Source organism: Rhea pennata, chromosome 1 (assembly GCF_028389875.1).
Source record: "Rhea pennata isolate bPtePen1 chromosome 1, bPtePen1.pri, whole genome shotgun sequence".
Lineage (NCBI taxonomy): Eukaryota > Metazoa > Chordata > Aves > Rheiformes > Rheidae > Rhea > Rhea pennata.
Window position 1 is genome coordinate 28,983,422 of NC_084663.1, and position 72,089 is coordinate 29,055,510.

Below are 72,089 nucleotides of genomic sequence, written 5' to 3' on the forward strand. Positions count from 1 at the left end.
ATCAAAGTTCAAGTCTTCTGGAGATAGAAAGAATGCGGTTAAGTGCTTAAAAATTGTTAAAAAACAAATTTTGATTTTGAATTTAAGTAAACATGCACCCCAAAATTGTACTATTTTCTCAGCTTTAAGATACATCAGACTTACCTTTATGCTTCTTTATGCAGACTTTACCTAGTCTTTATGCTTTTGATGCACAGTAGTTATCAAGTTAGCTGCTGAATTATTTCTTTATAAGATCTTTTAACTTCAAAACTTCATACTATACAGGCCACATGTTCTGGTGATATTCAGAAGGGAATTGTCACTTTCAGACAACTAATATCAGTCATTCTTCTGTCTATATTTGGATTGCAGGCTCAGGAAAGCATGATGGCAGTTATTAACTGCTCTCAAGAAATCCACTTGCAAGACAGAGTTATTTCTTGATTAATGATGGAGATTATCCAAGTATTAATCCCAGTTTTTTTATAATATCACAAACTTGATATCATCCTTGTTCTCTCCTCCCTTAAAATTACTATGATTACTCTAATTGTTAGAAAGCTATTATTTGATTCAGATTTGCAGAGTAATTATCAGCTAGTAGCACATCTGCCATTTCTTACTAAATTTTGGTATGTATTGTTGTATCTCAATTAACAAAAGATCTACGAACTGAAGCATTGCTACATGAATTCTAGTAAGGCTTTCAAGCATGACATGAGTTTTGTCCTGATTGATTATGACTCTTACTGTATGCCATTTAATTTGTTACATCGCATTTCAGGACTGTTCTGTGAACTCAGTGCTTGATGTTTTATACAATAATTTCTCAGTCTGCCGCAATGAGATGTACATGTGGAGTTTTTAACTGATGGAGCATCTTTTATGACATTATTCTTACTTCTGCTTTGCAGGTTGTCTTCACATTACCTCACTTCTGTGATTGTGTCACAGGTTACAGGGATTAAACAGAATTACAGTTTTTAATCTCAGCTTTGAGATGGTACTACTAACATAATGGAATAATTATCTCCATGTGTCTAGTTTTTTTTCATGAACATGAGGAGCAGTGGAGGCAGCAAACACACTGGCTATTATTACTGGAGTATCATTGATTTGGTTTTTATACTAGCAGAGCTTCTTATAGGCAGTTGTTCAACTTGTTGTAAAATTATCAGCCACCTAAGAATGCCAACATCCTGAGTGCTCGTGTGTATGCTCACACATACTCAGACACACAGACATACGTATATCTATATGTACCTCGAATGTCTGTGAGCATTTCTCTGTTAGACAAAAATTTGACTAAGCTGTTTTAAATGCTGAAAATATACTGATAGTTTGATTGATGGGAAATGCTGCTTTCTTAAAACTGTGAACATTTCTAGGTCATGAAGTATGTGTATGTTTCTGTGAAAATGCTTTCAAGATTTTTTTATAAGCTATTACCAGATAAAATCTGTTTCAAAGTATCTGCATGCTTTTCTCAACCCTCTTCTGCATCTTTGGATTTAGAACAGTCCCTGCTTAGAATGGTTTTACTTTACCACTTTTTCTTTTTTCATAATTTTACTTACTGGTTTTACCCATAACTATAACCATGAGACTATTCTTAGGAAGCTGAAAGCAGGAAAGGAAATTAATTTAATTTTTGCAAGGCTAGGAGACTGCAATATATGCCATTTGGATTGTATTTAATGGCTGCTTTGGTTGCTTATTTGGATACTTTTACTTTACTTAGTATTTATATGTATTACTGTCATACCGAGAGCCCTAGAATGTTGCTTGTATATTAGAATTAATAAATAATTCTGAAAGCCTTGAATAGACTAAATTGTGATTCACAGCTTCAGAATTATTATGAAAGAGGACCAAAGAAGGATAATATCTTTTTCCCTGTAGTAGAGCTGTATATCCCAGCTACTGATCCTATGCTATAGAGATATTGCTTTATTTGAATTGGTGTCCAGGCTTTTTATAATTTGTTGGTTTTTGAAACAGCATTCTAGTTATAGATCATAGATTTTGATTTTTAATATGCTTGTTTTAAAAAGTTGAGCTAAATATTCTATTGTTAATCTACTCTGAGCACATATGGTTAAGTCTGACTTCCGTACAGTACAGAAAAGCATATGTATCTGTCAACATCAATGCTAGAAGAACAGAGAATTTGAATTGCTTGGTGTAGAATGACTATGTTACAGCTCTGATCATTTCCATTCTGATGTAGGTTTGCTTTGGAATTGGCTTCCACAACAGCAAGCCACTTAAATTACTTGTTAACTCAGCTTATTTAGGATGAAATTCACTTTTTATCATACTGTGCTATTTCTGTTCTCCTGCACAGATAGAGCTGGACTTGCACTGCAGGTGGGACAGGAATCTCGCCAAGTGATCTTCAATTTCATAGCCCTGCAAGACAGTCAAGAACTGTAGCTTCTGTTAAAGTGCAGGTGGCCTTCTTTTCCCTTCCCTCCTCCAACCTGCAAAATCAAGTCCATCTCTCATAACTGATAGATGTAGTCTTTTTTTTTTTTTTTTTTTTTTTTTTTTTTTTGATTCTGGATTTATGAAGGGTTATATTTTTACTAAAGTTTTATTTTACACACATTTGGATAGCATGCAAGCATGGCATGCCAAGCAGGCAGATTTATGTCTCTTTTTCTTACTATTAAAAGTTAGTAAACTATTCTGTTGCAGTTCATTAGTTAAAAAACCAAATGTCTCTTCCTCTAGGATGGAACAAAGCTCTTTCTTTTAGTTATTTGCTGCTGATATCCCAGCCTCAGTTCAAGGCTCTGTTCTCAGGCTATTTTTCACCCACAAGTTTAAACGCATCTGATGTTTTTGCTGGTGGTGAGGATGCCTCCATACCTCTTCTAGCGGAGAGGCAGACCTTTAGAAATCCAGCAGGCCTGGCACTTTGTCTTGGTTTTTCTGGAGATGTTCATTCTCAGCCCTACACATACCAGACTAATGCTTCACAAGTGTAAAATAAGTCAGGCCCTGTCTTCAAAGGCCCAAGTAGATAAGCGATATGTGCTGAAAACACAATACTAAAATGGATGTTAAAACAGTTAAAAACACCACTGAAATTTTTGAAAGCTCCAAAGGTTTTTTTGAAGAGCTGTCCAACCTGTCTGGAGACAAAATTTAGCAACACTTCCCAGGAGCAAGTCCTTTAACTGAGACTTTGTTTGCCAAGCTACCATACTGACTCAAGTCTGTTACATACTGTGCTGAGGAATCTGACAGAGACACCAGAAAGTTAGTATAGTATGGTCTTATGAGAGAAATAAAGTCCACGAGCCTGAGCTTTACCAATTTTATGCTCTGTTGCTTCTGATGAAATTTATCCTTGTTTCCAAGGTTGTTGGTAGGATTAGAGTCAGGTCCAATGTCCTCTTTCTACATGGTTAGAAAATACATTATATATCACAGTAGTTGTTGAAAATCTTGTTCCAGTATGTTTACATAAGCTTTGACTTATCACTGAAGTTCTAGAAATACTGGAATCCAAAGTTTCATTTTGATGGTGTTGGTTGGGTCATATCTAAATGGCAACACAGTAGGGTCACAAGAAAACTTGAAGTGAGAAATTTAGACTGAACCTGGGAGACAGCAAAGTGAACACAAACACAGAGTAAATCCTGGCAGAGGAGCAAAGATGGGATGAAATAATTAACACACCTGGCTAGATCCTCAGTTGTACTGGGAACAGGTAGGGTGCTATTTGTGGATTTATATTCAACTTTCTGTCTTAACCCATCCTAAACACAGCCTATTAAAGATCACTAGTGAGTCTGGCCTCCAGCTTCTTGCAGACACATACTGTATGCCAAAGTAATACTGGGGCAACACGATACATGAGATACTGGGGTCGCTTTCAGCTGTTTGAGATGCCCCTTCCATGAGACTTCTCTTGTGCTTGGATGTACCTGGTCAGTAGTCTGTGCTGGCAGAAAGGATCAAAATTGGTGCATGGTACAAAAATGTGTCTTTTTACGTATGTCTCCCATGTCCCATACCAATACCCTCAATAGCACAGATGGAACGAAATTTTTACAGTTTGGCACACAGTATGTATTTGGGATATTACAACTGTTGGGTAGTTGTGACACTCACAGAGGCCAGATAATACAAATCTGGGAAGGTCCTGGTTAAAATTACACTTCAAAAGGATTCAAAAGTTTAGGTACAGGAGGGCACATTTAAATCAATCAACCATAACTGCATCCTGCAAGGTCTTCCTGTGGTTGTGGTTGGGGTGTTTTCATTTTCATAATCATGCTTCCATTTTAGATTATGCTAACTCTCGCAGAGGCTTTGAGTGTTTCCTTTTTTCTTCCCTCATGGTGTCACTACAGGCCAAACCTGACATATCCTCATGGATCCACATGTACAAGCCTCACCACAGCTGGAAGAGGCATTTATGCTCTGCTCCTCCTCCAAAGGGGAGAGTTCTCTTCCATACATTGCTGCAGAGAGCACAAGAACTGGATAGATGTTGGGTGAGCATAAATTACTGTGCATAGGTTTGAATGGCCATACAAGTTAATGGCTTCTTTTTTTCTACACAGCTTTCATTTGCGCTTCAGGGTGGTGGTTTTTTTCAATATGAAAGAAGTCATGTCTCAGAGTCAGCAGTTGTGCAGGGCAGCAAATGTATGAGAAATTAAACTGTATACTGACTTTATGGGCTTTATGAGCTTAGATATTTTACTCAACTTTTAAAATAAATATTTGTATAAACTGGTAAAGGTCAACTGCAAAAGGAATGTTATTACCTGTCTTTAAATGATTACCTAAAAAGTGTTGTTAATAAAAGGTTCCTATGTTCAGGCCTAGTTTTCTTATTACTTATCATGAAGATACAGTTTATTGAAAGCTATAGCAAATGCATGATTTCAAACATGATTTCATTATGCAGAAGTCATTTTCTTTAGTACAAAAAAGAAGAGAGCAATTGGCATGATTTATTTATGAGAGTATACGTGACCTCCATTGCAGCTATTTATGGCATGCACTGGCATTTCATCTGTGTACTCCCAAAGTAGATCTGCTGTAAAAAGATGACCTCTGTCTCATTTATGGGCACAACAGAGGCGACAATGGTCAAAATGCTGAAACTGTGTCTTCCTGACATTTTTACCAACCCTAGCAATGCATTTTAGCTGGGAAATGTTAAAGTTGTCAATATGTAAGTTTTGGATACTCTATTAATGTCATGTTTTCTGTAATTCAGCATTTGTAACTGTTACTTTCACTTCTAAGAGAGTCTTCTACATCACATATACTGTCTCGATATTCCTGTATGAGTGTATAATTCACCTGTTCAATTTTCAGGAACCTTTCTGCCTTCTCATTAAATGGTAATTTGCTGTATCAGAAATCTAATGTCCTCTCTAATTGTAGGAGGATATTTCAAAATCAGGACATTATGTATTTTTGTATGCTAGATGGATTTGGGGTTTTGGAATTAAGGTAAAATGCATAACTTCAATTGTTTCTTATTTCTTTAAAATTTCCACTTCAAATTGTTTGCAAATTAGTACTTTGACATTTTCATCACAAAATGACATACTAACCATACCCCTTCAGCTATGATGAAAAATATTATTAAGATTGCAATGTCAGGCTTTCAGAAGCTTGGAAAAAAAAGAAAGACATCTTATCTAAAATGTGCATTCCTAAACTGGCCCTTACCTCAGTTGAAGGCATTCTAATATTGCCTTTAATTATATGAAAGCATTAATTTTTCTCTTCTTTAATATGTAAAGTAAACCTATTCTGTAGATGAATTAGAATTACATAATGAAGAAATGTTGGATTTTGTAGCAGAAATTGGAAGGTATGTAGTGAACTGGGCTGGGGATTATAGGAAGAAAACGGATTGTCTGTGTTGAAGCAGTTAAAGTCTACTTTGAAGAAATAAATTCTACTCTTTCAGCTGCTGCAGTATTGCTACGCGAGTTACTGAAATCAAACTTTTCACAACTGGTCACTGATTTGCTTGTTGCTTTGGACTATAGGATCATTGCAAATATTCTGAACATTCAGACCTAAAAAACAGGGCATTAGGAGCTGGACTTTAAGTATATAAAATGGTACATAATGATTTCACAAATGTGATGGCAAAAATGAGCGTATGTATTTGATTTCAGTCTTTCTGAGCCTATGTTTCAAAATGTTACTCATCTCTCAGCATATTGCAAGTAAGTCGCATTATGATTTTGAAGGATTATAATAAAATAATGAATGAATACTTCTGTATTCATAGCAGGTTTTAGACTATGTATGGTAAATAAGTCACAGATTCATATTGAATGATGATGATGAGAAAAAAATAGTTGCTCATTACATGAGTGAAGTCCTCCTTCAGTGAGAAATGCAGGTGCTGTACAAAGAAAAAGTTAAAGCACATTGAAAAAAAAAAACATAAGAAAGCATATTGACAGCCACATAATCAGACTGGAAATATTTAAGTTGGGAGTTCCCAGACTATGGTATGTGTACCACTAGTGGTATGAAAGCTATTTCGAAGCAATCTTCAAATAAAATCTGAGCATCTGAGAAGAATGTCTTCTCTTGCATGTGAGTTCCTGATACCACATTTTCACAGGAAACTGTGAAAATAGATCTGGAAGCGTGTACATGGTTCAGTATGTGCCACATCTGCAATGTGACTGGTGTGGTAAAGTGCAATTCTCTTTCTGCACCAAACTAAATTTGGCAACTCCAGGTTTAAAGAATATCCTGATAAGCAATAGGTCATATAAGCAGAAGTGCTTTATTATATGCTTCTTCTACTCCTCCAGCTTTTCTTTAGTGTGGAAAACAAAGTCAAATGGCAGTGCATCCTTCTAGGAATATTCTCAGGTGCACTTCACAAGTTGTTGCAAAGCAAGCTAATAGAGCAAGTGAGAATGGTAGTAACTTGTCGTCCTATGTAATTTTAAAGTAATTTGCTGACAACTGAAGAATGGTGAGCATTAAATTCCACCCCAGGCACTCTGGTACATAAGCTATTGCAGGCAGAGACTTTTTTCACCTGCTACAACTCAAATCTGTCCCTGTCTATCCTTATCCGTAGGTTTCATTCTAATCTGGTAATAATTGCCTGTCATTTACAGTTTGCATTCCTTGGACCTCTCATAGCTCCTGCCTCCTTGCCGGCGCACCCAGGCTCCTTGTCCTGAGCCTGGTTAGCACCTTCCATTGCTTAGTCCAGTCTCCCCACCCAGGCAGCCCCTAGATCCCACCTTCCTTGGGCTTTCTCCAAATCTCAAGTTTTGTCCAGGCACACAGGCTCTTGGTGAATTAGGCACAGCAGAACCCTTAGAGCTCTTACTACTCAAATCTACATTTTCGGTGAGCAAATATTCCAAAGTACATTTCTCTAAAAGTTTATAACTTGGCAAGAGCTGGGTGTTTTTATGGGAATGTTTGCTGTGCTTTCCTGATTTAAAAAGCCTTCAGCAAATAAACCTCAGGTGCTGCTCCCATAATATGTGGACATGAGAAAGTTTATTTCCATCCTCAGCCTCATATAGTTCTCAAAATTTTGAAATATTTTAGATGAAATTAAGAATAAATAAATAAATAAGGAAAAAGACAAAATCAACAGAAGACAAATGCTTTAGATAAGTACAGGAAAATGTTAAGCAACTGAAAATAAAGATAGCCATCAAGAAAATTCTAAGCACTCAGTCAATGTAGGGAGCTTGCATGTAACATAAGATAATTTCTTTCAGTGTGTTTCTCAAACAGCCATTAGCATAAAATTATTTTTTGAATATTAAAATATAAAGCTCAATTTAATGTTCTTTTTACAGCAGGTTACTGGATAGACATACACATTTAACGAATCTATTTAAATGAGTACCTTGTAACGTCATATATTCTATGACTGTGTAAACACCTATGTAAATACACGTGACTGTAAACTTAAAGCATAGATATAAACTTAAAGCAATAATACTATATTTTACCATGAAGTGTATAGGTGACATTACCTGAAAAGTGAAAATTTCTTTATCAGATTATTCTCAACAAATGGATAAACTTGTAACTAGTCCTGCTGTCACTACCAATCATTTAAGTACATGAATTAGTATGTGCCTGTACATTTAAGAATGAGATTTGAACTTTAAAGGTATATTAAAACAAAATCTTATAATCATATTTCATTTGAAATAGTCATCTGAATGTTTATTCAAACAGAAGAAAAAATACATTTGATTATTAAAGACATATGAATATATTGTGGTTTTTGGATTAGTTCAATACATTAGAATTAATAGTGTCAAGCAGGTCCTAACCACAGTGTAAAATACAATGAGTAGTAGACTAACTCACATAATATTTCCAACAATTTGTAGGTGATAAGTAACATTTCAAAGACATTCGTTGTTGACAATAGAAATCTGTAGTAATGCTTTCTACTCTATATAATATAAATGTAAATATATGGGTGTACATGTTTGAGTATATAGATATATAGGTGTATTAATCTGAATCTAATAGAACAGTAATGTGATTAATACAGGGCAATTTTAAAATAATTTCTTTGGGCAATCAGTCATAATGGATTTACCCTTATACCAAATAATCTACATGCTGCAACTGACAAGCAGAATTATTAAAATCAGTTTTCACTGTTATCATTCAAAGCTAATACTTTTAGGTAACAATCATTGCTAATCACTGACTTACATAAATAAGTACTGTCTCTTGCTGTCTTTAAGCATACACAAACATAGAAAACCATACCACATATATATTAAAATACTGTATTTAGATAAGTCCCAAGCAGTTTTTCTTGCAAAGTTATGGCACTTCAATGCAGGAGACGTTCTTTCTAGTACTTACAGATGTGTCTGAATGCTTAAGTTCACTGCTGCTTCTGAGAAGAGGAAAAAAGTGAATTAGGGAATGTCTGTTGAATATTTAGAAAAATATTCTGCTGCATAGCTGAAGTAGTAGGAGATCCGTAAAACCAGTCCACAGGAATTCTCTGTGGTTCATCAGACTGTAGCAGAGGTGAAAACTTCCCCATGATTAGATTGTAATTTACATTCCATTTTTGGTATTCATTCACAAACTGCAGTCTGTCAACATACAGCATTTTCCACAAAGGATCCAACAAATAATGTGTTTGATAAAGAGAATTTGGTGCTGGGTAGGAAGGATAGTATCCCCAAGGCACGAAATAATTCATAGCAAGGCAAGGCTCTAGCTCCTTTTGATGCCCTCGCTTTCGTGACTTTCTATGTTGCCTGAAGTCCCCGTGAACAAAGGCATTTAAATTTGATGGGTGGATACTCCAGTAATTTCCTTTGCCATCCTCACATCTTCCCACTTTGATGAAACAATCATTTAGCGAAAGATTGTGCCTTATGCTATTTCTCCAACCTCGACCTTTGTTCCTGTAGAAAGGAAAATTATCTTCAATGTATTTGTAAATGGCAGCTAAATTCAGTTTATTTGTAGGGGAGGAGAGAATTGCCTTTGCAATTAAGGCTATGTAAGATAGAGGTGGTTTTTCCAAAAATCTTTCTTCATCCACACTCACAGAAAGACTGTTTTTGATGCATAAAGAAGAGCTGGAACTTCTAGGCAGAATCCTGTGAACCAGTTTTCCTTGTCCTCCTCCACCTCCTCCAAACACGCAGATTTCTGAAATTTCTTCACTGTTTTCAGAAATGTCTTCGGTCATTATAGCAGCATAAAGTCTAGCCTTTATTTTAAGCGTCCTGGTATTTTACTGTAAGAACTCAGTTGAATAATTGGTCCGTTGAATATAAACTGCAGGTGAAATGGAAGCTAGACTCTAAATGTGCTCCTGTAATGTACCCAGATTTCTATTTTATGCTGTTAAGTCAACATCCTTAACAACGAAAACTGGACTGCCTATGTTTACAAAAGTCAACGTGCAAGTTCTAGCTGAATGAAGAAAATACAAAATAATTATACTACGTTAGGTATGAAGATAAACAAACCATGACGTTAGCCTTTCACTTCTTTATAATCTGAGAAAACACCCTTCAGTGTTTCCCACTGAAACATAATGATTAATGAAAAAATGATTATGGTTAGATAGCGTTGTGAAAGGATTAGACCCTTCACTGATATGTAGAACAAATTGAAATCAACATGTTGGTTCCTGTGCTCTACACTTAGTCAAACATGTTGTATTTAGTACAATAAACATTTGTTTTGTGTCCTAAAGGCGAGTACTGTGTGAAATAAAGCTTGTTATCAAATTTTGTAGCTGCAGGGTATCTATTTTTGGTGAAATTGGATTAAAGCACAAATAAAACAAATTGCTCCCCTATTTTTTTTTCTCAACTCTCTGATCCCAATTGTGCAACAAGTTTTCAAGTTGAGTATGTGTGTGGCCAGTCCTGCTAGCCCAAGGAACTACTTGAGGGAATGAGTACCACTCAAAGCAAGTGAGCACTGTACCCTGGGACCCTCAAAGCGTGCGCTGTGACATTGCCTTCAGAGTTCTAAGGTCTGATACTACTAAGAATAAGATGATCATCTCATCTGATTAGTCAAAGAAGCTATTTAACTATGGTTTTGTATGTTGTAAAGTAAAACAAAATTAAATGGTAGAAGTTTCAAAAGAGAAATTTGCTCTTCAAAGGAAAAATCCTCTTTGATTACCATATTGGCTTCTTTTGGGTCGTTTTTTATGCTTGAGAATGGATTGCCAATGAGATCAATTCTTCACAGCATCAACAACAGCCATGAGGGTTCAATGTTTTGAGGCTGTTTTTCAGGCTCTGTGGGACTCTTAAAGAAACCCTGTTCATTTCTTTCTCATGCTAGCTTCAGCGCACACACAGAGAAACGGAGGCAGAGATGGAGGCACTAGAAGTCCTATTAAGCTAATCCATTGCCCTCTAATACTGGACTTAACATCCTAGCTGATGATCATCTTGACTGGGCAGTTTCAGGATTTTTCTCATGATGGATTATGGGTCTTTCAAATCTACTAGCCTACCTTTTGGTTGGTCCCCGCAGTGTTTTTACATCAGGAAACAAAAGACTCGTGATGTAATATTCACTTTGGTAGGCTGTTCGTCATCCAGCATGTATCAGGGCAGAATTGCTTGCAAGATTTAATAGACAACTTTTCCACTAATTATGCGAATGGGTATACCTAGTATAATAATCAAGAAGCCTTGGGTTGTTCAAAAATCCTAGCGATGCCAAGATGAGCTAGCAAATGTTTCTCCGGTATCTGAGGTCTCATAATGTCTTCTTTTGATATTCACCTGCCCTGTTCCTGCTAGGAATTATTTGTCTGGCACATCCCAAAGCTGTCATCTTTCCATTACATCTGTGGTTATTCATGTCCTTCTGATGGTTATGAACACAGTTCTTTCTCTCCCTCTCTTATTTGCAGTTGAACACTTCCCAGATCACTGTTGATATTAGTTCTGAAGTGTGTGATCTGGCTATTTATTATATTTTATCCCATTTCTGTTGCTGCAATTATAAGGCAGAAAGTGTCTAAAAGGTTTTCTGCAATGATAATAACAATAAAATGGAAAATTTATTTAGATTCCAAATACTGATTTGTCATAGTTGGATTTTTTGTTGTCCTTATGACAAGGACTATATATTCATTCCTCCATGTCTCCAACAAAGATGTGCAGAATGAACCACATATTCCACTAATTTAGTCTTGACTTTGTAAATAGAGAGGATTTTATATAGGGACTAGGCATAGAGACTAGACTTTGACTGGGGGACTACAATAGCCAAGTTAGATCAATAAGCAAAAGAATATTATTAAGGCTTTCAATTTTAAGGGTGTGCTTTCAGAAGCTGAGGGAAATGGTTAATAAATGGAATCAAATTGAAGAGTTCAGAAATTTAAATGTAGTAAAGGTTTTATGTGCCTGTAAGTCCAAGCACAAAAGTTGAACTTGAATCCTGAGCAAGAAGAGAAAATGCGTACGGAAGGGCTCCTTGCTTGAATAGATGAATAATCTCTTCAGAAAGGATATTATCAGTAAAAGTAGATTCTACAAGGAATAAAACTTAAAAGGTAAGCAAGAAGAGCAACATCTTGAAGGGCTGAAAGCCCTGATCTCCAAGATATATATGTGTGTGTGTGTGTGTGTGTGTGTGTGTGTGTGTGTGTGTGCATTTTTTTTTTTTTTTTTTTTTTGAGTGTGCTCTCAAGCAAAATATTTACCCCATACTTCTAGGTACCTTGCTTTCTCCTTCTCTCTTCAGGCCATTTCTGGAACTAACTTTTTTTCCTCTGAGCCCTTTAAAGATCTTTAAAGATGAAAGAGTAAAAATCTCTTCCCTCTTTCCCCTTCTACAAAACCTAAAGCAAAAGTCATGTTTTATGCTTATTCTTTGGAAGAGTCTTGTCACTACTTGAAATCTGCAAAGTGTTAACACTGCACTGAGAATCACCTTCACTTGTTCAACGTCCATTTTCATCTGAAATGAAAAATCAAAGACAAACACTGTAATAAAAAATGAGATAGCTTTGGTATAAGCTAAATTATTTTTCATTGTGATTTGTCAATACATGATATATTTTGAAAATTTGGTATAATAATGCAATCTCTGTTCTGAATTTTGACTGTGCAAAATTGTCTTTTCCTCTGTCAGTGTTTTAATGTCGTCAATTTAAGTTAAAGAGAGTTTTGTCCGCAACTTCATTATAAGCAGAATATCCCCTTACAATAATACTGTTTTTTTAAAGTACAAAGACTGCAATTACTACTCCTGGTGCTGTGAAACTAACATAGTTTTAGAGAGTGAGCTGGTTGCTACTCTGGGTCACAAAAAATTAGTAATGACTGGTTTGCAGTCATAGGACCAAGTTTTGTAAAACTTTGTGAAATTACATACAATCTGTAGGTGAAAGCGGAAAACAAGGGAGGGCAGCCTTTGTCCTCAGCCCTTATTACTGATACTTAACTTAAATTATGTGGTATTTAGAGAAAATATTTTGTTAAGTGAAATGCTATGCTTTTTTGCTTACCTCCACATACTTTAAGAAGGCATTGCTATTTCAACCCCCCTGCTATGCCAACAATGTTTTTTTCTGAAGGATATAACCTTTAAAACCTTTCTTCTGCCTCTTGTTCACCACTTTTGACCATCACTACAAGGATAAAATGTTTTTTACTGCTTATCCTAATAGATTTATGGAATAGCAGTGAAGTAAGTAATATATCTCATACTCTCAGCTGAAGTAGTGCAGTTTTCTAGGGCACTAGGAAATACACTATTAGGGAGCCAAGTGGAACCAGATTTTATACTGCTCATCTCTAGTCCATGCTTAAGAAATAACTGTTTTTCGGTTGACACAGGTATATTCTCTCTCCTTCCAGATAAGGCCAAGGAAGATCAGTCAGCCAGGCCTGATAATAGATACACCAAAAAAAAACAGATCCAGATGCAAGTATTTTTTTAATTAAAAGGCTACTTTGCTATGCTTTTGATGTTCTGCTGTGTGTTTAATTAAGTCCAAAGCCTGCTACCTCTGTGATGTTCTCTCCGGGAACATTTACGTTACTGTTCACAAGAGCAGCTACTCCACATAGAGCTGTGCTTTTTTCAGTGCATTCTTCCTATTCTACCTCATTTCCACTGTTGCCTAAAATTCATAGAAAACATTTGTCTTGATTTGATACTTGAATTTAGAGCATCCAAAACTAGTAAGGAAGATGAGTCTTTAGAAAATAACTGCTTAAGGAAGTTGTCCCATGAAGATGTTCTCAAATTACCTATTACCAGTACCAGTCAGAAAGGAAAATACTTATTCTGTTGCCTGATTTAGGTATTTTTGAGTGCCTTCTTGCAAGATGCAGAAAACAAATGACACTACCTCTACCTATCAGCTGAGGTTACCTATCAGTAACCTGTCAGCTTACGGCTGGATAGCACTACCAACTTATACCACTCTCCTTGTATGCTTTTACTTCAAAGGATGGTAGAATTGGAAAGCACGGATATTTTTATAATAATGGATGGGACAGCTTTTGAGAGGTTAAAGTGGAGAAGTGGAAAGACTTGGAGATGTCATCGTGGTATGGGAGGCTGCCTCATCAGAAAAGAGAGTTCATGGGGAAGACTTAGTTTACCATGTTGTCTAATAATAGAAACAAACACGTCAGCTTTAAAAGAAAGCACTAGTGGCATAGTAACAACAAAAGAAAGGATTCAGCTCAGACTGCAAGACCTGAACCATTTGAAAGTTTGAATCAAGAGTTAGGTTTCTAGCCTGCCTTGAGATTTGTGATGATACCAGTAATGCCATCAGTTTCTGATCTGGCTAATTCAAAGCAAGTCCTGCTATATTTATTAGCTTATACTGCATCATTAGCTTCTAGGCTTAGCCTTTGAGAGAGACATAGTGGAAACAGAAGAGGATAGGTAATATGAAGGAAAAATGTGACATTTTAAGTTCATGGTCTTGGTCCCATGAATGCTGCATCTTTCTACATGTGGGATGCCATCAAAGTAAAAAGCCAAATGCCAAATGATTAAGTTGATTGAGATGCCACAGTTTCATTTCACATCATGGAAAGCTATGCTCAGAGGTTGAAAACCCTTCGAACCATGCAGTGAGTTTCTTCCCCTTGTTTACAGCTGTGTGGCACAGGGTTTGTGTTTCAGGGTTAGCTACACAAGTTAATTCTATGCCTTGCTTTTCTCTCCATTTATCTGAATAATACTAAATGCAGACTAGCAATAGATGAATTCATAATATAATTAGTGGCAAATTGTCATATTTACAGAGGTGCATTACAAGTTCATCTCTAATGTACTCACTTCAGTGTTTTATTTCATTGCTGGTTCATTAAGTTGCGATGGCTTATCCTTAGCTAGAATAAGTTGGCATAGCCCTAGGATCTGGCCCACTGAGTTAGCATGATATAAAGTTGGGGCAGAATGTGAAATTGCACTTTTATATCTGAAAACACTATAAATAATGACCTTGAAAATGAACACAGGAATCATTTACAACATAGAAACTATTTAGCTGATAAAGTATATGCCTTAATAGGAGATTAGTACCTCCTCATTTGTGCAATGTGATGAATTTGTTTTGCAATGTAAGTTGATGTTCTAAAAATAGCTTCATTTGGCCAGTCTAACAGTTCAAAGAAGTTAGATTTTAAATATTTATTTCTTTGCACATAAAGCTATATAAAATAGGGAATACAATATATGAAACATATCATTGAAACTATTACACTTAATACTATCAGATTGGAGACCAGACCAACATAGCTAACACACCATAGAATCTATTAATAGGCCTGACTCCCTTTTGCAATGTCAACTGTAACATTAATCCATGTTTTAAACCACAGTGTCTCAAATATCAGCTGCTACTAGTTGTACAGCTCTCTCTCAGTTCATATCGGAGAGCCCAATGGAGTCTTTTGAAGGACCTAGTCGGGTTAGTAGGGATAACTTATTAGAAGTCCCTACTGTAAACGATTTCTCTTCAGAAGACGAAGATGTTAAAACTACCCTTAAACCTCGTTTCTCTCCACTGCCCCGAAGGCGGAGTTCTGCTTCTTCAGAGGAAGAGGAGGCAGAGTCTCCCGGTACCATTGCAAGGAAAGTTTCGTTTGCCGATGCATTTGGGTTTGATCTTGTGTCTGTTAAAGAGTTTGATACCTGGGAATTTCCACATGCAACACAAAAGGATGACAAGGAAGATGAAGTTTTCCCTAAGGAGGAATTTATTTTATCTCAACGGTTTACACTACCTGCTTCACAAGAAGAACTTTTGCAAAAAGTGCGTGAGCAAAAAGTGCTGTTGGAGTCAGTTGTGTTCCCGCCTGGGGTTACCTGTATGAACGGCATTATACGAGTTCTCAATATATCTTTTGAAAAAATGGTGTATGTTCGAATGACACTGAATGACTGGCTGAGTTATTACGATATCTTAGCAGAGTTCATGCCTAACTCATGTGGCAGTGAGACCGACCAGTTCTGCTTTAAGATTTCTGTTGTGCCTCCTTTCCAGCGACATGGAGCTAGTGTGCAGTTCTGCATACGGTACGAGACATCAGTTGGCACATTTTGGGCAAACAATGATGACAAAAATTACACACTTATTTGTCTTAAGAAAGAAACTGTGCCTACGGTGGATAATAAAGTACACAGAGAGATTACTGATAGACATCTTAAAGGCTGCTTAAAGACAACACCGAGCAGGTGAGGTTACATCTTATCTTTTGTTAATTCACAATATAACTGGCTAATTCTGATTTCCTAGTTGTATTTGCTGGAACTAAGACTTCTCATGCTGTTTTCTTCTTCTTTTCTTTTTTTTTTCTTTTTTTTTTAATTATTTTTTATGATAAGTAAGTCCAAGACTTTATTTCAGTAACACTCTTGTATATATTAGACAACCGTTTTCTGAAGACAGATTGGTTGTGATCAACGTCATCGTTACAAAATATGGCATGCCTGCAATACATCTGAAAAGTAATGTGAGTTTTACAAATTATGGGCTATGTACTGATTTTGGTATCTGTCATGTAAAGTGAGCTGACTTCATTGAAAGGTTTGCTGTAAACTGAAATTGCTGTACAGTTAAACACTTTACATTCAATTCTTTGGTATGTCATCAAGATTTTAAAAGTAAAAAAAATCTGGATTTTCACATGATTCATTTCAAATTGACAGTCTCTAAATGCACTTTAAAACAGAAGGAGTAATGGTGGTTCAGGAAGCTGATAACTCTGCATTGGATCCCGTTTGTTGGTACAAACTTTCCTACAATTGTTTGGGCTGTTCTGCAAGCTGTATCTCAGAGTAATGCCTTCTTGCTGCCACTGGTGGATGTTTCTGTGATCAGATTGACAAAAACCCTATCCGTCTCCAACAGAGACATGAACAGTGAAATGAATAATGATATGTATGGCAGAACTGGTGATATTTTAAAGAAAAAATATATAAGATTTATCTCATATGTATTATTACAATAATTAAATGTCAGCAAGTGCTATGCTAATTAAAGAGTAAAATGACAATGAATTACTTATAACTTAACGACACATAACCAGAGAAGCTCAGGAACAGTGATTTTTGGCTTCCTAATCTGTATTTAACTTTCCTTTGTTTAAATAAAGCAGTGCTGCCCATGCAAATCCAGTTCTCAATATTTTGCTTAGCAAATTTCCTACAAGTCAGTAGCACTATTGTAGAATCAAATCTGCATTTTACCTGTAGCGTCCATTGCAATATTTAGATCCCAGAAGCGAATTTATCCTGCGTTTTTAGCACTTGCACTCTTTCCAAGTAAGACAGTGCTGTCCAAGTAAGACTGTTTTATTTTCTTGATTTTAATTGGCCACAACCTGCGCTCTTCTATGTGGACTGAACGGATGGGGAAGGGGAAACAAAACGGTGGCAGCGGCTGAAAGCCTAACGAGAAGGAGGCAGCCAGGACTTCCCCCTCTCCCATCTTCTGTAGTCGAGAGCACCTGCCAGCTCTAATTGCACGTGATTCCTGTGCGGAGGAGCAGGCAGTGGGATTTAATGGCTGCATCAACGCTCCTGCATAAAAGCAGCCCCCAGGCCTAACTTGAGGCCAAATTCCCAGCTAGTCCATGACGCTCGCCTGGCGGGGTGCCCTTTGGGCCAGCTCTGGGGCAAACCCACGGAGGGGGAAAGTCCGGGTGCGTTGGAGCACAAGGGCTGAGGCGTTTACCTGCCAGGTAGTTAGATCCTGACATTTGTGCCTGGTTTTGTATATCACATCTGTCCTTCAAGTAGTGTCACCCGAGCCAATCTGGGTAAATAAGATGGCCTTGATGCAGAAGGACCTTGATATCAGTTACCACAAGTGTGTGGAGGCGGGGTGCTTTCAGCCTGAGTTCAGGTAGCCCCTGTGGATGAGACGGACGCTGAGAGCTGAGTCTTAATTTAGGGAGCCCTGGGCTGCCAACTGCTTTCGGGACTGACCTGCAAATTTAGATGCAGTCAGGCAGCGGAGGTTAAATGGCGCCTAAGAGCTTAAATCCCTGAACTTTCCTGTGCCGCATCCAGTGCTAGCACAAGTTGTAGAAGTGTTTCATCTCTCTTTCTCGTGCATGTACTAAATTTCTTGCATGTAATTCATACAGACAGGTATTTTAAAAAATGGGAAAGGAAGTAGCATGGCTACCCTATAACATAAAGTTACCTTATCTCCTATCAGAGTGTAAAGTTGTTTCCCTTTGTATCAGACTGCAGAAAAAAAAGTGTAAGTCTGTATGCATACGTATGTATATTTGTGGGTGTGTGTATACATATATATGTGTGCAAACACATGTATATTTGTACATATACACATATATAGAAATATGTGCATTTGTGATAATATTAAAAATAAAGTTATCTTGTTTACATTAAGACCTATTACACATCTTTGCTAAAAACTAACATGTACTTTCAAGACTCTTTTTATTAGCAGAAGAATGTTAAGGGACCTAATGGTAAACGAAAAAAGTGAGCTGAAAACATTTTTGGAATATACTTTCAGTGGCCACCACGGCTTCTGAAAGACAGCTCTGGCTGGTTGTAATAGGACCAATTTTGTGCTGCAGGGACTTCACGGACTTCATAGGAGTTACAACTTTCAGCAGCGTAAGTGAGGTCAGCATCAGGGCCTTTAGTTTCAAAGGAGCTAAGACAGCAGCCTCCATTGCTCACTTGTTTTTCAAAGTGTCTTTGTACTTGTTGCTCCTTTGCGTGAGCAGGAACACCCTGCAGACATCTGCAAAAGTACCTCATTATTCTCCTTCAGACCCTCATTAAAACTCCTTTGCTTTGATGTCTAGAAAAAAAACACAACAAATACACCCCCATTCCCCCAAACTGGTAACGTGAGGCTGCCAATGTGCTGTGACTTCTTCATATCATGTTGAGCAGTACCACCCGTTTCCCTGTTCTCCTCCACCAGCCCGTCCACCTCTCGCCTCTTGTTTTATGCTCAGATTATATATGCTGTGGTGGTTGAACTGCTGCTCTGTATGTTTATACAGCAGTTAGCAAATGGGGTCATGGGCCAGAACTGGGTTCTCTGAAGAGCTGTAGCAATGCAAATATCTACACAGAAGTAATAACATTTTTACTTGTGATTCAAACAATAAACATACAGGGAGGGGATACTGCCACCTAGGTCCACAAGCTGGAGATTTTTAATTAAAGATTTTGTTAAAACAATGCTAATGCAAGTATATTTAAAAGGGCACTTTTTTGACCCCTATACTCAAGTTTAGAAACACAGTTCTTACAACATTCTTCAAAATCTTGGCTCTGAGATATTTAATTTTTTCCCCCTAAATATACAGTTTACCTCTTCAGTTGAAAAATAGGACTGTTAAAGAATTATATTGTTTAAACAAATAGTCTGATCCACTTTAGGTCATACTTATATGGCCTCTTCAATGTCATTAATATTTGTTGCACTAGTGAAATGAAAGGAAAAATATGGAATTTTGGAGGAAGCACAATGTGACTGTATCATGTTACCCATGAGAGCCTGAGCCAGGACAGAGTTGTGTGAATGAGGGCAATGAGGAGGTTTTTGACATCATTATTAAAATATAAATTAAAAAAGGGATCAATCTTCAAAAGTTGCACTTGCAGAAATTGATAAGGAAAAGCAAAGCTGCATGGAATAATTAATGTTGAAGCTCATCTAGATTTGCATGATCAAAACCACATGAGTTAAAATCCCACCCATTCTCTCTGCATTTCATTTGCTTGTGCTTTTATGTCTAGACATGACCAAGTAGTCTGTCAAACTTTCATACAAGTATTTGTCTCTAACTGCATTTTTCCAAGCTAAAATTAATTTCAGCATAAATTTTAACATACATTTTTGCATTTTTGAAAAATTTTTAAGGATTCACAGGCATAAAATACAATCTGAAAACAGTAATGTTTGAATGAATTGCTTTTTCTTTTAGTCTCCTGAAATTGTGCATTTAACTTACACATACACATATTTTTGGGAAAAAAATCAACTCCTAAAAATCCATAGGCTGCTACTTAAAAGAGATACCTTCTGACAGAAAGCAACCCTGTTTTCCACTGTTTTCCATGTCATATATATGTATATATATGTATATGTGTATATGTATACATATGTATTCATGGCACTGCATAAGCCATAGCTGATGTGAAAATTATGAACTGATACCACTGATTGTGGTTATTTTTGGTTTTATCACACTGTATGTCAGGCAAATGTCCATAATAGATAGTAGCAAGTACATTCAGAACGAATACAATTGAATTCTCTCAATCCACTCCACTCTTTCTTTTGTCTGAATCTTTTGCTTTTGGGACATGGGTAATGGTTCTAAACAAAAATTTCTCCTGGTCCTAGAATCTGGCATGTGATTTTGTCATCGACTGAGGCTCCAGGCTCCTGTGTAGGTCTGATGCAATTGAGCTGGTTGTCTTGCCCTTTTTCTGTGGTTGGTCCTAGTTTGCCATCTGTCAAGAGAGCAGTGTGAGTGGGAACACAAGGAAGTGGCCGATAAGCACGATAGTTGTTTCTCAATATGGTAGGATGTCTATGTGAACTAGTACCCTCTAACAAAGAAGGTGGGGGCCAATATTTTTATCTTAACTATTATAGAAGGTTATCACTTACCTGTCTAAGCCCTCAAGTTGTCCTTTTGAATTGATTCTAGTCCTGTACCTTTTTCTTAATTTCTCAATTACTGGACTCTCTCTCTCTTTGTTTATACATCAGTTGACTTATCTTGGTTGATGCCAGTTTAAAACAGGACGCAAAATAGGATATTGCCTCATATGAATGGTGCTCCATGTACAATACCAAACGAGAAGGAGGAGTAAAAAAAATCCAATTCTGTGGGTGACTAATGCCAGCTTCAGCAGCAAAAATACTGAATGATCTTTAAACAATGCTGGTGAGAATATTTCTTGTGTGCTTGAGTGTGCTTTTCCTGGTGAAAAGCTAGCCAAGGTTGCTTTCCTGTCCTCAGCTCTGGTTTCACCCGATTTCTGATGAAAGGCAAAGGAAGTAAGTTGTTGAAGGCAGAGCCTGGCAGGATTGCCCTATGTTCACTCGTCCACTGGCAGTAGGTAGACAAGTGCCTCAGGTGCCCTGACAAATGTAGTTCTACATCGGCTCCCTCCCCTTGGCCTTTCCCACAAGCCCATGATGTAATTAAAAAATCATGAACTTCTGAGGAAGCTCTCTGGAAATAGCATTGCATACATTTTGCTAGAAGGAACAACTGCATTATTGCCTGGAAGTCCATTTGATATGTGGTCTTTAAGTTATGTTCCTTTTAATCTTTGTTATTTTCATTATTGTACATCATAATCAAAAAGAGAAGAAGAGAGCAGAAAAGCTGCTAAAACATACATCATCTTTGTGTTCTGCTATTTAGTCTCAAGGTTGTTTCTGGTATCTCAAGTCACAAGTTACACCTTGATCAGCATACAGCCATGGGATTTGACTAAAGTTTATTGCTATTATTAGGAAGTGACCACAGTGACTGTTTTTACCAGGAGAGCAGCTGCGAGGGAAGTTATCCATTCACAGGGAGCCAGCTCAAAGCAGCACTCTTCTGCTAATCAACCTGACCCAGTATTCCCAGCCTTTTTCTTGCCTCCTCCCTGTCATTGCTAGTCTTTGCAGAAATAGATGACATTGGCACCAAGGTAACACTTCTCCAGGTACTTGAAGAGCATGCTATCAGGGACACAGGATAATTGTTTAAAGGCTGTCTAAAACATAATATTCAGGCAAGCAGGATAAAAGCAAGCTGTGGAGCTGCAATTGGGTATTATCTTCTATTAGACCGTAGAGTTAACTTTTAAGGCAATTGTTGTACTCTTGCTCTTCAAAGTTATTTAAAATAAGCTAAGATAAACCACTTGAAAAACATTCTATGAGGAACAGTTCTCCTTGGCCAGGAACTGTGCTCAACGACTTTTAATGGCTTTTTTTTTCTACCTGTCTAATCATGATATTTCAAAATATAGACACACTTAATAATTTAATTATGAAATACATTAAAGACTCCAAGGATAGATGTCTAAGTTAATGGCATAAGGCTTTGAATATGGTCAGAGAAATGCTGAAGAAACAGATGGAATTTATGGATGAGAATGACATGCACATAACAGATAAACACACACAGCCGTACCTGTGGGCTCCTAATTGGAGATACCCGAAGGCTGAAAAACTGACTAACTTTTGCATTTGTTGATTGTGAACTGTGCTACTCTTGCTCCATTAATATAGTGTACCGGGAATATTAAAAGAAGCTTCCAAAGTTTTAAATAACAACATCTGAAAATAACCTATGCTGGCAGTCTTAGTGTAGTGCTTACTCTGTATTTTGTTAGTAACAGTGGTTTGTCGTTCATTGCCTGTTTAGATCTGCTGGAAAAACTGCTATCACCAGCATGACAGAACAGAAATTAGTGCTCCAACATATGAGAAATGTTAGTTGCTATAAAGCATGTTTGCTTGTTTGTTTAAAACATATAAAAGAGATGCTTTGTAATATGAGTATAATTTCTCAAACGTGTGATGAGTAAGTACTTGTAATTATATGTGTATTGCTTGGATTTACAATCGTGAGGTTTCTGCAGTTGCTACAGTTTCATCAGCTTATTTAAATGGCATATTGTAACACTATTACAACTGACTCTTAGAGCTATTTAATAGAGCAACTGGCTTGATCCTGCAGTAGGCCCATAAATAACTTAATGAACATCAAGAGTCTCACTGAACTTTGTGGGATTCTGCATGTGTAAAACTATCCTTGAATGTTAATATTTACAAGACCAGAGCTTATTTCTATATTCTTTCAGATCAGTGATTAAAGACCTTTGGACAATTAGAAATATGCTGCTGAAGGAATTTCTGTATTCCATTGATGCTTCTGTTTAGTGAAATATCTGTTTTGCAAATTGAACCAGGCTAGCAATGAACATTTCATTTTTCTGTCTTCTCTCTGCTTTTCAGTTACTACAGTTCATAAATGTTCAGTTGGAAAAAAATTATTCGGTTACATTCACCATGGCTAAATGTTAGTCCTGAAAAGACGTTTAAAGTCAGTGAAACATTAACTGAGAGCGCGAGAGTCATATTTAATCAATGCATTCACTACCAGTGTCATCTGAGCTGTTTATTCTGATTATGAACTTTAAGCCTTGATCCAGCCACAGCAGTGCAGCTCTGAAATTGAAGCAATTGATTTCAGATGTTACAAAGTAAGTCCAGGGAGCCAAACGTCTGTTGTGCTTTTAATATAAAATGTGGATTTTCTTCCCAATGACAAAACATAGAAGAATGGTCCAAACAAATACGTTGCAAGTAAAATGCAGTCCCTGCCTTAGGGCTTGCCTGAGTGCAAGCAGGATGTTAGAAGTGGCTGTTTGGATCCATAGGTCTCCAGTGACACACCAGAAAATACTAGGTGCCGAGCCATAATGAGGGACTTGGTTTTCTGACTGTCCACTGTCTTCCTGATCAGTGGAACAGATAATATTCTGACACTAAAGCCAAAGATTTATTATTACTAGTTACTAATAACAATCCTAAAGAGCATAGAAGAGCACTTAGCTAAACAACTGAGTGTAGGGCTACATGAGAAGTCCTTGAGAACTAGATACAACTGGCAGTTTCTTCTCACCTTGCACATAGATGTATCAAGTGATCAAGGCTTTAAATTTGACTTTGATGCATAATAGCTGTTCTTGCAATAAGCTGGCCTGAAATCGGCTTGGCTGTTAGCAGAGCTTCAAGACCTGGATCACTTCATATTGTGGAAGAGGGCCATGAGGCTGGCAGTCTCCTCAGCTGCCGAAGGAAATCTTAATATGAATACCAATATCAATATGAATCGCCTAGGCCATTTTCCCAGTCTTCCAGATAGTGCTATTGATAAGTATCACACAGTGGCCTTCTTGTTGTGTTGTAGTAAAACAGCATGTGAAAAAAAAAAAAAAAAGTTTATTCTTAGTAGTGGTAACACTTGTTAAGATAACTGTTTTCTGAGTTCTAGACTATGGTTGTCCTCTCTCAAAAATGATGGAGTCAGGCTTTTTGTGGTCACTCTTTCTGTCCTCTTTCCTAGGGATGGGAATTGTGTCTTAATCTTACTGGAGTACCATCTCTCTACCTATGGTGTCTCTAAGACATCTGCCATCTTCCTGCATATATACCTCAGTATACTGCCATCAGCCTCTAGGAAATATCTCTCTCCTCATATGCTAGCAGGGAACTTCCTGCCTCCCTCCTTCCCATCCTTCCTTCCTCCCTCTCTTTTCTCTCTTTACTCTCTCTTCTTTCCAGCTAACATCCAGAAAAACACCAGATGTCACAGAGTCTAAGGTCTTTTTTCTTTTGGACCATTCCAAAATAGGTTTAAGTTGGAGAAGCATTAGGCCTGCTGATGTAAAGTTGCTTTTCTCTCCTTCTGTCTTTTAAAACAGTGGCAGAAAGAAGCAGGAGAATAATTCTCTACCCCCAACTCCTTTCTATAACAGTATTTTGATACTGGACTGTACTCCTTCCAGGCCAAACAGTAACCGGTTCTAGTGAGTCCTGTGAAGAGTGTGAGAAGGGTCTCTTCCGAACTCAGTCAAAGCCTAGCCCCTATGAAACTTAACTCCTGACTTAGCTTTCTCTGACTCTGTCTCAACAGCTCTACACTGGAGGTAGGCACCCCAATAATAAGGTATTGCATTACTATTTTGCCACAGTTCTGTAATAGAGCTGTCAGCAGATCTTCTAGTCTTGCCCAGGGGAATCTTTCCTACAAGAATTTCCTGATCTTGTTTCTGAAGTAGTTAACCGACCATGTGGAGGGACTTAGCAATTTTGTGACCAATCTTGGCACAAAACAGCTGTGTAACAAGACCACAGAAGAATTGATTTCTTTTCAATATTGTTATGCAGATACCGTAATAAGGTGCTACATTCATGACAAAGCTATAAAGGCACCTGATAAAAGTTGTGATCTTCCTGTGCATAGTTGTTGTAGCTTAATTCTAGATATAAATTACATGAGTTTTTTGCAGTCTTTGTACTATAATCATGAGATTTGGGGATAGATGGGGCTATGTTGAAGGTCTGAGCATGGCACCAAATCAGTGCTGGGGTCAGGCATAGACTGGATAGCACTAAAATTTTCAAATGGACAGGTACACATCTATATTAAAAAAAATGTACAAATGTTTTGCTATTAAAATTCAAGGTCTTTTATAATGAGCTGGAAAATAAAGACTAATTTCTGGGGACTCTGTTTGCTTTGAGGCTATGATTATTCTCATCCCAAACCAGGCCAATGCATTTTGTTCTGTGCCACCTATGTCCCTGCTTCAATCATAAACTAAGACTGAAAAATGAAAATATTAGTAATTGGAAAATATAATCCCCTGGATAGCACCAACCCAATAATCTTAATAAAAATAGGTTTATTGCAAACATTGCCTGAACTCTACTGGGAATTATCTTTTCAGAAAAAAACACTCAAAATTCCTCTCAGCTGCTCTCTTGATCAATTGTCCCCCTCGATACTATTAATCATCATACTATATACTTCTTATTCCTAGCATCTTTTTCTACTTCACATTCCAAACTTCCTTTCCAATTTCTCCTTGTTTAGAAGCTCCTGACAGTCTTTTACTGTTCTTTTGCAGGCCTACCTTTTTGTTCTTTTCTGGTTTCAGCTCCTTTTCTTAGATGAGTCCACCAAAACAAAGGGGTATTTCCTCAAAGTGAGGAAATACCAGAGATTAATATAATTGTCATGTTCTTGTTCTCAGTGTTCAAAATTTAGACAGAGCTTCTTTATGACACTACTTTTGTGCAAAAGTCATGTGAAGGATGCTAAAATGACTCTCATGATGATGCAGTCCTCTGTTCAAGGCATAGTTTCAAGGTGATAACTGCAGTGCAAACTTTCATTGCCTTACCAGTGTGCAGATACCCTCACTACAGCTCAAGGGGGTCATTCTGTCTCCCTGCCTCTATCCTCTGTGTCCTGGCTATCATCAAGGGAGCTAATTAGCGTCAGTCGTGTTTGTTTGGTGACACCTATTTACTAAGAACTGGATTGAGCCTTCTCAATGCCTGCTGGTAGTTGAAGGTCATATAAGAAAATCAATCTTGTCTAGATTTGTAATAACCTTTCTGATTTTACATATGGCTTCATTCTAATAGGATCACTTGTAATGTCATAATGTTTTAAAATATTATTCAGTATTTTCTAGTCTTCTACTATTTATTTATAGCTGTCATTGTCCCTCAAGCAGATTTTCTTTGCAGTTTTTGCTTTAATTTCTGAATCTTGTATGGTCTCAATTAATTTAGAATCTAACAATGTAATTTACACTGTTCAGCATTAATTTCAGCAGTGCTGAAATTAAATTTTTATTCTGTTGTGCTTCCAAGGAATCTATTTTTTAAATACCTCCTTAGAAAATTAAACTTGTAAACAGAAGGCAGTGACTCTGACATACGTGACACGCAGTAGCAGCTTTATGGTTCAGACATACACAGTACACCTTCACAGTGAGTGATTTTTTGAAGCCAAAATACTCTCAGATAGGAATTGACTGTGTTTCTAGGTAAAGTCATCTGACAAGTAGAATTTAAGGCACTTGTGTTAGGAGTGCAAAATAAAGGACCAGAATCATATTAGCTGAGCTGCAATCCACCTTCTGCATTTTTGTCAGCATAGCTATCAATACTCCAACCTGCACATAAAGCATTCTCTACCTTTTCTTGCTCTGTCTTTAATTTTTGCGGCTGTTGGTTTCTGCCATACCAAAGATACAGTTGATGCAGCGTGAGGGCTGAGGCAGCTGCCCCAGCCTCAGAGCGCAGCCCCTCTCGAGCTGTGCTCCCCAACACCTCACGCGAACTTTGGCTACGTGCGATCGGTTTGCAACACAGCTGCGACACCCCTACCTCAAGCAAGTGCATTAATATCAGCTTCTCTTAACAGTATGTAAAAGCCTGAAAATGACTTAGAACATTTCCCTGAAAAGCAGTACAGCTGAGTACTTAGTTTCCTTGCAACTTTCTTTCAGAGCCACTTTACTGATTCCCCCCCGCCCACTAATGGATTTTGTACTTTAGAGTTTACACGTGCTACAGTGTTGACACTGCCTGCCTTTTTGCTGGTTGCTGCTGTCTTTGTTCTGCTGCACACCTTGTCCTCGCCTCTCAAACCGTAGACAGACTCTCCCCCATTTTGACTTATGTGCCTCGCACCTCCTTCTGGACAGTTGTAATTCTTTGTCCAATTGTTTAGGGTAAACTCCATAAGATTTCATAGCTGAATTTTGTTTCACTTGGTTTTATCTTTACATCACATCTGAAAAGGGCAGAAGGACCCTTAGTTTTCTCTTCTGGCAAAATCGCATTTTTTATATTGTCTTCATATTTTCCATAAACCATCAGAACACATCTTCTTGCACAATGTGTAACATCTTTTTTATACAGCCTAATCTTCCTATGCTACAAAACTAGTTTGAAAGATTGAAATTCTTTAGCAATCATAACCCTCCCCTTATTCTGTATTTAGACGTTGTCTAAGAAAAAATGTATGCCCTTAATTTCTAGCAAATTTTTATCAATATTTTTATATACAAATGGTTATAAAGATAAGCTATTCTTATCTAATGGTTTCTAGGAGTTTAAGATTGTCTCAGCAGGAGTTGCTGAGGGATGAAACTTCTAATGATGATTTAAAGCAGTGAAGTGTGTAGGCTGAAACTGAAATAATTATTGCTGTAACCCTCTAAGCACTCTAAGTTCCTCAAGAGAAAATACTTTGTTCAGAACAGACCCTGAACAACAAAATGCTAAAAAAGTTTTTTTTTTAAAAAAAAAAAAACTTGCAGCAGCATGATAATTTAGAATTAGAATCAGTATAATGTGAGGATGTTCTCAACAACTGCTCACAAATGCCTCAGCCATCACAATTAAAAAGGAATAATAATTATGGTCCCATTCGAAAGTATGTAATATTCTATTCCATTCAATAAGCCATGAACACTTTAAAACCATCAGCGTAATCCACAAACCTATATTTACAACATTAAACTGGATGTTCTGCCTTTTCAATAACTGTCATCTCATCTCTATTATTTTCACCTCAGACTCTAATTGTTTCTTTTATAGGAGCTAACCTACCAGTGTCCTTGGCAGTACAGTTTATGGCTCATGCATTTACAGTAATTGTTTGGGCAATTTGCCACACAGTATAACAATCTTCACATCACAATCAGTTTTTATAATAAACAGCATTAGTTGTGAAAAATACAAGTGATGCATGATTCTTATGGTAGATAAAGGGCACTGAAGATGCCCTTTAGAGAAAGAAAGGAAAATGCTCAAGCCTTGAACTACTTGAGAAAAATACTGATGTCACAATAGAGCTAATTAATTTGATGGTACAAACAAGAGGGGGAAAGGGCCTTGCATTCATTAGTGTCAATTCCAAATGAGAGCGTACTGCTCATAAAAATACATTCCGTCTTATTTTAGGCAAAATGTACAGGTAAACAAAACAGAAACAAGCACCGCTTCCTGCAGTAGCAGCGATTTTGCTCCGTTTCTTTATAAAGAGTCTTCCTCCTCCCGCGTAGACCTGCGGGCGGTAGGCTGGGTGGCCGCTGCTCGCCAGCCCGCCTTGGCAGTGCTCCCGCTGCGCCTGGTACCCGTCTGCTCCTGAAAAGCTGAGTGCTTACCAGCTTGTCTCCAGAGCAAAGGAGGTGCAACCACCTCGGTGCAACCTCGGTGCACCTATAGATCTCCGCCTGCCTGGAGCTTTGCTGCAGATGTTTGTTGGCCTCTCGATTTTACAAGCACCCAGAAATAACAGGTCAGGCGGTGCTCGGTGGGGAGGGCATTTGGTACACCTTCAGCAGGCACAGCCTCCCATGTTAGAACTTCTCCAGGGCAGAAAGAAGGCACACACCCTCGTGCACCAGTGTAAAAATGGCACAAACACATAATCCTCAGCCTCCCTGTCATCTCCTTGCCATCTGACAGCTCTAAGTTGTGCTGAGGGCACACTGAAGCTAGGCCCCAGCAAGCACAAAGATGGCTTAAAGCCGAGGCTGAACCTCTCCTTCTTGGGCTCTGCTGTGCATTCTTTGGCAGCACCAGGATTTGAGACCAATATTTATAGGCTGTTGGCACCATATATGATAAGAAATCTTGGAGTGGTTGTATTGTAAGTCTTTAACTTCCACAGTTGATAACACAGGCATCAATTTAAATCACTAAGAGACTTACTCCTTGAGTTTTGGACTGAGCTTTATGAAGGCAAGGAATGAGTTTATTCATTAAATGTTTGATTCACGTATTAAGTGAGGAAAATAAAATAGAATTAAATACTGAGATCTCATCAAAAGAAAAGTCAGAGCACACACTTAAGAGCACACCAGGATCCTTGTTGGATTTGAACCCTGCTTTTGTGAGTTCTGTACAAAGAAAGGGAGGTCAAGACATGGTTTTGAGCTAAATCCCAGCAGGTGGGTGGGATGTGTCTTCAGTACTATTCTCATCATGATAATGAGATCAAACTTATGTTTTTTACTTTTGTATAGAACTAGCTTCCCCCCCCCCTTCTTTAGAATAGAGAAATAGAAAAAATCTATTTCCCTCTATGAATTAGCTTGGCTAATATTTTCTCCCTTGTCCCACTAGTATTCTAAGACTAGCATAGATAGAGTAAGCCAGCTTTTTAGGGGGTTATATTTATACAAAATGGATTGAGTTCTTCCTCTACTGTATCATACAGACCAATGAATAGAACACTGAAGTTCTTCTTAGAACTTTATACACACACTGTGTATTTCCTACTGCTTTCCCAATTTCCTACTTCCTTAGAAATTTATTTTTGTTGTACATTAGTGGGTTTTGAACAAAATTGCATAAAATACTGTTGATGTTTACAGTTATATGTGGAAAACACAGGCAAATAAAGTATTTAGTTTCTCTGAAATGTTCTTTTATGCCAACTCCTCCAAACCTTTTACAGGCTTTCTGCTTTCAATGTGCTTGTAATTTTTTTTTTTGATTATTACTTAAAAAAATAATTTAGATATTTCCTCTTGTACTTCCTTTTGACATGTTATCATCTGCTGCTTACGATTTAAAACCAACCAAACCAACCATCAGCCTTTCCCTCCACCCTCCCCCAGTTCTGTGAGGGTCCAGTCTGAAGGGTTTGTGTTCGACTCCAGTGACATCTTAGTCCTGACCACTTACCTGCACTAATTTACTTTCTGCTCTTCTGAGTCTCAGTAAAACATTACTGAAATGTTTAACTACTTCCTTTCAATGACCTCATTTGTTGTTATATCACAGTGGCATTATTCTTCAGCAAGGCAAGCTATTTTCAGCTCTACATCCAAAAGCACTAGTTGTATTGAGGATTGCTGCGGTATTAAGCTCTTGTTAGGTATAGGTTTTACTGGGAATTAAAAAAGAATTGCTACCTGGATAGCTCTTGAATCTTGATATCTTTTCTCATGCAGACATTTTAGCTTCAACTCAACTTCAGGTTAGAAGAGGATCGTTTTGATTTTGAATCTCCCTTGAAATAAAAAACAGAAGCATGAAAGGGTCCGTGAGAGTCTAATCCTAACTGGATTTTTGGATAAAATTATATCTGAAACTTTTTTTCCATTTTATGTATGTTTTTACCTAAATATTTGAAAAACATATTCTTTAAATATCTTAATTTCACTATACCTTTCAAAATTTCAGACTAAGTAAAATACGACCACATTTTCTTTTAAATATGAGGTAGTGTAAAATTGTTTATATTACATTAATTTCAAGAGCTTTGCAGGTACATTTTCATCTTTCCATGTTTTATGTTCTAACAATTTTAGCCTTTTGCCACATTCTGTAAAACAAATACTTTGTGTTTCAGATATTAATACAGAGCATAAGTGAACATAACGTGCAACAATGTGAATTGTGTTGGAAGTTATACAAACATACAGAGATGACTTCTGCCAAATATTTATATGAATTAAAACCGCAACAAGCTATAACAGCTCCACCCGCTATGAAGAGATTAGTAGCTTCTGGCTATAGGCCCAAATCTATTTCAGACCAAACCAATGTGCCTGCTCTTCTATAGTGAAATTTGTATGTATGAAAATGTACCTCTTAGGGTGTCTAGTAATGTAAGAATTTATGAATTAGGACAGGATTTGAACTATAAGACTATAAAGTCTTGTCCCTGACAGTCCCAGGGAAACATGTTGTATAATCCCTCCCATTCATAGCAGCATGTCCATGAATGTTTCCATGCTGAAGTATCCTCTGTTTCTTACTCCTGCTATCTGCACACACACACACAAAAAAAAAGTTCCAGTATTACTTTTCCAATGCATACAAATCTTTTTTAAACTTTCCACTCATATGTTTTCATGAATCATTTCTGTTAGTATAGTAGAAGAATTCTGCTGTTTAATGTCTTTTCTCCTTCTCAGTATTTACCCCGTTCATATATTAATAGTGGGCATTTATTTCCCTTCTCAGATTTTGTTTAGCTACTCTAAAAATAGAAATACTCATTTTGTCTCCTCAGCTAAGATAGATTTTCCATTCCCCCAATCTTCATGTAGTCTTCTTCTGCACCTGTTCCAGTTTGAATTAATCTTTCTTGATCATTGAATACAAATGTTCCAGAGGAGTTCTCTGCACTGCCTGGTACTGTGACATGAATTTTTCCTGGAAATCTTTCATTAGTGAGAATACTTTGTCTGACATATTACTGCAGAATGCTATTTGCCTTTGCTTTATGTCCAGCTCACAAAGGTGACTTGCAAATGTTGTCTGATAAAAAAACAAACTCAGATTTTTCTTGTTCATCTGCCTGTTTCAATTTTAAGGCCTCATTTTACAACAGAAATGCTTTCTAGTCCCTAAATGTATGACCTGACACTTTATAATTTTGAATTTCATCCCGTATCTATTAGTCTGATCCTCCAGGCCACCCATTTCTTTCAATCCTCTTCTGTGTTGGTAATGTCTCCCAACTTGATATCTCCCACAAATTTAATTTAACTTTGACTTTTTGTGCCTTGATCTTTAATAAAATTACTAAATAAGTCTGATCATGAGATTAGTCTGTATGAATTCCACCGTGATGTCTACCCAGCTCCAAAGCTTCGTTCAGACCAGCTCACAGAGCTTCACTTGGCAGAGAGCTCCTCTCCCACCTCAGCACTCTTGCACTAATCTCCCTCTTCTCCAATTTAATTAATAGATTTCCCATGTGGCTGCATAGCAAATGCTTTAATGAAGTCCAGATAGATTAGATAACTGATTGTTAGACAAGGGAAATATAGTAATCTTGTCAAAGAAAGATATTATCAGGTGAGTCTGGCATATTTTTGCCATTTTCATTTTATCTCTATTTATTCTCTCTCTCAAGTTTTGGTCTGACTCTACTGTGAAGACTTTCTGAAGACACCTGCAGTTGCCCAAACACTACTTTTCTCCTTTTTCCTAAATATAGATACTACTTTTCCTATTCTCCTGGTATTATGACAATAGTATCAGGACCAATTCAATAAATTTGAATAGCAAAGTTTTTAAAAACTAATGTGTGATTTCCTCTAATTGGGTCTCTCAATATTTTGGGTGGGAAATTATCTGTTCCTCTTAACTGAAGCATATTTAGAGATCAAGTTTTGTTCCCAGACTGAATGAAATAATATAATTCTCTAAATCTATATACCTATCAGTTATGACCTGCTGATCATGTTCCTCTGAATATGACCGTACTCCATTACTAGCATTGTGATAGAAAAGTTTAAGAGGAGTCCTTTGATTTGAGGGTCATAAACAGATTATCTTAAATCTTGATCAAACCTCACTTCTTCTTCTAAAAAAATTCCTGGTTAATTAAAAAAGGCTGACTCCAAAGCCATTGATAAGTCTTACTTTAACCCTACCCATTCTAAAGTCAAAGGCATGTTTTTTGTTGGCTAATTTATCTTCTTTCCATTGTTCTATCTACTCCACAGAGCTCTATCTTTAGGATTTAAATCTTTAGGATGTAATCTTGACATTTTTTTTCTCCATTTGGGATGCAAATTCTACCTAATTTTGGGACTTCTGAGCTCCTTCACACAATGTCCATCAACTTTTCAGTTGTTTCAGTCCTAGCTAGTCCTCAAGCCTTTCATTTGTTCTTTTACATGCAAAGCTGTAGTGATAACCTACTTTAATTTCTGTTTTCTTTTTGTCGCTCAGTCCAAATGAATGGTAGTTCCATCAAGAATGAATCATGAGCATAAATACTTTTTGAAGCTGGTAGAAATTCTTAAATTGCTGATGTACTTTACGAAGATATACTCCGTTTGTCTGAAGGAGAAAATGCAACTGAGCTTCTGCGGGTATGCAGGTGTTTATGTTGGAAGGGAATATGGAGTTTTTGAGCTTGAGTTGTTATCAGAATATATAAGTTCACTTAAAAGTAAAACCAAACATTTTAAGACTGAAGAGAAATTTTGTATCTCTCAATACATAATACAAGCACATTTACACGCCAAAACAAAATGAGATCATTAATTTAAAAAACAAAGGCTGAGTTAAAACTTTTGATAAACAAATGTGACTGAAGAAATTCTAATTCTGGGCTAGGAACTCCGCAGAGAAAAAAGGGGGAAAAAAATCCTTACTGACAGGACAAACATTTTGCATAGACTGCAAGGAGGAAAGGACACTGTGAAAACCAGTGTGATCAAATGTTTTGGTAGTGGAGATTTTCTGCTTTATAATTCTTAGTGTTTGATGAAAGGGCTAATATTTAAGGCTCTAGGGAAATTTCAGTGAGGATCCTGAAGAAAGTCTGGAGGCTTGGCAGGCAGAGTTCCCTCTCAGAATGCTTTAAACTACTTTAGCAATTTAGGAAATGTTTGTATATATTGCAAGAAATAAAATGGATACCTGAATTCAAGTTATTACATATAAATTGTGGAAGACTAGAAGCAGAGTTACAAAGTAGTCTTATAAGATACTGAAAAACATGGGCTAAATTACCTTTGTTCTGCTTCTACAGTTGTAAAGGACACTATAATGTTGTAAACTGATTTTAAAGCTGGTGACTATAGTAGAAGACAAAATACTTTGCTACTTTTTCTTCTCCCTGTTGTCACTGTTATTATGTATGACCCATGACAAGTTCTTTAGGGCCTGTCTGTGACCCTGACTGACTACTTCACTGGGAAAAAAAAAGTTAGATGTTTGCACTTAATGGGTGCCTGGGCTAGCACTGTCTATTACACCTCCGTTCATGCCTGTTCAGATTTTTGCTCATCTTAGAGATGGTTCATCTTTGACAGTCTTTCAGTTGTGGTATTAAAATTGTGTAAGCGTGTGTCAAATATTTAATTGTTTGAGGTGTACATATATGTCTTAGTGTATCCTGTGATTGTATCAACCTGTAGATTCAGCATCTTCACATCACTTTTTAGATGAAAGCAGTGCTGTTAAATGGCTGTTGTTTTATGTGCAATGAGATCCCCAAAGACTGCAATATCAATATCCTTAATTTAGGTTAATTTTAGATTTCCCACCAGAATAATGATATAAGGACAGATATTTCTGATGTAGATGTGAATTAAAGAAAATAGAAATAGCTGTTAAATTGAAATGAAATTGAGGTGCTGGAGTCAGACATTACATGCCAAATAAAATCCTAGCCACTTGTCATGGAAGCTCGTTTCTTATAGTCCAGTTTGAATTTAGATTCACAGTTGATTTAGATCCTCAGTGTGGGATTCACTTGAGTATAATTTTGACTACCTAAAACTGAGATTCTGAGCCAGCCACTGCCGTTTCCCTTTGTAATTAGTCCTGTGCAGAGAAAGAGAAGCACCTTCTAGGATATTTCATTCCATCACACCAGTGATGTCTACAACAGATGCAGCAGTTCTCCCTTTTGAAGTGTTATTTTCCCTCCACAACTACAGATTCTACACAACTGCCTTAAGCATAGATGCTTAGAAAGGTAAGGTTAGATAAGATGGAACCCATCTTTGCATATGGCCATAAGGATCCAGCTCTAAGCATCTTTGTCCTTGCATATTTAAAGGATTAGAAAATAGATGCTCCTATCCTACTTGGCATCTTGCTTCAGGCATTTTCTGGGAAGTGTGGGCAGTGTACAGTCTACAGTGTACACTGTAGTACAGTGTACAGTGTACAGTGTATAGAAGCATTACTTATTGCTTCTTACCTTTTATATCAACATTTTTTTTTTTTTGAAGCTTTGTCACTGTTCAAGAAAGGTTTTGGTGGTCAAGGAGGACAGAGCAGTTGCTTGAAGCACTTCCCCTGGGTCAGGGGATATCTGAAGCCCCAAATCCAAAGACACTGCCTGTATTTTACACTAAGAAGTTGTTTATCAAAAATAAAAATTAATCACCGAATAGGAAATAATCAGAGAGAACAGAATCCAGGAGGTTCTCTTTTCTTCAAGGAATGAGGAATGCATTAAAGACTTAGGCTCCTGCTTGTATATCTAGCTTCAAGAGGAGTAGGCGAAATGTTCCCTCCAGTTTCTCCTAAAATAGTCTGCACCCTGCTAATTTGTGTACTTTTTGGATATGTGTGCTGTGTGATTTTCAGCCTCCTCCAGTTGTGACGGAAACTGAATATGCCACTACACCTTGGATGAGAGCTCCAGCTGCCAGTAAACTATTAAATAAAATATAAGCATCAACAGCTCTGCTCCTTCTGAGAATGCTTCTTGCAAGAAATGAGTGGATTTACCTCCATTCTTGTAACAAGCAGATGAGAGCCTCTTTCAGCAGCAAAGGATCCAGCCTTGGTTCCCACGAGTTGTAGCTACTCGACTGGAAGCTGCTGGTGGCCACATACATTCAGAACCTTGGCTCTAACTCAGGGCTTTTGCAGATTCCCTTCCAAGCATCGAAGTGCTTTACTGCTTCTATCTCACAAGTATGGCCCCAAACTACTCAGTGTCTAGGCTTATGGAAGCAGGTGGGTGCAAAGGGGCAGAACAAAACTAGGCAGCAGATGTAACACCAAAATAAACATTTGGATAGTATAAGAAATGAATGATGATGTACTAATAATAAACAGTGATGATTTACCTTAAAACCCCACAGGCCTACTAATAATAAGGACCTGGATCTGCTAGCCTTTTCAGAAGGAAATGTAGATTATTCTGACAATAGCAACTGTTGGCAGAGGAAAGTACAACTTGGTGTGAGTAGGAAAGTGAGAACCATGTGGAGGCTATGCATGTAGCAGAGTTCAGAAGTGACAAGACATTCACGCGGATATCAAGAATATTCAGCATTATTATAATTAGTGGAGAAAAAGAGCTGTGGAAAGAATGTTAAATCTTGTGCTTCAGGAACAGAGTGTAACAACCAAGTGGTACCTTAATACAGTAGTGCAGATTACCACCCCATATCTTTTGCTACAAGAACTTTACATCTTGCTCTGAAGTATCTGATAGTGGCCAGTGTGAAAGATTGGATACTGGACTGGATGGATCTGCTGTCTGCTTTTGTCTGGCACTCCAGCCTATAAAGGCTGGCTTTTAAAAAGTTGGTGACAGTCAATGTCTAGATTCTTTTAACAATGTGTAAAATTAGCATCCTCCTGAATTAGGCATTTTGGGTGACAGAGTTAATGTTATATCAATTCAAATGAAAGAAGTAAGGATAAAATAGAAGGGGAAAAGATTAATATTTGAAAATTAGAAAGTAATTTGCAGTAATGCAGGTGGACGGCTGGTTTAAAAATGCATAAATTAAGACTGACAAAAAAAACTCATCAAGAGGGAATTATGAAAGATATAATAATTTACATTTTTCATAAGTGACATTCTTTTTACATTTTTTCCTCTTTTTTACTAAAGGTTACATGCCTGTAAGTACACAATTCAAAGTGCTATTGCTTTGCACTGATATTGCTGAGGACTGTCGGCGCTCAGCATCTCCCTTGAAGTGGTTGTCTTTCAGGACCTGTTCTTTGTGCTCAAAGGCAGCAAAACAACAGCAAAAACTGCACTGGCTGCAGGGAAGCAGGATTCATTCCTACCGGCCAGGCTTAGCTTAGCAACAGGATTTATACCTTATATGTGCAGCAAGATTCTCTTGATATATTTCAAATAACAAAGATGTCTTTTTCCTATGATCTCTATATACACACAAGTATTTGAAAAATATAAGCAGCAGAGAGAGCTAGTCTCCCAAACATGTATATCCTTCCAGATCCTTTGTCTGACCCCAAAGTTACACTCTCCTGTCACTGACCCATCTAATCACCTTTATGCTGCTTTCTCAGAAAAGGCCTGAGAAAAATCTATCAGCTTTGCAATGTTATCTGAAGGTCAACACATTTTCATTTTCTGGGCTAATTCTTTCTTTGACTAAGTCTTAATATCAGGTCATTCAAACAAGCTGCATTTACTAAAGTTGTTATCTTCAGAATTTCAAATAGCATTCAAAATTTTGTGTAACTAATTAGCTGTCTTTACATCTGAATCTAAAAGGAATTAGAACAATAATTTCTGAAGAATAACACAGGAACTTTCTTTTTGTTTAACAGCAAAGAAGAAATATCGGAAATGTCTGATGATGACATATGGAATAATTCAAGGATTTCAGGTACGACACCCAGTTTAATTAGTTCTTCCTTACTGCACATGTTAATTATAAAGATGATAGTGTAACAAACAATCTCACAGAAAATATTCAAGCATGTTTTTTGTTAAATCTTCAGCAACAAACGTGCCAGAGATTGTTTATTCGGAAGTGGAAGGCAAAGACACTGAGCCAGCTAATGAAAATATAAAAGGTAAAAATGCAGAATACAGCCAGGGTGATCATGGAGATGATGAAAAAGAATTAGAGTTGCTGGTAAGTGTTATACAATTATATCTACAGTATTAAATGATATGAATCCATTTAGGCTTCAAAGCTGGTGAAATGCCCCCTTTTAAGAGAGCTGACTGATGTACTAATTTACAAATGTAAAGCCTTGGTCTGTACTTTCATTGAATCTCTAACTGATTCAACAATAGAAGGTGCTTTGATTTCAGTATACTGCTTCAACTTTTTCTGGTCTTAAATTAATGATTTCTCTCTTTTACTTCTTTACCAGAGGCTCTAAGTGACAGTTTGAAGGCATTAGAAGAGTAACATTTCAAAGATCTCTCTTCCTAGTCTCCAGGATGGATATATTCTTACATAAATGCTTTATATTTGGCAAAAAAATCTTACATTTATGGTACTGTTAGCCTTTTGGAATTTTTCAAAGGATAACTGTATAATATGCTATATGAACAAAATAAATATATATATATTTATACAGCACATTTTTTCTAAATCACTATTTGGCATTAGATTTGTTACAATAAATTTCACAGTCAGTGAACATTCAATCTATTTGGATTTGTGTGTGTGCATGTGTGTGTGTGGTTTGGCTTGCATTTTTCAGTATGAAAGCAAAAATGGCAATAAATGAGACACATAGCAATCTATTATTCTCAGTGTCTATTCTCAGCTCATATCATTTGGGTGCATAGATTCATAATCATAGATTATAATAGCTATCACCTGTGAAAACATGAACGCTGAATCAGACAGGAGAGGAAGATGAGAACCATTCTTTTTTTCTTCTTGATAGAGAGGGAAAGAATAAATTCCTCTTATTTAAATGTAAAATTTTCTCGTCTTTTACTTGAAGAAAGTTCAAAATTGTTACCTATTGAGGAAGCTTTCACTGCCTGAAAGCCAACAACTCCATTTTTTTAATGGTGAAACATAAAAAAGAGGACCTCTAAAATCACTTGTTTTTTCTCAGTCCACCCTGCTACGAAAAGCAGGATCAAGTATAACCGTTTGTTTATCAATTGCCAGGGTTGTCCCTACATTAAATGAAGGGGGAGCTATAATTTAGATGTTAATTTGCTCTATGCGCTCTTTAATGAATTAAACAATGAAGGCTTATAATAGATGGAAATAAAACCGAATCTTTGAAATGCACAGGCATTGGCTCACAAGACAGCTGTGCAGTTGACAAGTAACATGAGCCTTATGTGAGAAGAAGGGGAAATCGTAAGATTTGCATATAATTATTGAGATCATGCAAATGTCAGTTATGAGGAGGGGAAAAAAACACAGGCATCTCACTGTTAAATCCTGACAGTTGGCATCACCGAAGAACTCAAATACACTTGAGCACTGGTTGGCAGAGGGTCATTAAAACAGAATTTGCAGAGACATTAGCTCCCTCACTTTTCTTTGAGTGACGTTTTACTATTAATAGTTTGCAGAGGCTTTGCAGAAAACATATTAATAAGAGAAACTGTAATGGGGGTATCTACAGCAAGTGCAAATGTATAAAGGGGTGCCCAAGAAGCTAGCCTCTAATTGATCAGCTAGTGCTATCACTGTGACTGTGCTAAAGCGAGGGAGAATGCAATGACAAGCAGGCATAGCTGAATAATACAATATGATATTTGAGAGCAAGGAGGGAGAGTGATTAGTTTCTGGCCTTTTACTTCACTAATCTCATTTCCAACTCATGTCTTACCAGATTGTCTAAAAACAGTCTGGTTTGAAGCCTGTAAAATGGTCCCTGAGAGAAATGAAGCAAAGATAATCCTTACAGTATTTGTCAGTGTGAAATGTGTCTTTGTTTTACTGGACAATACTGTACGTTACCAGGCTTTGATGTACTGTATCAATGCCCTCATTTAAGCACCACCCTCCCCCCCCGCCGCCTCCCTCTTCCCAAACCTAGAACCGAATGTGTAGAGAATGAATTAGCCTCCCTTTAAGGGAATATTCTCTTTAGATTTAATTTGTATAAAACACACTAGCAGCTTACTGAACTCATGAATAAAGAGAGAGGGTTCTGAATTCTACTTTATTTCCTACTCTTTTCAGCACCACCGTAAAGCTCATTACCTATGTTAAAAAATACATACAGTGCAAATTTTGAAAATGGTTTGGAACATGTTTCCATAAAAGCTTTGTTACTAAAAACAAAACTTCCCATAATGAAATACTGCCTCATTCATTTGGCATATTTTTATAAAGTGCTTTTTGATCATTCTTTTCTATTCTATTGTTTCAGCTAAATCAGCACTTCACAGGAGCTAGAGGTACCTCTTCCAGAAATGAAAGGAATTTATACACAACAGAACCAGTTAATTTTCCAAATGAAACCAAAGGATTGGAGAGAAAGCTAGCCCATACAGAAACAAGCAGTGAGTTGCTGAGGCACCCTGTGCCTATCAGTTCCTCGTCTGAAAATACTTCACAAGAGATAGGAGAAAAAGTAAATGATAGCAGAAAGTATTCCATAAGAGATTATAACAGTCAGTCATCAGGAAAGGAAGTTACTGCTGGGTCTGTAAACAGCACTGAGCAGTCTTTGGAATGTACTGGTGCCAGTGAAACCCTTTTATCAGCAAAATATCTTCCTGGAACAAAGCAGAATGAGGCTATCGATACTATGACTACTGTCTCAAGCTGGCAAGGAGAGAGCTACATAGATATTTCAAAAGGTGAAACAGAAAGCGCCTCAGGAAGTAAGATGATGGAGAGGTTATTCATCAGTGAGGATGCTGCTGATCCCTCAGAAGAGGCCCATGAAATGAGTCCAGAAACCATTTCTTTAGAGCCTGATGAATCAATGCAATTAAGTGCATGCATAACAGAAACACTGGATGGCAATGCTAATCCAGCTCCAGAGCATCAGGCGCCACAAATGTCTCACCAAGCTCTGGATTCATTGTTGTCAGACGCTGACAAAAATGAAGGAAAAATGAAGATGATTGAAAGCAAAGATCATGTACGTTTGAGAGGAGATTTACATGCAGACAATTTTGCATGTTCTGATGTCTCAATAGATTCCACAAAAGGCCAATATACGCACAAAAAGGTAGTTGGTGAAATGTCAGAGAAGAACTATAACATTGATACCGAAAAAGAAAAGAAAGTCATTGAAGTAGCAGACTTAGCACTAATCGGAGAGGAGGAAGCACCCAAGCCTTTTGAGTCATGTAGAAAACATGCTACTAAAACATTCAACACAACATTTCTGTCAACTGAAGACAATAACCGTGCACCCAGGCCTGCACAAGCAGATCCTCTGGCTTCCTCTCTGGCTGATGAAGGAAGAGCTGACGACACTCAGGAACACAGAGGATTCACTAGGTTGAAAGACAGAGGAAAGTCAGACAACAAAAACCAAGGAAGAATGATAGAAAAGGAAAGTGAAGCAAACACAGTGGAACAGATAAGGAAACAAACAGATAGTGAGGTTAGGTGGGATATGAGCAGTAATACAAGGTTTCTGAATACTGCTTCCACAAAAGAATTGTTTACCTGCCAAGAGACAGAGAGTTGTGAAAAGTCTTCTGTCTCTGAGCATGGTATTACAGAGAAAGCAGAGGCAGGTACAGCTTATATAATTAAAAGAACATCAGAAAGTGCTCCAGAAAAAATGTCTGCCAGTGAAAAAGCAGTAATTGCTCAGCTACCTCAAGAGACTGCACTAACTGACAGGCCCACAGAGGAAAAGGAAACAGCGTTTGATACACATGAAGGGAGAAATGATGGTTCACATTATGCTCTTTGTCAACTCAACACAGTGGGTGTATTATATGACACTGAATTTGAAAAGGAATCAGTTTTAGATATTTATAATGCATGCGTACATGAAACACTGCAAGGAGAAACGATGTCTGTATGCAATAGCAGGGAAAAACTTGCCAAAGCAGAACCAGACATTGGCAATATTCTACCTGTAGAGCAAGCAGTAAGGGCTTCTGCTGCAGCAAAGAAGGAAGCTTTGGGGCAGGGTTTATATTCAGAAGTATCTAAATGTCCCCTGAGTGCCCAGAAGCATCTATGCAGTGAGGAGGCAAAAGAGTGCAACGACGAAAGCTATGCTGGAACACTTTCCTATCTGTATGCTAACACTGAAGCAAAAATGCCATCTTCTGGTGCAAATGCTATGCCCATTTACCATTATAAAAGCTCTTCTGTGACAGCTTCTACAGAGTCCACTGAGGCAGGAGAGCATCCTTACAGAGACTTTGAATTCACAGTCATTGACAAGGCTGCTGCTGAGTCAGGATATGATTCAAGTCTATCAAATGAAGTGACATATATTAATAAAAACCTCTCTCCTGAAGCTGAAAGAAAAGAAGTTCCTTCCAGTTCAGACACAGTGGTCTCTAGAGAAGGAAGAGGAGGGAATATAGGTCAATGCTTCCATCAAGCAGAGTTCAAACAAGAGAATTCATCAAGGCCAGAGGTTTTAATTAGTGATCCTACTGAAGAAGTTGAAGGGACAGGCTCTGAATCTGACAGTTTGATAACTGAGGGGAATATGCTGAACTGGCTTGATGACTCAGAGAATGAAAAACAGCACATTTCTGATTCTGCAGGTATTTCTCACCAGAAAAGTGAAGCACATGAACTACCTAGTGAGTTGCCAGCTTTAAAACATATTGGTTACAAAATCTGTTATTTCTTTTTCTTTCTTGTATTTGCTGCAACACTCTACCACTATGATTTAATGGTTTGTCTTTCACTCTACCTGTTCTCCCTGTATTGGCTATACTGGGAAGGAGGAAGAAGCAAGGAGGCTGTCAAGAAGGAATAATATTGATCATCAGCTGTGCTTAAGATCTATTGCCAATAGTCTCCAACCCCTCCAAAGCATTGTCACTGTTAAAGGGCTTTTTCATTGTAAGAACCAAAGCAAGTTTTCCACTGAAGCATCTTTTTAAAAAGATTACATATCTTCCATATGAGCTTTCTTGAGCTTTCATATAAGTAATTATTCTGTATAGGACCATTATGTTTGGATCATTAAATACCTATATGAATATGAGATCTGAAGCACGTCAAGTTAAAATGAAGTACAGCTGTTGCTCCTTAGCAGACTATGAAGATGCAATGCTTCATATCTCTTTAGCACTTAAAAACATCATTTTCCTGTATTAATTTCTTTTGCAGTAAAGCTTCATATTTTTCTGGGAGTTTTTCTAAGTGTTTGTGTAGTAGATAACAACACAAGAAATGGTGTTGTAACTAACTCAGTATTTTGATACTGACGTTGTGGTTGATATACTAGTGTAATTAACCATTACTCCAAGAAATATGAAATCTGCAGATAAGTTATTTTTTTTCAAAATTTTATTTTATTGTTTTGACTTAGTGCTCCAGTGATACCCATAGTTGAAAAATCTAAGGCTTTGACTCCAGCAACATCATGTAACTTTCTAAATGTAATTGTGTAGCAGAATAGACCTGCTGTTTCCACCCTAAAGAGCTGAAATAGGTAGAAGGCCACAGCATCTTAGCATTCATTCACTTGCACAAACATTTTTGGTTTCTGTAAATAAGATTATATAATGTGATTCAGCATTTCACTGAACTGAGTATTATTCCAGACAAATGCTTTGAGTGATATTTGTTTTCACCAGTGTTGCTTCAGCATATCTACAAAGCTTTAAATAAATTTTACAAAGGAGTGCTATGACTGCATTGAGCATCTCTGAATTAGGCCCATTTCTTTGCTTCTGACCAAGACTTAATCAAACACCAAATGAAAACATGGGGCACTACCCTGGTTTTCAGTAAGGCTGCCTTGTGCATTTTGAGTGAGGTAGAAAAGCCTAGTCCTTGCTCTAGTGGGCACACAGAGATCCTGTGCAGCAGGCATCCCACGTGGCAGGCAGGCGAGGGACTCTGCTGCTCTGCTGCAGCTTGACTCCTGAGCACAGTCTTGCCTAAAACCTGTTAGGGGTTGGGCAGATTATGAAGCCCTTCAGCCATTTTCTGGATGATGACCACAAATGCCATTGTAGGCAGTATGTTAAAAGAAGCACCATGGCTACATAATGTTACTGGAGCCCTAGAATTTTAGAAGAAAAGAAGTTGTTTAAAGACATATTTGTTTCCCTCTTCTCAGCTCAATACTTCTATTGTGAAGTATCACACTGACTGTGGAAGGCTTGGCTGCAGTACGTGGCTGAAGCTACCTAATAGTCAGGTTATTTGGTTATTAGCTTAGCTATGAAATAATTTTGTTTAAATTCAGTCTAAAACTTAGATACAGTTTCAGAAAGTTAGGAGACTCTGCCACAGGAGTGACCTCAGCATCCCTATTCTCCAGGAGGGCAAAACATTGGAGCGTTGTGGAATGTGTTCAGTGGGGTGAGCAAATGTGTGGATGGCCCACTACTGATGTGTGCACTGATGGCTGGATACCTGAGCAGCTCTTTACAGCAATCCATATATGAATTATAGTGAAAGGCTAGGTATTTGGGAGCTAAAAGTAAATAAATTAATTCAAAAGCCATTCAGAATTAGATCCAATGAAAAGCTTAGGCTTAGACTTAAAGCAGGTCTGAGGTAGAATCTATGTCAAGTCCAAAATGACCCCAAGCCCTTCTTTAACTGAAGAGCCCAAGTGCTGGAAGAATCTCGCTTTTATGTGATGTGCACAGGCTCTTTCAAATAGCTTGACATTCTCTTAACTTTGGAAGTTCACTCTCAGCATTTGACAGGTCCCCGGTCTAAGTGGTTCAGCCTTTAAGTCTCACTGGGGTATAGAACTAAGTATTGCTTCACTTACCAGTACAGTGGGAGTTCTCAGGTAGTATCTAATATATTCTGACAGGATCAAGGTCCTCACTTAGAGGGCTGCAAAGGTGAAGAAAACACACCACATCTGTTCTGCTGAAACTGTCACTGTGCAGCCAAGTACATGACTCCCAGGGCTAGAGAGAACAAGTGCATAAGACATATTATAGTCCAAAGTTAAAACAATCATGCTAGAAAGAAGAATCTTTAGATTCAGTCCCTAGTTCAAAGCTTTTTTCCAATCTAATTATCCTGTAACTATTTAAAGCAAAATTCAGAATATTCAGCATATGGACCAAAACCCAGGTTCTTGTCCTGTTAGATAAATGCTCTAACCACTAAACTGCAGGATTCAAACCCATGTCTGAATATCCTCAGCTAAAGAATTTATTAAACCCAGGCCTTTCATCTCATAGGATGTGCTTTAACCATTAGTATACTGTTATTTTCAGGATAATTCTGTTCCTCAGGACTTCGAAGCACCTTTAAGCATAGGGAGATTCCTACCTTTCTCTTTGAATTAGACAGCTGTAAATGTCCTAATGAGATACCTGCTCAAAATAATAGGTATTTTGTTTTCTATTTAAATGTATAGACTTTGATTTGCAGCCCATATCCCAGGAGAATTTTCCTCTCCAGGAGATTTAGACCTGAAAGAGGAAAAGCATAGACTCCTGTAATGTCTATTTTTAAGAGAAATCTAAGTCTTCTATCAGATTAGTATACATGATTAAGCATCTGTAATAGCTAAATAACCTTGAATGTTTGAGACACAGGTCTTATTGCCAGCGGCAATGAGTAGTCCAGCCATCATGGAATGGTGGCCTAAGGACTCCAAAGAGTGCACAGTTTGGGGAATCTCTTGCTATTTGCTTATTTGGCCTGGAAGTCAGGTTATCCTACAGCTGTGGGAACGTGCTGTGGTGGCTCTTTGTATGCAACAGGCAAGTTGAAAGTGGTCTCTCACATTTCAACTCAAAATGTGTTGTCTGTTGTCAAAGATTTAGCTCGACTGATTGGATAGCAAGAGAAGAGTTTAGAGAAAAGTGATGGACCCAATGCTATGGGTGGAAAAAAGTCATTGGGGTGAATGTAAATTAGTCTTTGAAGAATGACCTGAAAAGTCTTTTGGCGAGCCCAGGAGAAGCAACAGGGACTGCAAAAAGAATACAGATGATAAACAGAAAGGATCTGTTAATATATACATTAATTGAAAATTAGTGCACTCTAAATGCATGTGTCTTAATCAGTCACTAAATATCAGCTGAAACTAATTTAAGTTTCTTCAGTGTCTACAAACAGCTAGCTCCAAACAGCTAGCTTTTTCCATTTTCTGTGTCCAATGCATTAAACATATCAGTCTGCCATTTTAACATGTACCGTCATTCAGAGTTGGAATTTAAGGTAAATATTTGAATGTGAGAATAAGCATATTTCATCTATATACAAGTGGAATACTGTTAGCATTTCTCAGATTTGGAATGGGATTTCTATGTTCTATATTTAAGATATTTAGTCAGCGTATCATGCCTTATGATTGCGAAACAGGACTCTAGACTGATCTGTGAACACAGGTGCCCGAACTTTTAAGTACTTATGTACTTAAAATAACAAAGCAAATCATTTTATCTTTTTTATTTATCATTTGATAAGTTAGCTTTTAAAAATCCTCTTACTTTTGTTTGTAGTATGAAAACAACACCTTTATAACATTGGCAAAATATTCAGCTTTTACTTATTTAATGGAAGAAATGGTGTGTTGGCTTTTTGCAGTGATTCACATTTAGCTTGCCCAGTAGACCTCAGTAACATATTTCTAGTTATTACTTTGATTTCTAGTAATAGTTATTTCTTCAGACTACAGAAAAAGAGAGAAATATTACTCTGTAGCCCACAGCCATGAAAGGCTCAACTCTGATGTAATATAAAGACTGAAAATAATATTGTGGGAAAAGGCTTGCTTCAGGTCTATGATGTAAGGTATGTCCCATGGCTGTTGTCTGAACTGTACGTGTAATAAATAAATTAATTTTCATATTGCAGCATCTCTAATTTGTTGAATTTACTTAACTCTGAATTCAGGGGAAGGGGTGAGAAGACTGGGAGGATGGTCTGTATCCAAATACCTAGTTAGGAGACAGTGAGAATAAGCTACATCATTAATGCCCAAAATATCTACTAATAGTGGCTGCTTCTCACTCATCGGTGACTTTTGGCTTGATGCTATGTGGACTGCAAAAATAAACTACAGGCTTTTAAATATCTATTTAATGGTGGAAATAAAGCTAAGAAGGAAAGAGTATGAACTAGATCCACAAAGGAAGGTTAGAATGGTAATGGTCTGTTGTCTACCTACTAGATTTTTGGTGCCTGAGTGATACATACACCCCTGAATTAACATCTAAGCACTCTAGATATCAAACCTAGAAAATCAAAATAGACAAAGTATCGAAAGGGAGTTGCCAAAGTTATCTAATAGGAAATACTGATGGTAGGGTCTTACACCATCTCTCTGTCAGAGGGTTAGGTGCTTAATGTTGGGTTGCAGGGAAATGCCTTTTTCAGGTCAGATTTCATATTCTCCAACACTTTTTTTCACTAGCATACCTATGCTGCTGCCTTCAGAGACAGAACACTTTGCAGAAAACAATCCCAGAGTTTTGTGGCTGGAGAAAGGAAACATTTAACCCTTTAAACCAGGGACTGAAAGATTCATCTAAGAGGGGACATTTAGATAAATTCCCTTTTCCAAGAGCAACCTGTGCTTTTTATGTGAAATTCTAACTACGTAAAATACAAAACACACATTAGGAACCTTCATGTTCTCTTCACTGGGTTAGCTTCTTCAGCAGTCTATAAAATCACTTTTCCAGCCTTATTCTTGTGCCTCTTGAATCTTTCTTGAAAAACAGGCCTGGAGAATTGTTCTGACCATGAAACTATGATAGGAAAGGGAGTATCATCACCAAAGGCTGAGCTGAATGTGTGTTTTGAAGAACTCAATCCTGCAACTGTATGTTAAGGCCAGGCCTCTTCTGATCAAGCACAGGCAATGTTGGTCTACAGAGTTTAACATACTGGACCAGGGAACTTGACTAGAAAAATATGTAGATGTCTCAAAAGATAGGTGAATTTTGTGGATTCCTCTCTTAGACCTACATATGTGCTTAACTCCTATGTAGTCCCATTTTAGGCACTGATATCCTTTTGTGGATCTCAGCTGAGCTTTCAAGAATGGCAGTTTTTCTGAGACTACAGGCCACAGAGATACATGGATAACAAGGGGTTTAAGATGTTTTACTGACCTAGGAGATCTTCATATAGTTAAGGTTCAGAACTGATGGGATAATTCAGTACTCTACTCTTCTTTGGTAGCAGAGGAAATTTTCAGACTAAAACTTCACATATTTGAGTAAGGACAGTATCTACGTTGCATGAAAATTGCTAGAGAGGTTGAAGGAAAATGGTGACTTTTATGTTGTGAGCAAGGTTGATACAAGTAAGTGGAGTCATTTAATGAGTGAGAAATGTATGATTTGATAGTACATATGAGATAGTGTGTGTGTGTGTGCATATATGTGTGGGTGGCATTGGGACAAGGAGGTGGAAAGATGAGAACTAGATTTCACAGATGAGTGGAGGAGAAATAATGAACAGAACTGCTAATTGGAAAGTTTCTGAACAGCCTTCTCTAAATACATGACAGTTTAATAAGTTCTGAGTAGGTTGAAAAGAAAACATAAATACAGTGTTAGCTGTATAGATGAAAGAAGTAAGAGTTAAAGTATGTATTAACTTTTATCAACTGAAACTTTTATCAATTACTACTTAAATGAATTATAGTGGAGAATTTCTTACCCTTGACCTTAATATTCAGTCTTTCAAGAATAGAGCAAATTCTGAGGGCCAAAACCACAGACTCTTTCTCAGAATGCTATAGCCCACCTGGGAGGGACAGTGTCCTGCTGGAGTCACAGACCTGCCTTTTGGTCAGTTACTCAGGTCAATCTCCAGTGAGATAAAGGCATGGATATCAGCTGTAGACAAGGAACACATCAGTCAGTCGGTGTTCGTGTATGAATTTCAGTAAATCATTAAGCTCCTGCAGTTCCTCTGTTGCCTAGCATAGTCCAGAGCCACTGAGGAGCTTCTTTAATTTGTTTTTACTATCCACGGCTGCAGGAAGACATTATGATTCCCAGGGACCATAGGGTATGAGAGCATGCCTTGCATCTTTTCTTCTGTGTGAGGGCAGGGAGGTCACAGGACATATGGGCTCATACAAGCCTCTATAGCGGCTGCGTTTCGTGTGTAAATTTCTTCTCCTCTCCACTTGACAATCTGAGTGTGCCAACCGCTTTTATTACTGGCACTGCCTTCTCCAGGGGAAGACAGAAGATTGCTCCATACTGCCATCCTTCCCAGGTGTCTCAGAATGGAGAATGAAAACTTGGCCAAGGGATAGACAGTGAAGAAGCCAGCTTACTAATCATGGTCCCTTATTAGGGAGAACTACTCCGAGGGCAATTATGGGCCGTAAGGAGGAGCACGAACACACCAGTGGTGACCTGTCTGGGAGAAAGCCCCAGTTAAGCTCCTCAGAAGCTCCTTATCGCTTGATATAAGCTATGTTTTTCAGTCACTATTACAGACGGGCCAAGATCTGTGACTGAAAGATGATGAGGGTAGGAAGCCTCTTGTGTTGCTTTCTTACCTTCTTGAACAGTCTAGGCTACCCAATGGCTCAGGGGTAGCTAGACACACTAAACAGTGTCTCGATTGACCTCAGAATTAGGCAAGCCTATGTGAAATGAACTGCCACTCATAGCAGCAACTGTCCTATCGAAATTTCATGTTACTGCACCCATTGTAATTTCATGTTACAGGAAGAAGGAGCTAGACTTTTATTTCTGTCAGATTACGTGTTAAACAGGTCTAGGAACTGCTTTATCCCTAGTAAGCCATTTGTCTCTTAATAATAAATGGAAAATATTCTTGGACCCTCTAAGTATGAACTACTATTCCTTACTCAATTTTGTGATGCTATTTTAGTGTATAACCCTTTTATATTACACAAAATCTTTATAGAATTATGGAATAATTATTAATAAAGGACTTTAAAATAACAGCAGAAAAGAAGAGAGAGGGCTGGAAAAGAAAGAGAAAGAGAGAAAGCATGTGTCTACATTGAAACGGGATCATTATCTCGTTCTACGCAGGCTGAACTTGTGATCGGTACATCACGGTTCTCTAAAACATGCCACACTCCAGAAGAGGGCACAAAGCCAGACAAGCCTTTTAATTTTTTCCCTGCTGGTATATAAATAAATAATAGCGAAAGTGTCAGTAATAGACAGCTCATTGACGAAAATTGTGTTCTGAGGTGTAGAAGGAATGCTTCTGTTTGCCTTACGGCCTATATAGGTAGGCTGCTGTGGGTGCAGAGTGTTTGGATATGCAATGGCCAGTATGTGGTTAAAGCCAGCTTACCTTGGGCTTCTACCTCCACATTTCACATATGCCCATTCATGTGACCATTATTGATCACTTAACCTCTTATGTCCTGGAGCACAGACATTTGCCTTCAATCTTATGCTAACATGCATGATAAACTGAAAGTACAGTAATATACTGTTCTATTTATTACATGATGTATAATTTAGTACAAAGAAATGTTTAAATAAACTGTTCATTAGCTTGAAATTATAAAATATTGCAAGACATAAAGTGCAAGAAACTCAACACTAGCAACTGCTGCTGCGACCTTTTAGACCAGCTGATCTGGATGAACTTACACCTGTAGCTGTACATCATCTTTTAGTGTAGACATACCAAGTAAGAAGCAAACATCATGATTTTTCAAACGTGTTGTCTGATATTGCATAGGGCAATAGCATGACTTGCTATGTAATGAATGCATTTTCCTTTTGATTCTATAAAATTCAAGAACTTACAGGTTCAATGAAAATTGATTATAAATTAATGATAACTGTAATCTCATTAATTCTAATTTTAATAAAACAGTGCTAAATCATATTCTATTGTGTGGATACAAAGCTACATTTTTTACTAACATGATAGCCCTCACAATTTTCATATTAATTTGATCCTTGGGATATTTAAGATAGTAAAATAGCTGTGAGCAAGTCCATAGTCTACAGTCCATACGGCTTGACCCAGTGAAGGGTTTAGGTGCCTACCAGCTGCAAGATGAATCCAGAGCCCTGAGTAGTGCCTCTGTACTCACAGTGTTATGGACTGGAAAAACTAATTGTTTCAGAATGCCATCTCAGAAACCTACTTACATGTTCTTATCTCTCTTTCGAACAGAAAGGCATGTGGTGAGTCTAAATAAATCCAGAATTAGAAAGAAGTCAGGGCTGAATAAACACAGTGGGGAAGAGGTGCAAATATTGTGCAAAGTCTTACCACTGATGAGCTCCCTGCTCTGAACTTCCCTAGGCTGGGGAAGCATGAGCTGCCCCACCACTCCTCTGCACATCTGGGTTTCCTGCTCAGGGTTTGCTGGGAAGAAGGGAACTGCTGTTTATGTCTGGTCTCCTCAGGGGGTGAATAGGGGACTAGAACTAAGGGCACACTGCTGTTTGATCCTGCCTTACAGCATAGGCTCATCATAACTCACTGGATTTTGGTCTTGGAGGTAGGTACCTCAGCTCCACCTAATTCTTGCTTTAAGCACCTGAGACTTTTATTCAGCATAGACTAAAAATTTTCAGCCTCTTCATTGCATGAGAACACACTGTTTTAGAATAGACTTTAATGTTACTCTTAAATAAATCGGTAATAAAAGTTGCAATTCCCCTTCAATACTTACCTTGTAGTCTTGACAATATTTTGTCTCCTGTTTGGCACCATAGCTATAATTAAGAGAACTTTGTTTCCAGGTGCCCAGTTCTTTAATACCTATATTCTTTCAAATGTTCTTATTCTGCAAGCACTCCCATTCAATTCAACGGTAGGTAGGGTGCATATGGCTTTGCACACTTCTGCTTAGCAGAAAGGCATATTCAAGCAAAGATGTAGCAGATGTTTTACTCACATGCAAATAAAACCTGCAAGGTTATTTAATTTATTACTCTTAGATTAATGACAAGCAAATCATAGCCCAAAGCAGACAGATACCAGACACGCTGGCGCTGGCAGTCTAGCAGATACAGCTCTGCTACAGAGACTCTAGGGAGAAGTGACTACACAAGCAGAAAAGTTTAACTCCTGACTCTGCAATGTCTACTCTTCTGGAAGGAAAGGAGCTCTTTCAATACTGAAGATGATGAAAATCTCAGGGAAGAACCTCTCTAACCACATCATAAAGAATTGCAATCCCCCTTCAAATACCTCCCTTACTGTCTTCACAATATCTTGCCTCCTGTTTGGCATCAAAGTCAAATCTGCTTATTAACTTGTGGGTCCCTTTTCCCTTCTGACAGAAAGGCTCCAGTAGAAGCTGTACTGTCACCACAGGTATTTCTAAATGGTGCACTGCAGACAGGTGAAAGTTTGGTCAGCTCATACTCTGGGTCAGCATGGACCTGTTCTTCCCAGGTCCATGTGTTCTGAGCTGCTCAAAATCCAATGAACATGGTTAAACACCCTGCCAAGTGTGACCAGCAAGCCTCATGGTACTTGAATTACTTTGAACTAGTGAAGTACGGAAGCGGTCTTTGTTTGGCCAAAATCACAGTAGAATGAGCCTGTGTTTCGAGCAGAACAAGAAATAGCTCATATATTGACTCAATAATGCTGAAGATACTGAGGAACTGAAGGTGGCTGGAGGGATTTAATGCCATCCCAAGTTAATCATTTCACAGATCCCATCCTGTAAGATATACTCTTTAGAAAAGTTTTTTTCTTGGTTTTGCTTGAAAAATCTTATTGACTTCATATAAATAAAAAGTTATGTAAATTGTAAGTTTCATTGTGTCATTTTGTAGTTCAATAAATCTATGAAAATTTCACATTGATACTTACAATTAATTCCCTTGAAGTATTACCAAAAAATATTTCCAATAAAAACCAGCATCGAACAGCACTGACAAAGACTGATTTAAAAGCTACTTGCTTAGGACACCTGGTGGAGCAGGTCTTTGTTGACTGAGGATGGCTGAAAGTCTAATAAATAAAACACTGAATAAAATTCCAGATACAACAAGGACACCGTTCTGCCCCAGGAGCTGCACACATCTCATTCAAACTATGAAATAAGAAGAAAGGAGAACACAGGACAGATGGAAGATGGACAGAAGACATCACAGCACAATACCCTTGTGCTTGGGCGCATTTCCAAACAGAAATCCTTATCTGACTTAAACCTACTGCTTAGGCCAGCAATAGTTCCTCTACTTATGATCTATCCCCCGCACAGTGTCTGGAGAAAGGGACTCAGGTAGGCCAGATCTGAGTGACAAATCCTCCTACGGCTGCCTCTGCCCTTCAGTGAGCACGTGGGCATGCACCAGACTGCTAGATGCTCTGCTTATTTCTGTGCCCGGGGAGAGGCAGGTCCAGCTCACACCCACATCCAGCACAGCGAGAGGTGGGAAATGCTGAGAGCAGAAATGGGGAAAAGCCTGTGTGGGAGAGGAATCTGGCTCACTGCTATGCAGCAAGCACGTAGGACTGCATTTAACTCAGTGTTTGAACAACACTTGGCACAACAAACCTAAATACTAAAGTCAAAGAAGTAACAGCTGCCTTTTAAAAGGTATTAAGGCAATGACATCAAAGAAAGATGGTTAAACCACTTCTAAACTGGGCTCTTACATCTGAGTTAAAAATATGGGATAACTTTTCTTTTGTAAAAAGTTTTCAGGGCAATTGCTAATTTATTTTTATTCTAACAAGGAAGAGATTTTAAAGGTAGATGGGAGGGTATAGCAGGGCAAATGCGAGAGAGGCAGACCAAATGGGGACAAATATCTCTAAAACTTGCTGACTATTTCATATGCTGTCCTGGATGAGGGATTGCAGGTCGATGGCAGCTGAGGATGCAGTATATGTGTGTCCCAGGAAAAGGTTCAGAGCCATCCGGAGCAAAAAGTGACCATCATCATTGTGAACTCCAGCCCAGCCCAGATCACTGAATTTCAAATTACAGTCCCAGGTGAAAGACTGTGTGTTTTAAAATGGGGCTCATCTTGATTTAAAGAAGATGATTGAAAATGTGTTATATCCTTTGATAATCGGTGGCAGTGGTTAATGAGTCTGTCAAAAATGTATTTTTTTTTCTTTATTTGGATCCATACGCTAATTTCAAACAAGCGTTTACTTTTCATGGTAGGTTAAAAGACTATGGAGGAATCCACAAGGCACTTTAGACAAACGGAAGTTCTGAAACACTTTCTTCTTATAACTTTGCAATTGTATAATTATGATAAAACAGTTTTTTTGCCTCTTCTTCCACCTCGTTTATAAAGATTTTTTGAAAGAATTGGCATTTAAAAAGTACAATTAGGGAGGAAAAATGTAAGACATTCTTATTCCTAGAAAAGAAATACAGGTTTTATTTTAATTGGGGAAAATACTCTTAGTTAGTCGTTTACTACCAGCTTAACTCTTCTAAGGACACAGCTTTTGCCACTCAAAATGGGACTATACTAAGCATGAGATAAATCTTTCTGAACCAGCCCCAAAATAAAGTTAGTCTCAGGGTTAATGTGAGCCTCGCTTTTCAAAAAATAAAAAGGGGGAAAAAATACAGTTTTAACACGTTAAAACCCACGTGCGGCTGTCGCACAGCCGTTCTGTCTGGCGGCGGCAGGGCCTGGGCGCCCGCGGCGTGGTGCACAGCGCAGCCCCCGCACGAGCATCTTCAGGGGAGTTCAAAGGCACATCCATTGGTTAGGGCCTCAGATCAATTTTTAGGCCTTAAACTTACCCCCTCCTCACTTTACATGTGCCGCACGTACGTATTTGAGGACATAACTTGTGACAGTACAGATGAAGCTCTCCCTCGCGGGCTCGGGGTCCCGTCTGCGTGTATAACCCATGTGCCGGTAACAGACCTGTGCTTTCTCTCTCTTGCTGCAGGAGCCTTATTCTCCCCAAGCGGTTGCAGGCACCAGGTGGGTATGAAGCTCCACTGGAAAGAGAGGTTAGTAACCATGTTTGGCTACTGTAGGGAATTGAATTAATAACACTGAAAGCAAATATACCATGACCGATAGCACTGATGAAGCCTGCTTTCGCCTGGACTTGAGCCCACACTTCCCTTTCACTTTCTTACAGTAAACCTGTCAAACCTTTGCCACCTTGCCCCTACCCTGCTCATCCTGAGCATGCTGGGTCCTTGTGTACATCCCTTTCCTTCTCAAATGCCACCGGTTCTTCCTTGGTCCTGTTTCGCTGAGGCAGAGGCTCCATGTGGCGAGGCTCCGCGGGGGTGACGAGCGTGTTAATCAGCCTGCCAGGGCCCACGTACTCCTGCTGCCTCTTGCATTACACAGGCAAGGCTGAGTTCTGCTCTCCCCACATCCGTTTTCCTTCAGCTGAGGTGATAATTTGAATTTTTTTCTTCTGTTTAATCAATGTTTTTCAAAATACTATGGAAACATAATCTCTTAGTGACCGCTGCCCCTATTTCAAAATTGGTTGAAATGGGCCAACAGGTTAAAAAGTATTAGGTGGAACAGACACAGATAATATGATTGCATAAGCCTTTTTGCCTTAGGAAGCCAGCAGAAAATGATCTCTGGCTCTAATTCCATTATGAGGGTTGAATACGTTGTGCAACTGCCTAGAACGCCTTGTCTGCCAAGTGGGACAACTGGTGAAGGAGAAGTGAGAAGGAGTATGTTAAGGGATAGATTTTCAGAGGTCGCAAAATCTAAGCACTGGGTCTTATATCAGTGTAACGTGACTTATATATTCCAGACGGTTACTTTGGAAAGCAGCAGTTCATAGGGGCACTAATTAAGAGCCAGGAGCGGGTGCAGAGACCAACTGTGTGTGGTGGTGGTGATGGTGGTGGTAGCTCAGCTGGGAACGTGCAGAAGGCTGGAGTCACATGAGCCCCCATGATGGAGATGTGCTCACTGGCAGGGCACAGCACACAGAGCAGCACTATGTCCTCAGCACCCTGCTGCAGTGGAAGTCCCTCTACAAGAGAGTTGTGGCTGGGGAGATGCTGAAATTTGGTGCTCTGGGAGAGTGTGCCAGAGATGGGGATGCCAGGATGAGGAGGTGGACGAGCATGAACCTTGGCAAGTCTGTTTACTGTTATGGCTCTTCAAAAGCCAGCTTTATACTTAATTACATCTTCCTGGCATATATTTCTTGTGAAAGGTCTATGTGTATTTCCCTTGGTCTCCATGTGCAATGGGAGCAATGGAAGTCTGTAGCACCGCAGAGAGCAGAACTCTGTGAATGTAGCAGAATCTTCCTTTCTGGATCAAAACCAAATCTGGTCATATAGGACCCCTAGGTCAGGCCGAGTATTGTTTGTACTGCTTGCTCCTTCCTGGCTGGCTGCTCAGGCGGTAGTAGAGAAGCAGCAGCATGGGAAGCAAAGCCTCTGCTGAACTGGGTTTATTTCTTCAGTGAATTTGAACAGCCTTGGTGGCAGCTTAGACCAGCTGCAGTGCAAAGCCTTCCAGCAAGCCGTCAGTCAGAGATGTGACTTTAAGCTAGCCAGTGGGAATAAGTGATAGGGGAGCTCACAAGTGAAATGTCAAGAAAGAAGCATATCATTTGGCACATTTGTGAAAGTGCCTTGTGATTTTGGGTGCTCAGTTGAAATAGAATATGAGCTAGGCATCTTCGCATGGGCACAGAAGCTGCTTTTGGAAATACTAGCTGTGATGTCTTACACATGATGTAGTCTCACAGTAGTCAACAGGACACGGTAGGTCATGAAATAGCACAGAATTTGCAGCTGCAATGTTTGCACAGGAGAGCCCATTTATGTTTTCACACCTGTATAAATCAAGATGCATTTCAAGTCAGTAAGCCGACTAGTATAAAATCATTACAATTAAGATCATGCAATGAATGGTGATTATTCAATTCTTCAGTTATTACAGTTTACACTAAAACATAAAACAGCAGCATAAGTAGAACATTTTGTATAATTATTTTCAAACTAGTTTGATCTTACACACTGTAATTGCTACTATGCCTATAGTAAGTCAAGCTAAATGAGAATGAGATTTACAGATGAATATTAGCTTAAATGTTAATTTATCATTAATTTTTATTTTTATATCACAAACTATTACTGCATCCTGAATTGCCCAGAAGCTTATTTTATAAAAGTATTATCTTGCTACTGGGAGGTGTGCTTGTGAGTCACACTGTGGTGAGAAAAACAATGTTATATTTGTCAGCCCAGCAGCACTGATGTAGCTACAGAACAGTGAGCTGTGTCCTAGGCACTGCATGAATCTTTAACAAGGCTCTCAGCACTCCACCTAGATACTATAGTTATGGTCACATTATAAATAACAGCTAAAACAGTACAGATATGTGGTTTCCAAATCATTAGTGAGGATGCTTATGTACTAGATTTAGCAGAAAGAACACAAATTGAATTTCAAATGTCCAAACATAGCCAAGTTGAGTTGTTAGTGGAAGAAAAAAAAAAAAAAAGTTTTTGACCTTGTAAAATGAGTCTACAATTTTCTCATGTGAATTTATTCAAATTCCATATTTTAAAATAGCATATGTGCACCTATGGTTTCACACTGTACAAAGTAAGAGTACAAGAAGAAACTAAGAATGCCTGTTATTTTAAATGACACTAGTTTCTTAGCTTTCATATATTACTTTCACAGTCTCGGTACTATTAGTCTCAATCCTTTTTAGCCACCACACCAGAGAAGTGACCCAGACAAAGTGTGTAAGTGAATTCTCCATCATTCACTTCTTTATGTTATTGACAGGATCAATAAATGGCCATTCAAAGGAACTGAGGTTAAGCCACTCATTAATCCTACCTCCTAGAGATTCTGAAATATGATTTTTCTTTTCTTTGTCATCACCTTTAAAGCATGCAAAATGCAGTTTATGGTGAGAATAATACAGAAAAGAACTTGATGGAAGATTAAGCAAGTATTTGCATGGGAAAAACTTGGCATTCATTGAGCAGGTACTTTTTTAATCTGCAGTTTGGCCACTTGCAGTTCTTTTTTTTTTATTTTTTTTTTTGTTTTTGTTGTTCTAGGTCCTGAGTTCTCTCTGCGTTTAGGTTATTGCAAAAGATACGTGTTGCTTCACTGACAAAAAAATGTCCTTGGGTGTTAATGGCATTTTGGCAACATTTTTTTAAATAATAAATTTGGAACGTAAACAAAAGGAATTGTCAATGCATCAGAACAAATTAAATAAAAAGCTGCTTAGAACTGTTTGACAGCTTCGAATGCCTTTGATTTGTGTTTTTTTTCATTTTTGCTGCATGATTTACATCTGCTTTTAGCTGTCCGTTCAGTAAGGAGGCCATCGGGGGCACTCAGGTTATGCTCTGTGATAGTGCAGAGTGACTGTGCCGCTCTTCTCCTCTGTCACCTGTAGCCAAAGTGCGAGTTGCAACGCGCTTGTCCTTGCGCAGCCAGACTGTCAGCGCACGGGCTCAGAGCAGCAAGAGCTCCAGCTCTTTGAACAGCACCGTACGGACCAGCTATCAGCCAGGTTCTGTTTGATTTGGTGTTTGTTTTGGCAAAACCCCTACAGCTACTGTGTGTTATTCTAAAATAACTTCAAAACTTCCTTGGGACGTGACCATTTAGGGTATGTACAAACAGATCTGTATCTGTGCTGGGATACACCTCTGGCTTGGAAACAGGATAGCTACACATGCCTGAACTAATAACCTACTTTGGAATATGAGTAAAGCAAACTTGATTTTGTTTGCACCTGTCTGCTTAGACATAACCTAAATTGTCACTCAGATCAGTGTCTTCCTACAACGCCAGAAAAATAAATAAATTGCTAACTGAATCCAGCTCACCGCACAAAAGGAAGTGCCAGTGTGAAGGAGAGGAAGGAAGCATGCAGCTTCCAGTACAGGGAAAAGGCAGGCTGCCTTTTCAGCAGTAGTTTGGTCTAAAATCAACCTTCAGCCGGTGTCCCAACAACCCGATATAAAATCAGAGATTTTTTGTAATGTAAAATTACAAACCAAAGGCTTCAAGAAAAAAGGCGTATAAGGCCTTAATGAGAAATTATTTTACTTTCTGCAGAATAGATATTTTTAAAACCTCCATAATTCTGTATTTCCTAGAGGAAGAATTTACAGGAGTAGCCATCTGTTACATTTTATTTCTGTGAAAAGTTGGTGAATTTGTATGAAAATCTATTCACATACCCCGTATGATTGAGAGAGAAGTATGTATAGAGCTTTTTGTCTAGATAATTCATTGCAGTACCAACCCTATTCTGTAATGTTAATGGGATACTGTACATGACTTTCACTGTATAGGAAACCACTCTTAAATCCATTCATCTCCTTTCCGTCGCAACCACAGGAAAAGAAAGACAATGGCAGGATGGATTTTATGTCTCTTCAGTTACATTTTGTACACAAAGAGAATACAAATATATTGTTAGTCTTGCTCTTTATTAATTGCCTTCCTTGGTTATTGACTCAAGCTCAGGTGGTATATTTTTCAAAAGCCTTAATAACCTCTTTGTGTTCTAGCCCAGTGTTCCTCAGTCTTTTCAGGATGATGACTCCTTATTTCAAGTCAAGATTACAACTACCCTTCTAACATTTATTGTAGAGTAAGAGTAAAAAATGTTTACACATGATAATGGCAATGAGCTAGTTTAATCCAGTGGGTTTTGAGCAAATGACTCTAGCCATGCCTAAAATCAACAGTAAGTGGCATGGCCGGGGCCTCCCTACCCTGACTGCCCAGATGTGGGGAATGACCCACATGTGCTCTGCAGTGCACCCAGGTTCCCTGCCCACACTGGGAATGAGGGTAGATGCCACGCACCCAGCTCCTGCCCATCTTGACACAAAAGAAGAGATTTTCACCCACACTGGAGAGGTAGAAAGCATTCTGCATTTTTTTTTTCTTAGCTAGAGAACATCAGTCTTTTAAAGCTGAAGCCCTGTAGGGGCTGAAATAGCAGGGAAGGGTCAGTTGTGGTGGGTGAGAGGAGCAGCTCTCAGACTTCAAGAGGGTTTTGACACCGTGAGTATTCATACTTCCAGCTCTTCACAGACTGACTCATTTTGCAGTCAGTCAGGAGTTATCATGGGGTAATGATGATCCAGCACTGCTGCCGCAGGCAGCCGGTAGCTGCAGTCTGTGGTGGTGTCCGATATCTGATTCTGCCATTCTCCTAATATTAATAGAAACCAGCATTTCCTTTGGATACCACACATACGTGCAGGTTCAGCCATGACCACAGTGCCTCATTTCACTGCATCTCAGGCTTCAACTGGCCTTCTTATTTTGTGAAATCCCATGAATTCTTTTCTTCCAGGCCAATGCTTCTGCTACCAATTCACTGCAATCACCTAGGCAAACCAGACTGCATTTCTGCATGTGAATCCTTTTCTCCTTGAAGCTATTACAGGGCACTTCAGTCACCAGTGAGCCTTATACTGACACAGTAGTATTAACTCAACACAAAGGCATATTAGAGTAGTAACAGCTTTCAACATCTGAAATAATGGGCAGCTAGTGCAGCTGAGTTGTACTAAAACTCAGATAATATGGCTGAAGAACCTGTAGGCACTCTGCTGTCTGTGCAAGGAGATAGTCTGGGTTCAGCTGGGCTTCCTAGTTCTGGTTCATGTTTCTGGACCTTCTCTGATTCATGTACAGCTGGGAAACAGCTCTGTGCTGTAACTGCACATCTGGAAAACTTGCTAGGCTGGGCAAATTGCTGTCCTGAGATGGTTCCTATGCCCTGATAGTACTGGATCCAAATTAAAAGTGTCCTTGCAGAATAAGTGTAGAATACTGTGGAGCAGGACGAGAATTAGTGGAGCAGCATGGAATCAGTTCAGGTCCTACCTGACCAGAACACACATATGTGGCAGGAGCCAGATTGATGCGATGGAGAACTGCTGGGTGTTGCTATGACATTTCTAAGTATTCCTAGGCCTGAAAATGCTTGGCAGATTTGCATGAGCTTGTTCTCCATAGAGTCAGCTGGGTTTCGTTTCGTCTCAGATCCATATAGGAAGCAGTCATACTCTTCCTCACTCTGCCTGGCCCAGGAAGCCAGGGCTGGGAAGTGATGCTTCTATATACCTGCTGCACCTAAACTGTTCACATTTAGAACAGAGGCAACCCATAGCCAAAATAGTATTATCATGGATGCAATTCTCATCAAAAAATGTATACACAAACACAATTTATCACGTTGGCTCTCATGTCTCCTGATATGTCCAAAGGACTTCAAGGGTAACTGCATGGCCTGTTTGTCTTAGTCTGATGCTTTTTAGTTTTCGTGTGACATATCTGTGAGACAGGATATAGTTTTGTATCTCTTTTTGCCTTAACCTAGGCAAATGTAGGTGTTTCCTCTGTAGGAACGTGAGTTTCTGAGACCTTTCAAAATGCTTTTTGCCATCACTCTTCCACTACTGGGATTTGCCTTTGTTTACTTCACAGCGTCTTTAGATAGTGCAGTAAGCATTACTTAGCATGCCTGCTCAGCCAGAAATGTTGGACTTTGCAAGCCTCGGAAGGTACTTTTGTAATGCTGTGTTTATAATACGTTTAAATAGGCTAAGATTCTGTAACATAGGTTTCACTTCTATTCAGGAACATTTATCCTAGGAACGAATGGACTTCAAAAGCCTACTTTAAAATTGAAATACAACACATGGGGTGTGACTTTGAAGGTAATTCCAGTTATTATCAAGTTAGATGTTTAGTTTAGTACTGTATTACTTTCTGTAAAGGAAATCTAATATGGCACCATGTAAAACAAACTCAGATATGGTGAAAAAGTATATCAGTGTTCCCAAGATAAGGAAAAGTACAGCTTCATGTGCAGTATTTGTGCTCAGACTTATTTTCTTCCTGTGAAATAATAGTGGGTCAAAAGACAAATAAAACTACTTGAAGTGAGTAAGTCACAATTCCCAAATGATAGGTATCTTACATGCAGAAACACCATCAAAATTTCACAATATAAAGTTACATTTGTGCTGTGTTTTTGCATAAAAATTGTGCTGCTTTAGACTGAACAAGATGTCTTTCTTAATTATATTAGTAAAAGCTTTATCATGACATATTTTCTGATTAAAAAGACCTCTCTAGAATATTTAATTTCATAATGCATCAAAATATTAAACTCGACAATAAAATAAAAATACAATATGTACAGATGAAATAGTAATACACAGAATAGAGTGGACATAAAATTGGCCATAAAATGTGATTAATCCAGTTTCGAGGAAAGACCTTAGTAACTCTCGAGTGATAATCTCATTAGTAAGTTATGGGGGTTTCCACATGAATGAGGAAATCATGTATAATGGTTGCTCATTACATACCCTATTTATTCTTAGGGCATCTAGAAAAGGTTTCATCCACAATTAGATGTGGATCTTTTTGGCAGTTTCAGTGAATTTCAAGATCTTTGCTTCTGTTCCCTTATTGCACAGCTGCAAGCATAGAGTGATCCCCTTGCTATTCAGCTACTGATCATTCAATCTTGTTTCTTGTTTGCTGACCATATATAAACTGTAGCAATCTGATCAGTAAACTCCAGCAACACCAGAAAGGAGACGCTTGTTACTCTATCCCTCCTTTCGCAAACTAAAGGACAAAAGCAAAGGACAAAAGCAACACAGCTGTCTAATGCTTCTGCAAGTTTTTTCAGCATTGAGGTTTCAACTGCAATGAGACATTTATGATGGAAAGACCAAGAAGTGGATCTACAGTAGCATAACACAAGCGAAATATCCTATTTTATATGCACTAGCAAATATTTTCCATTCAATAAAACTAATTAAGTTACTAGATCTATTACTACCTTAGAACTGAAGAAAAAGTCAAAGCTACAGAAATAGCTGGCAAGAGATGGAGGCTGTGAAAACATCTCTTAGATCTCAAACACTGCTGGATTGGGGTTGCTGAGTATAGTCACATAAATACCACAAACATGAGTCAACAACTAACAAGAGCCTGTGAGATACTCCATTAGCCTACTTTCATCTAATTAACACTTGACATATGAAGGTTTGTTTGTTTGTTTGTTTTTCCAGATTTAGACTTTATTGATAACATTTAGAAATCAAAAAAGGGAAATTCTGTTTTTTTTTTTCTTTTAATTTCAATTCCATTATATTTTTATGCAGTGAAAAGAGCTAAAGGAGGCCAGTAAAATGTGGAAACTTCATATGTTTTTAACAGAATAAATTTAGAATATCAGATAGTTGGCTTAGCATTTGTGGTACAAATAAGAGTAAAGATAGATTTATTAAATAGTGAAATTCTTTTTGGAAACATATATTTTTTGAGACTTGCTTATGTTCCACATTTCTTTGTTCTAAGAATTTCTAAAAAGATATCAGGGTACCTTTTTAGTATAACTGGTACAAATTTTCTCTAAATATAATTTTAATTTTACTAATAGTATGAGTAAAATAGCCATATTTTCGAACAATTCTCACTGCGTTGAGATTTTGATATCCCCCATTGTAAGTTCTAGTAAAGCGTTTTGATAACGTTGCTTAAACTTGAAATACAGAGAAACCTTTCTCAATAAATCTCACATTATATCCTCAATAGATGGATAGACGGTAAAGTTCAAGATAGCTTACTGTACTCTTAGTGGAGGGAAATGCTTTCTGTATGAAGTCCCTCTTCTCACATACCTGTCTTAATAACAATAAAGATGCTATATGCCAGTAACACACATTAGACCAAACCTAGAGCAATTAATACTGTAGATTACATTTCTAGATATTGGAAAGTAATCTAAAATTCTGACACTAAGTAACACTCACAACAGCATCATGATATTTATATCTAAAATATCCTAACCAGACTAACTGATATGATTCTGATCCCTGGCTGATCTCTGTCCTGATGGATGGTACGTAAGCCATCTGGGCAGCGAAACAGGTTGCTGATTGCTGAGCTACCTGTTTCAGAAAATGTCGGGCTTCTTACATTCCACAATTTCCAGGCATGGAAAGCCAAAATCTTGATGAAGAAATTCATTCTTAAGAAAAAAAAAAAAAAAAAAAAAAAAAAAAAAAAAAAAAAAAACACAAAAACCCCACCCTCCAAAATAACAACAACAACAAAAAAGTCTGGTCTCTGCATGCCACTTTATATGAAGAGTCTGGCATTTCTTTTAAATTTTAGTGACATTTTCTGAAATACAGCATGTATTACAGGGAAAGTAACATTCTTTTTTTATATATAATCGATACTGTACCAACCCAGTTCAAAGACAAGTCAGACTAACAATACTTTGAGATGGCTGGCACATTATGCATTCTGGAAATTCTAATTTTATGTAAATTTGGGAAATGTATGCATGTGCCAGAGTTGCTCTTTGTTCATGCACTGTTTTAGCATGTCTAAGTAGGAGAGGCTGCCATACAACATGGGTTGCAAAACAGCAGATGGGGGTGATTTAGTCTCTGAGGAACTCTAATTTCCTCTGAAAAAGTACTCAGGTTTGTTATTTTATTACTATGGGGAAATATGTATTTTTAAATATATTAGCAGTTAGTGCTTGTCTAGTTGGAAAATATCTCAGAATATCTTTAAGAAGTAGTTCTCTGTGTGGACACTAATTCCTCCGTAGAAGTGCCTTTTAGTCCACTGTGAAAATGGATTAAGTTAAACTGGAAAAAAAAAATGAAGTCTTAGTGTTGAAGAGCATCTACATAGGGACTTAGAGCACAGCAGTTATTGTGCTTGAAATTTATTCCCTGACTTACTTTATTGTAACTTCCCGGTGCAGACAGACCCACACTATATTACCTTTATATGGAGTAATGTTATAAAATGCTACTATTTCTTTCTGCATTTAGTGATAATATTCTACTCTTAAGACTGATTAGGGGTAACAAAACTTTGCAGTCAGAGGTTGAATAGTGCATCCCTGAAATACTCATTTTATGCAGATTTAGAAAATAAATACATTTACAATGGTTTCCTCTTTGTTCTGGCATGTCAGATTAGTGGTAGATGCCACACAGCAGGAGCTATGAAATTCTGACTGCAAAAGAGATGAGGTTTAGAGTCATTTCAGTCCCTGTCAAGACCAGAGTTCCCAAGCAAAGGGACACAGATTTAATACTGTTGTAATCAGGATATTTTAAACATTTAAAAGGTTCGTGTTTGTGTTGTCAGATTATTTGCTGGAATTTCATACCCAAGCAAGAGTGAGAGTGTGTGTATGGTGGGGGACCAGGAAGAAAGGAAGCCTCTATTTACTGCACTCTTGTACATTATTTTGGCCTCAAGATTTGTGGTTAACACGACACTGATGCAGAATGTCAAATTGATACTCCTGAAAATCCTCATTTTGGTTATCATCTTTCAGATATAAAATGCAAAGGTGGCTCTACGTCTTATTGGCAGTAGGATGAGGTCAGTGTAGGATGAGGTCAGTGTACAAAGACCTTGATCCACTGCACATTTTGGTTTGTGCAAAAGTTATCACTGGTTTTAAATGTACAGAACCAAGACAGTTGTGCCAAACTCTAATATTTTGGAAAAGCAGAGTTAGATTACAGTTTCTATAATCTATGACTTTCCTAGAATGTTGAGATATGTTTGCTTGCAGAAATATTATGTTCTACTAAAACTTCATGATTTGTCTGTATTTGGCTTGGATTTCTTGAACATATAATTAGGTATAGGAATATGTTGCATTTCCTTGAAAAATATTGAATGAACTATCTGGGGAATAATCACAAATTTCCCTATGGTGATGAACCTTCAGTTATTAACATGTTGGCACAGGCTTGCAAAGTTCCCCTGCTAAGCATTTATCAGGCTTCTGAGTCTGAACCAATATTCTTGCATTTAAATAATTTTTAGTTCTGTTTGTTCAAGTCATCCCACAGTGTTGTCCTTTCCTTTGGCTTCCAGCATACATCTAGGCACAGATTGTCTGCATGGGACATAATCTTCAAGGTGAAACTCCGATATATAACTGGCTGAGGCCCCAGGACCAGGCCTACTAGGTTTCCCCAGTGACCAAAGCATTTTTTCCCCAGACTAACCCTTTCAGGGAGATTTAAGTAAATCTGCTTAAGGAAATTCATTTCTCTTTGCATTTCAGACCTCTGGGAAAACACACATGGAGCTGGCCATTACATTTCAAATTAACATCTCTGCGGTGTCTTACAGTTTAGGGATGATAATATCTTAAATTACATGCTAAGCAACTATGGAAGTCTATGGGACTATTTTTTTGTTAAGCATGTGTGTATTATCAGGATCCTGGTCTTTTACATTTTGGGTGACCCAACTACCCTATATATATGTATATGTATATGTGTACATATACATATACATATGCATATGTATATGTATATGTATACCCTGCATGTAGTGGATCAGAGAGAGAGAGAGAGAGAGAGAGAGACTCAGTTTGTGGCCTGGGAAATGGCAGACTTCGTTCTTTTTCATTGGAGAGGATCCTGTTTCATCCTCTCTGTCACTCCTTATAAATCATATCACAAATTTGAAATCTGAAGCTTGCTGTTGTTGGCATTTGAGCCTAATGTCAAAATGCTTTTGCTGCTTTACCTTTGAAGTAGACAATCTATATTGAATGTCCTTGAAACAGTCGTTTTGGTGGACTCTGACCTTCTTCATGCAGAGCAGTATGGGTTCGGATGCACTGATAAACCAGTCATTAACAGTCACTAGCTCACTTTCTCACTCATAAAACAGGAGTTATACAAGTATTAGCTGCTAAATTATCAATGATAGAAAATGTAATAACCTGATAATCTTTTCACAGTCAGGCAATCTTGGGCCTGAAAAGAAAGAGGTGCAGAAGCTGCTCCCACCATGGGGCAGCACCGGCAACCCCTGCCTCTGCCCCATAAGGAAACGCACAGCCTAACCCATGAGTGTTTCACTAACTAGATCTTCCATGACAATTCAAAGGTTAGTTTTATATACTCATCAAATTATATTTTCATATTTTCACAGCTGATATTGTCCTGGGCCTGGTCTTGGGTCCAGAGCTGATAACGTTACGTGTGTGTAGCTTCCCTGTGTAACTTTGCATAACTAAATGTTTTCAACCTGTTTGGCGGAGCTGTGCTTCACAGAAACACGCATGATACAAATAGTCTCAGGAAAGCTATAGCATGACGTCCAGCTTTCCAGAATATGCTGATAATATACAAATACAAAATATATCCTAGAACACAGCTGCAGCCTAAAAAGCTAGTATATTGAAATGGCTGAAGAGATACAAGTATATATAAATATACAGGCATATATAAATAATCTTCACATTTTAATAAAATATTTATTTCCACTCAAATTAATAATAAATATTCCCATAGTGGAATAACGATTATAAAATAATTATAATTTCATTTAACCGCTTACACTTACTTACTCTCATATTAGTTGTATATTCATTTTTTCATTTGCATTTCCTTTTTCTGATGGATTAGAATTATATTCCAATACTTCCATGTTTCAGGCTACTCCTACAGACCACCTATTTCCTTGATCCACTGACGAAGGTTGTGTCCTTCCCTGGCAAAACTCAAAGCAGTTTTGTCTTTGATATTGCAGCTCTTGTACCACGTCCAGCCTCCACGATTCACATAACCACTGCATACACCACTGAGGCTGTAAAATTTGGATTTATTTGCTTTCTTATTTGCATTTAAAAATGTAGTTGATATTAGGGTTCAGCTGAGGTTTTGCGCTGTGTTTGCACAGTGAAAACTCAGATTTTGAGCACATGGACTGCGTGAGACAGTTCTTGCACCCCATACCAAAACATGCTGAATTCCAGCTGCACTTGTCTTCTCAGATGAAAATCGCAAAGAGGGGGTGATGGGGACGTGTGGGTGTAATTGTATAATTAGGCGTACACTGCTGTATTTTAGCACATACTGTCCCCTACTGGGAATAATCATATAACTGGTAGGAAGTAATCTTTAAGCGCAGGTATGTTTGCATCCTCCAACCCACTGTTCAGAGATGTCGCTAGGGCCTCCTTTGCCTTTCCCCCTCGGACAACGACACGGCCGCGCTGGCCCCTGCGTTACAGCCACCTGCTTCGTTTCCTGGAGGTCCAGATCTTGCCCCTCCTGCTGGACTCAGAGCAGCAGGTTATCAGTGGAAAGCAAGGGGTTTTAGGCAAGAGGGCGGCCCAGCCGGCATGGGGTGAAGGATGTACGGGGGTTTTGGCCTGACCATATGCCAGTGCCCACCCCTGCTCTCACCCATCTCCAGCTCATCAGAAATTTCTGGCTGATGGTCTCTGAGGCAATTACAGTGCCCACACTCCCAGTAATTGCTGATGTACATGAACGTAATTCTCCAGTGAATGACAGCAGTTGTGACATTAATATAAAGCTGACACTGGTGAATCAGTCAGAGGGAGTTTTTTTAGCTTAGAAGATACAGTGGTTTTTGGGTGCATCTGGCTATTATTGTTAAAATTTCGGTGCAGCTTTACGAGACTGTATAAATTTGTCCATGACCCATTTTTCCTGTTAAAATTTGACTTGTTAGTTCTGTGCACATCAGGATTTGTTCTTGCCATTCATTTCTACTTGGCAGTGATGATATGAGAGGTTTCAGGGATTCAAGTCCCATACATCCTTCACTTACAAATTCTCTGCTCCAAAGCCTGAACTTCTGACATTCATATGGCATTTCCTATAAAACTTAACAATGCATCAAATACGATGACTGCCTGATGGAGGACTTAAAAAAATTATGGATAACCTGACAATTATGCAGCCAGCGTAAGATTTTCAGTGACCAAGAACAATTTATGTTAGCTGCATTTTATGTTGATTTGTGCCTTGTTTGTTAATTATCATTTTGTTTTATCTTTCTCAGCAGCTGTTTGCCTTCACTTTTAGAGGGTTGACTGTATCACAGACTCAATGTGTTACCAAATATTTGCTCTTCTTGGAATCTCAGGACTGAGTGTTTCGGATATGAGGATTTTTCACAGTGAACTCATTGTTCAGATTTTTTTTCAACATATCATGTAGATAGTATTAATAAAGCTATTAATAAAGTTATGAACTTATGTGTGAGTAGCAGTCCTCAATAATATTTTTTCCTTTATTTAGAAATACAGTTACTAACTGAAAAAGGATAGGAAATCAAAATTGCCAATTGCATTTGGAGACTGATTTATAATTATGGCTTAGCCAGGAGTCATACTGGCATTCTATATGGATCTTCATGTGAGTTTATTATTTGGGATGCACATAATTTTTTTATTACACATTAGTAAATTTATCAAGAAAGACTATAATGAAAAAAAGGATTATAGGAGTTAAAATACCCTGATTAACTCAGAGAAATTTTAACTTCTGGGGTATTTTGATTTTAATGTTTTTTTTTGTTGTTGTTGTTGTTGTCCTTAATGACTCACCTTTAATGTTTCCTTACCCCTTCTCCTTTTTAAATCATTACTTCCCCACTAAAACAGAAAAAAGGCATCAAAAATGGAAAGGAAATAAAAATAGGGGGAAAAAAAATCAAATTGAGTTCCACAGACATACATGTGGAACCAGATGCTTTATAAGACTCTATCCCTAAAGTAAGACCTTAGACAAATGACATTTCCATTCAAAACCATTTATCGCCTCTAACTTTAACAAATTTTCTTTTCTCTAAATTACTAAACTCTTGTACAAAGGTTTTCAGCTTCCACCCGATTTGCAGGAGAAACTTGAACTACAGATAACCAGTTAACAGAATAGACTGCTTCATTTGTGCATCCTTAACCTACTGGTTCTTACCACCTTGCCTCCAGCTCCTGTTACGAAAAAGGTTAGTGAGGTAGATGATTGAGAACTGGCTGAAAGGCAGAGTTCAGAGGGTCATCATCTGTGGTGTGGAGTCCAGTTGGAGGCCTGTGGCTAGTGGTGTCGCCCAGGGCTCAGTACTGGGTCCCATCCTGTTCAACTTCTTCAATGACCTGGATGAAGGGAGAGTGCCTCCTCAGCAAATTTGCTGATGCTACCAAGCTGGGAGGAGTGGCTGATACACTGAGGACTGTGCTGCCATTCAGAGGGACCTGGACAGGCTGGAGAGTTGGGCAGAGAGCAACCTCATGAGGTTCAACAAGGGCAAGTGCAGAGTCCTGCACCTGGGGAAGAATAACCCTAGGCACCAGTACAAGCTGGGGGCTGACCTGCTAGAGAGCAGCTCTGCAGAGAAGGACCTGGGAGTGCTGGTAGATGACAAGTTGACCATGAGCCAGCAATGTGCCCTTGTGGCCAGGAAGGCCAATGGTCTCCTGGGGTGCATTGGGAAGAGTGTTGCCAGCAGGTCGAGGGAGGTGATCCTGCCCCTCTCCTCAGCCCTGGGGAGGCCTCATCTCGAGTCCTGTGTCCAGTTCTGGGCTCCCCAGTACAAGGGAGACCTGGAGCTACTGGAGAGAGTCCAGCATAGGGCTACGAGGACGATCAGAAGGCTGGAGCATCTGCCCTATGAGGAACAGCTGCGAGATCTGGGCCTCTTCAGCCTGGGGAAGAGAAGACTGAGGGGGGATCTTACCAATGTGTGTAAGTACCTGAAGGGAGGGTGTCAAGGGGACAGGGACAAACTCTTTTCAGTTGTCCCATGTGACAGGACAAGAGGCAATGGACAGAAATTGAACCACAGGAAGTTCTGCCTGAATGTGAGGGAGAATTTCTTCTCTGTGAGAGTGACAGAGCACTGGAACAGGTTGCCCAGAGAGGTTGTGGAGTCTCCTTCTCTGGAGATCTTCAAGGCCCGCCTGGATGCAACCCTGTCTAAAATGCTCTAGGTGACCCTGCTGAGAAGGGGGGTTTGACTAGATGATCTCCAGAGGTCTCTTCCAACCTTACTGATTCTGTGATTATCTGTTATTCTGTATAAGCTAGAAGTGTTATTTTTAAATGTAAAAATTTAAGGTTGTTCACAAAAAGGTGGCATTTATGGAACATCAGGTATGTCGCACAGAGGGTGAGACAAGACAAGCTCCTGCTCCTGTGCTCCAAGCTGCTGGAAGGTGGCTGGATCCAGGCTGGAAGCTCTATAGCTACCCAGAAGTGACTCTGCCCAAGCTATTATGCTGAAAGGGAGGTTATATTAGCATGGGTACTTTTCTGTATTATGCTTCCCTGGCGTTGTCTCATTCCAGGAGAAACAGCAAAGTTTCACCCTAAAACATCCTGGAACCTGATGTTTATGGTATTCTTCTGGGAAGCAGGAGATGGAATTTCAAGTTTTTCATCTATGAGTAAAATCCCCTAACCATCTGTCTCACAGCACCCAGCAGTCAGGGGTATCTTTGCATTGAGGAGAAACTATAAATACTCATAAAACAGAATCTTTCTTCCCATTTTCTACAGCTGTGTTTTATGAAAAAAGGCTGGCATAGGCACTTGACTGGAGGCAAGAGCTGAGGCTGTGAGCCAGAGGTAGCCCAGAATTAGCTTCTAAATCCTCAGAGAGGTTGGGGCAAGACAGAGCCCTGTTGTGAGCATTTGCTAGGTGAAGGCAGGTGCCTCCTCAGCGTGCTGGCTTTGCTGGGTGCCATTATTAGGCACATACTAGATACCTAATTAGGGATACAGTAAAGGGATATTTATACAGCAGCTTAACAACTGCAGATCTGCCTAGGCCAGGATGGAGGAAAAGTGGGAGGACCTGGCCAAGGCCTCAAAGAAAACTGAATACCTAATCAAAAGTCACAGGGATGTGCTGCTTTTTGGGCTGGGATATAATAATTGTCCTTCTGGTCTAAATACTCTCTAATAATTTCATGCAGCCTAGAAAGTCTTCCAGAGGATTGAGAGAGCCTGCCAGCTGGGATGATGTGCTCTAGGTATGTGCTTTAGTAGGAAAGTGCATGGTTACTGGTTAAAGGTGGGCTGCAAGGGCATTATCTCCAGTCTGGCTTTTGGGTATGTTTTGAGTATGCTCGGAGAAGGGCAGCAGAGCTGGGCCTTGTTTATTAAAGCTAGGGAATATTTGATTTGTGGTTTGTGATTGGATTTAGCATGTCACAAATGGGGAAGTTTGGCATGATTGGTACCAGAGGAACCTTACTGCTGAAAGTGAAGGATATCTATGATGCTTCTAAAATATAATCCCAAAGCTCCACATCTCTAATATCTATATTGCTTAGATACAAGCTTGGTCTTGACAGAACTGGGTAATTTGGGGTTTACATCTTATGATGACAGTTATACACAAACATCCTATTCTCCAGCACAGTACCTTCCCCAAGATTGATACAGTCCCCTGCCTGGCCACTAAGGTACCATATAG

At 38.4% G+C, this 72,089-nt stretch overlaps 1 protein-coding gene across 1 annotated transcript; it reads left to right on the forward strand.

Moving 5' to 3' along the window:
- The first annotated feature begins 15,406 nt into the window (after nucleotides 1-15,406).
- On the forward strand, nucleotides 15,407-42,682 carry PPP1R3A (protein phosphatase 1 regulatory subunit 3A). Its single transcript, XM_062566948.1, has 4 exons — nucleotides 15,407-16,200; nucleotides 37,607-37,665; nucleotides 37,781-37,917; nucleotides 40,142-42,682. Exons 1-4 carry the CDS (start codon nucleotides 15,407-15,409, stop codon nucleotides 42,680-42,682), a joined length of 3,531 nt encoding a protein of 1,176 aa, XP_062422932.1.
- The last annotated feature ends 29,407 nt before the right edge of the window (nucleotides 42,683-72,089 follow it).

Bases quoted from the DNA above. Each gene is read 5' to 3' on its own strand.
- PPP1R3A (XM_062566948.1), top strand. From the start codon at position 15,407: ATGGAGTCTTTTGAAGGACCTAGTCGGGTTAGTAGGGATAACTTATTA. The intron at 37,666-37,780 runs GTACGACACCCA...TTAAATCTTCAG, and splicing joins GAATAATTCAAGGATTTCAG to CAACAAACGTGCCAGAGATT. The intron at 37,918-40,141 runs GTAAGTGTTATA...CTATTGTTTCAG, and splicing joins AAAAAGAATTAGAGTTGCTG to CTAAATCAGCACTTCACAGG.